Below are 72089 nucleotides of genomic sequence, written 5' to 3'. Positions count from 1 at the left end.
GCCCACGACCAAGACCCTCTCAGTTTTAGGGGGGTCCCGAGGATCCTGCGGGTAAAGGTTCGTACCCATTGATTATGCATACACGCACCGACCCCATGATAAATGTAAAAATTGAGGATCGACAGGTCCAAATGATGATTGACACGGGGGCGACCCATTCATGCATACAGGGATCCCTTGCCAAGAACCTTCCCATGTCAAACAACTTTGTGAAGACAGTAGGATTCTCGGGAAAAAGTCAATTGGTTCCTATTACTGCTCCCATAAAAATGAAAGTAGGTATTGATGAAATTAAAATACCCATTTTGGTCTCGGACCAAACTCCTGTCAATCTGTTAGGAAGAGATGCACTTTGTAAATTGGGCCTCAAAATTTTATGTTCCCCTTTGGGAATATATGTGGAAAGTTGTGGATTAAACCTACAAATGAATGCCCAAGCAGAACCAGCAAATGTTTATTGGCTGGGGAACATAGAGGGGCTTCTGGGTTCGGAGTTGGAAAAATGGAAGGCATGCATAAAGGCCTGGGCCCCGGAAGGTTCTCCACCAACCTTACCTCCTCACTGTACAATGTTCTTTGATCCATCAGCCAGCCCAACCTTTCAGGATAGGTGGGAAAAGGAGACGGATGGAGTGATGGTTAAAATACAGGCTCCATATATCCTGATTGGAGGCCAAGGCGCAGCATTAAAGGTAAACCACAATACCTTTATTGATAAATGGTACTGTGTTACTCAATCCTTACCACACCTTACACTGTTGGTAAACCCAGGATACCATTCAAGGGACCTCAGTCCGATGGTAAGAACTGCAGAGCATTTAACATGGAGAAGTACAGACAACCCATTAATCTCTCTTTCAGATGATGGATCAATGTTAAGGATTAGGTGTGATCTGTCATTACAAGCAACACCTCAGATGGTGGTGCTACCAGGAAAAAACATTATGATGACATGCAAAACCAACCCCCTTGGATTTAACAGTGATCTGGAAACTGATATTTTAACACAGGTTCCGGACCAACTGTGGTCCAGACATGAGACGGATGTGGGACTGGCAGTTTCAGCCAGCCCAGTTACTGTCAAATTAAAACCAGGTGCAGTTTTACCTTGGCGGCCACAATATAAACTTAATCCCGCAGATGAAGAAGGGATTGGAATCCTAATTGATGGGTTTTTAAAAGTAGGAGTGCTGATTGAGATTTCTAGTCCTTGTAACACCCCAATTCTTGCAGTTCTAAAAGCAGATAAATCAAAGTATCGACTGGTCCATGATCTAAGGGCGATCAATGCCATTCTTGAAGATGTCGCTGCAGACTTCGCTAATCCTCACACACTGTTGAATGCCATCCCCACTAAAGCTAAGTTTTTTACAGTAGTGGATCTTTGTTCAGCATTTTTCAGTATCCCTCTGGCAGAAGAGTTACGATATCTGTTTTCGTTTACCTTTAGAGGTCGACAATACAGCTACGCCAGAATGCCCCAGGGACTGACAAGCAGCCCAGCGTGGTTTGATCGCGTGGTGAGTCAGGATCTACAGGAGCTGGATTTGAGCGGCGTCCTAATCCGGTATGTAGACGATATATTGATTTGTTCAGACACCATTGAAGATTGTCAGCGCGACTCGATCAAAGTACTGCAGAGACTGGCAGAATGTGGACACAAAGCTTCTCGGACGAAACTGCAATTCTGCCAGCCTCAGGTGGAATTCCTTGGTAGAGTAATCTCCCATGGAACAATAGCTCTGTCTCCTGACCACCTCAAAGGCATAAGTCGAGCACCGCGTCCACAGACATGCGCGCAACTAATGACCTTTTTAGGTATCACAGGATTCAGCGCGGAGTGGTTGGAGGACTACGCAGTAAAGACGGCGCCGCTTAGGGATCTCCTGAAGTCCTCTGAAGCCAAGACTTTAAAGAAGTCTTTGGAGTGGACCACAGAGGCATTGTTGGCTTTTGATGTGCTCAAGCAGGAACTGCAAAATGCCCCAGCGTTGAAAATGCCAGACTATGATAAAACTTTTCATCTTTATGTTTCAAACAGATGTAACATGTATGCAGCGGCTGTATTGGCACAAGACTCATGTGCTGGTGGAAGGAAACAACCCATCGCTTACTACAGTGCAAGGTTGGACGACGTAGCACGAGGGTGGCCCCCCTGCTACCAGGGCCTCGCAGCTGTTCACATGGCGTATGAAAAGGCATCTGCAATAACTAAGTCATATCCTGTGGTTATTTACACCCATCATAAAATCACAGAGTTGATCAATCACAGCAAACTTGTTCTGACAACAGCATGTTGCCTTCAGTATCTACCATTGCTCACCTATCCAGATGTAACAATTAAGAGATGTGAGACCACAAATCCTGCTAATATGTTACCTTTTGAATTTGAAGGTGATACACACGAGTGCGTCGCTGAGACCACGAGGTACACAAAACTGAGACCGGACTTGGAATCTGAGCCGTTGGACGATGCACAGGTCACGTACTATGTAGATGGGTCATGCTTTCGAGACCACATGGGAACTCACGCAGGCTACGCCGTGGTGCAACAAAAGGAAGGGACGTTTGTAACAATAAAAGCTGAAAAGTGTTTACAACCTTGCTCTGCACAATTAGCTGAATTGTATGGACTTACTGCAGCTTGTGAACTTGCTAAAGACTCCTCTGCTAATATCTACACAGATTCAGCATACGCTCACGGAGTATGTCACCTGTTCGGAGCAGTTTGGAAACTGCGCGGCCTTAAAAAATCAGATGGTAAACCTGTTCGGCATGGGAAACAGATTATGAAGTTGATCTCGGCCATGATGCTTCCACATCGATTGGCCATTATCAAGTGTCCTGCTCATCGAAAAGACAACTCCATCACCACAATGGGAAACAATGCGGCAGACGAAGCTGCAAAGCACGCTTCAGGTTGCAAGGTCGCCGTCCTGGCCCCAGCTGTGGAGTTGGAACCATCTGTCACACCCGACGATATCACACTAATGCAAGTGCGTGCCAGCGCGAGTGAACAAAACATGTGGGAAAAAAGGGGTGCTACAAAAGATGGGCGAGGGTTATGGCGGTCACATACCGGCCTGATTGTTGCTCCAATCTCACTTTTGTCTCTTTTAATTCCAGAGTGTCACAAACCAGACCACTGTGGGCGAGATGAGGTGATACACCGAATACAACAACAGGGTTATTGGGCGCCGTACTTGCAGGCATTGGTGACGGATGCGCTTAATCGGTGCGAGATATGCTCGCAAAATAACATTCGAAAAGGTATTGTCACCCCCACAGCGTGAATACCTGTCCCGGAAGGCCCGTTTCGTCATCTGATTTTAGATTTTGTGGACATGTTGGTCCCGGTACACGGTAAGCGCTACCTTTTGGTGGTTTTTGATCATTTCAGTCGTTGGGTGGAGGCCACTCCATCAAAGGACATGGGGGCGGGAACAGTCATAAAGTTCCTGGTCCGTGAGGTGATCCCTAGGTTTGGCTTGCCGTCCATCCTTTCATCAGACTCGGGACCAGCATTTATCAACAAGGTCTACAAAGGCGTTCTACGCCAGCTCGGAATCAAAGTCCGTCACGGAAGTATCTACACTCCCTCCAGCCAGGGAGGGGTGGAACGAGTGAATGGCACACTTAAAGCAAAAATTAATAAGATTTGTGCATGTACTGGTTTGCGGTGGCATGACGCATTACCGCTGGCCCTTATGAGTTATCGCATGCAGGCTCATCGGGTCACACATTTGTCTCCTCATGAAATGTTAACAGGTCGTCCCATGCCGGGCCCGCAGTTTCGGGGTCCTTTTAAGGGGCCCCCGCTGGAGCAGTTGGAGGAGGAGCTGCACAGTTATATGAAACAGTTGTCTGCTATCCATAAAGCAATTTATTTTCAGGAAAAAGCGAACGAGCCAAAACCTGTCTCTGTGACATCTGGTCCAGTGGTGCCCGGGGATAAGGTGTACATTAAGGAGTTTCGAAGAAAGTGGAACACTCCTAGACGCCGAGGTCCTTACACGGTGGTCCGTGCCACACCGACTGCGGTCCAGGTCGAAGGGAGCGTCGCATGGCATCATCTGAACCATTGTTCGTTGGCACCTACGACCAACAACTGCAAAACGGGCCCTGGGGACTGGTCGGATTGTGCAGCGTTCTCAAATGACCAGTCCCCCAAAAGGGGAAGTATCGCTTCGCATGCAGCTGACGAAGATAGTCCTGTCAGGACAGATTCAGAGTTGCCGCCCGATGATGTTGAGTTTGACATTCCTTTGGTTTCTTCTTCTGGGCGGGACAGGGATCTCGGCAGGGACAATTCAACCAATCCGGACCCGAAGCAGCAGCCACCACGTCGTCCCATCACCAGGGCCTTCTCAAGGAAACAGAAGGGCAACAGCGCAACGAGGGAGCGCCGACCTCGGTGACCAAGGGGAGTACGACTCACATGCCAAATGCCGTTATCAGTCAGGTCTCTTGCCGGCATGCACCCGCACACATCTACACACTACCCGTGGCTCAGTATTTCAGACAGATGTTGCCCTTTTGGCACAACATAGGCGGAAAGTAAGATCAATTAAGGAACAAGATGTAGAGGGGCATAACATTCCAGTGAATCCTGGGATGGATGATAAAAGCGGTGCTCAGGGAGGAGAGGCTTTGGGGTCCAGACTAGAACCTCTGGACTCAGACTTAAGTGTGTATGTTCCTACAGCTGCACCGACCAGACAATGGGGTGTTCACTTTGTAGAGGAGGAGTCCACTCCCCCTCTAGCTGTGGTTCCAGCCCAGGAGCCGGATAAGGTTGGTCTTGTAACAATCACTACTCCACGCCCACAGGCCGGAATAGGTAACCATCAGTCAGTACCAGGGGGACTGGGGTATGAACACTTAGCACGTATAACATCCTTAATGGTTGACCAGGTATGGGCTGCTGCATGGAACACACTGGAAGGTCTATTGGAGATTGGGAAGGTTGTAAGTTCTTACCAGACCACAGTTAACACCCCTGTTGTGAATAAAGTTGATTTTACACCTGAACCGCAGCCCACCGTGGTTACTGATGGCCAACCAGACAATGGGGTGGTTGAGTCATTCACCCTTCCCCATCAAGGGTTAGATACTTTGGTAAATAGTTATCATGATAAAACATTAAAGGGGGGGGAGGTCAAGAATGTAAAGGGGCAACCGGAAGTACGAGGGTTTAGACCTAGTGAAGATTACTTATGGAAGGAAGCGATGGCCAATACTTGGTATCGCTGGGCTTGGCTGTCAGTAAAGGAAATGACATTGGAGGAATGCATATGGTGCTCAAAGGCGCCTGGGGCCCCTCCGGTAGTTGTCCCAGATAAGTACAGCTCTTGGGAGTGTGCCCAGGAACAACGCCGGGTGTGTGAAGAGGAAGCGTTCAAGTCTACAACGACGAATGCTTTCTTCGGGCTCCCGATGTGTGGTATGAAGTGTAGATTACTTTATGGGGCCCAGAGGATGCATGGTTATTTGAATAAATATAGGGGTTACAAAATCCAGGAATTGTGTGAACCATACCAGGTGGCAAATACCGCCATGGCCCCTCCCACGGTTTACGAGGTGGACTATAACGCCGCATACGAGTGTTTTGCCAGCGGAGGATTTCTCCAGCAAAATGGGATAATGGTGGGGAACACGACGGTAAGATGTAATGTCACATGGGTATTATCATGGTTCCCAGAGTCTGGTGTGTCTCCTCTCTTCATAACTAAAGCAGTATGGTTTGAAAACCCGGAGCCCCCACATCAGGACTGTCAGAATATGTCTATCACGGTTCCAACCCTATTTTGGTTCGGAGACCAATCACATGCGGTCGCTGATAGCTTCTGGTTATGTGGAAATAATCTGCTACGAAGCACCCTACCCCCCTCTTGGGTGGGGTTGTGTGCTACTGTTCGCTTAAAGGTGCCAGCTATGGTGGTATATAATGGTGTAAATAACATTCTTAACTTAAAACAAGACAAGGGCGCGCTGCGTAGGAGTAGGCGTCAGGTCTCGGGTTCTCATAAGGTATATCGGGATGCAATTGGAATTGCTAAAGGGATTCCTGTGGAATTTTCGGCCAGGAATGAAGTAGTGGCCGGCATAGAATCTATACTACCATGGATAACTGTGAATAAAAATGTTAACTGGATAAATTATATCTATTATAATCAACAGCGGTTGTTTAACCACACCATCGAGGGACTGAGTGCGCTAGGAGAACAGCTGCATGAGACTAGCAGACTCGCACTACAGAACCGGCAAGCACTGGATTGGCTTCTGGCAGATAAGATTGGAATATGTCAAATGTTCGGGAAAGACTGTTGTACCTTTATTCCAGCTAACACAGCACCAGATGGTTCCTTTACATCTGCCATGGACGAGATAATACGGGTGGGAAGGGAGGTGCGAGAGCATGCTGGGAAGAGCGACTGGTCTCTTGATTGGTTGGACCAGTTAATGGCTGACTGGAAAAATGTATTGATAAAGGTGGGAGTTGGGTCAGCTTTGGTTCTGATCCTTCTTTTCTTGTTTGGCATGTGCATCGTTCCCGCCCTGAGGAGAGCATGGAGTACGAGTCTCAAGAAACAGACTTCCTTCATCATGGCTGCCCAATTGGCCCGTACTGAGTTGGACCTGTGACGTCTCAATAGAACTACAGTCGGTTGGACAAAGGGTCGGCAGCCTGTGACGAAAGGCTGGTGACCCAACGCTCCTGTTTGCCTCCGGACTGGAAAAAGACTCTATCTTGTGTTATTCTTATTATTATTATTTTTGGAGTCAGAAATCTTCTGTAATAGGTTATCCTTGTGAAAACAGATTGTAATGGAGTTTCTTTGTTGTGTGTGTATGGTTACTTTCTGTCATAGTACTTAGAAGGTCTCATGCAGGGGTTCACTGGCCTACCCGTGCCTGAGTGTCAAGTGAGATCAAAAGTTACCGGTGCTCGCCCAACAGGGGGGGCACGGGGGAATTTTTTCTCCCTTCGGGGTTTTTTTCGCCCTCGTACGGGAGGTTCAGATTGGCTCCTATGTTATGCTTGAGACCTGCGTGTGTGGACAAGTGTGCTTAAAAAGGTTTCCCTATTGTAAGTTTCAGAGTATCGTCTTAGGGCCGATTACTCTGAAATATTTGAAAGGGGGAAATGTGGAAGTATGAATACATCAGAGTTGGAAAACAACAGGTGCAGTTGCCCTGGTCAGCACAATATTAATAGTATGACATTATAACATGATATCAAAGTGATGTCAACTAATTATCAGTCAGCCCTAAAAGGCTGTGTGTGTGTATACAGAAATAGTGACAGGCAGGCTATATAAGCTTGAAGAAATGAATGTACGTGGTCTTTTGTCCTGAAGGGGTGTCCCCCTGGTCGGCCGAATAAAGGATCATTAAAGACCTCTGTCTGCAGACTCTTAATATCAGCAGCCCTTTTGATAAAGAATTTATCTACAACAGTCCGATCTCCAGAACCACCTCAGAGAGAGAGAGAGAAAGAGAGACTAGAGGCAAACCAAAACATATGCTGAAAATAAACTAAATAAATGTATTAACCAACCAATTAGGAACAATCTTCAATGGATCAATACATCAACAAAAACAATGAAACAAATAAATGGCATCAGGGTGTGTGTAGACGTTTGAGTGTGTGGACCACATACTGACCACCTGCTTAGTGAGGGGGTGTCTGCATCTCCCCCCAGAGTCTCTGAATAAACACTACGTTTACTGGCTGGATTGTAGAATTCCTGGACGGGCTAGCATACATGCTAATATAGTGACGGTGGTGAGGTGGCATCACTGTGTTGTGACCTTCTTCTCTGGTTGAAGCAGATGATGTGGAAAAATAGTTGAGAGGTAAAAAAAACTCTGGACGCCAGCTTGATGTATGACTAAAAAAAGGTTTATTTTAAAAAAGTGACATCTTAAACAGATCTGCAACTCTGTGGACACGTTACTCTGTATCCTATAGGGTTAATTGTTTTTACCAAACTCACGATATACAGTCTCCTCTGAAGGTCTTTGTGTTTGCTGTGTCCATATGATACTCACAAAAACAGAACTGTAAACCTAAATTTGCTTAGTACAACTAAATATTATTATACTACCTACGTAATGTTAAAAAGTAGACACTACACTGACGTTAGCTTTCATTTGACAGTGGAAAACCTTTCCAGGAGTGTTTTAAGGAAGATGAACGTGGATCATTGTTGTAGCTAGACTGCAGAGAAGAGGAGATCAGGAAGAAAACATTTAAATTAAAGATTGTTCATAAGTCTCAGTCTAAGTCAAGTCTGAAGTCTTTGGAAATGCTTCTTCTCTGCTTCCTGCTCATAGAAACATAGATTTCTTCCTGCAGGTTCGGCTTGGTTTGTGGCCAATCAATCTGTCCGTTATGAACAGCGAGGACATCCAGTAATCCTCCCAGATCACCACACCCCATAAATAAAACCTTCCTGAAGGGACTTATGCTGGAAGCAGGGCAATGATGTCAGTGAGATGAACTTTGGGACTTTGCAGTGAAAATGCAGGAGCTGATGTAATCTGTGTGAACTCTGGTTTTTACCCCATCTGGATCAGCTCAGGAAGTTGAGGCCTCAACCTGCTGCAGAGACACACATGTCCAACCAACAACGCCACAGCAAGGGGACAGCAGACGAATGGACAAGATGAGGACGGGACAGGACGGGACAGAACGGGGATGGCAGCCAGACCGATGGAACGTGTGAATCAAAGGAGCAAGAGGATGTGGTGATGGGGATGGGACAGGACAGGACAAGGACAGGACGGGACGGGATGGCAGCTGGATGGGGACAGGACAGGACGGGGACGGGTTTTGTCCACCAGTCAGGTGAGCAGATGTGTGAAGGAGTCTGATGGATGGAAGAAGAGCAGACATGGATCCTGCACATCAGGATGAAACATGACTAAATAACTGGTTGGATTCATCACAGAGAAAGAACAGCTGATCCGGAATCGCTGCATAATGATGCTGTTTCCCTTAAGATTGTATTAGTGATTCAGTCGGATGGATTTTTTCCTTATTAGATCATTTATTTCATTCTCTGCACAAAGACTCATTTTAGTTTCTGTTCTATGTTTCACTGCTGCAGGACAGAGACGACTGTCCCCATGTCTTCACCGTGACAGTCAATCATTTAACAAGGATACAACATCTAGTTTATAGCATAACTTATATTAAATTATAACCCTTATTACAAAAAGGACAGGACACTGGGTAGAATGTGAAAACAGAATGCAATGATATCCAAATCTCATCCATCCATCATTTATCCTCAGCAGAAGATAAACAACATGTCAGAGATGAAACGGAGACATTTCAGCACGTGATGGAAAATATGAGCTGATGTAGCAACACGTTGCATTAGTACCTATGGCGTGGGCAGCTTCCACATCTGTGAAGCTCCATCAATGCTGAAAAGTACATGGAGGTTTTAGAGCAACATCTGCTCCCATCCAGACAACGTCTCTTTCAGGGAAGACCTTGCAGGTTTCAGCAAGACGATGCTGAACCACATCCATCACAGCAGCATGGCTTCACAGGAGAAGAGTCCGGCTGCTGAACTGGCCTGCCTGCAGTCCAGACCTTTCACCAGTACACAACATCTGGAGCATCATGGAAGCAGAGATCCAGCAACCAAGGTCCAGGACTGTAGAGAAGCTAGAATCCTGCATCAGACCAGAATGGAACAACATTCCTCTCCTAAAACTCCAGCAACTGGTCTCCTCACTTCCCAGACGTTTCCAGACATGTTAGAAGAAGAGATGCTACACCATGCTGAACATCACCCTGGAACTACTTTTTACACCGTGCTGAACACCACCCTGGAAATACTTTTTACACCGTGCTGAACATCACCCTTGAACTACTTTTTACACCGTGCTGAATATCACCCTGGAACTACTTTTTACACCGTGCTGAACATCATCCTGGAACTACTTTTTACACCATGCTGAACACCACCCTGGAACTACTTTTTACACCATGCCGAACACCACCCTGGAACTACTTTTTACACCATGCTGAACACCACCCTGGAATTACTTTTTACACCGTGCTGAACATCACCCTGGAACTACTTTTTACACCATGCTGAATATCACCCTGGAACTACTTTTTACACCGTGCTGAACATCACCCTGGAACTACTTTTTACACCATGCTGAACACCACCCTGGAACTACTTTTTACACCATGCCGAACACCACCCTGGAACTACTTTTTACACCATGCCGAACATCACCCTGGAACTACTTTTTACACCATGCTGAACACCACCCTGGAACTACTTTTTACACCGTGCTGAACATCACCCTGGAACTACTTTTTACACCATGCTGAACACCACCCTGGAACTACTTTTTACACCATGCTGAACATCATCCTGGACCTACTTTTTACACCATGCTGAACATCACCCTGGAACTACTTTTTACACCGTGCTGAACATCACCCTGGAACTACTTTTTACACCATGCTGAACACCACCCTGGAACTACTTTTTACACCGTGCTGAACATCATCCTGGAACTACTTTTTACACCATGCTGAACATCATCCTGGAACTACTTTTTACATCGTGCTGAACACCACCCTGGAACTACTTTTTACACCATGCTGAACATCATCCTGGAACTACTTTTTACACCATGCTGAACACCACCCTGGAACTACTTTTTACACCATGCTGAACATCACCCTGGAACTACTTTTTACGCCATGCTGAACACCACCCTGGAACTACTTTTTACACCATGCTGAACATCATCCTGGAACTACTTTTTACACCGTGCTGAACATCACCCTGGAACTACTTTTTACACCAAACATCACCCTGGAACTACTTTTTCCACCATGCTGAACATCACCCTGGAACTACTTTTTACACCGTGCTGAACATCACCCTGGAACTACTTTTTACACCATGCTGAACATCACCCTGGAACTACTTTTTACACCGTGCTGAACATCACCCTGGAACTACTTTTTACACCATGCTGAACATCACCCTGGAACTACTTTTTACATCGTGCTGAACACCACCCTGGAACTACTTTTTACACCATGCTGAACATCACCCTGGAACTACTTTTTACATCGTGCTGAACACCACCCTGGAACTACTTTTTACACCGTGCTGAACATCACCCTGGAACTACTTTTTACACCATGCTGAACATCACCCTGGAACTACTTTTTACACCGTGCTGAACATCACCCTGGAACTACTTTTTACACCGTGCTGAACATCACCCTGGAACTACTTTTTACACCGTGCTGAACATCACCCTGGAACTACTTTTTACACCGTGCTGAACATCACCCTGGAACTACTTTTTACATCGTGCTGAACATCACCCTGGAACTACTTTTTACACCGTGCTGAACATCACCCTGGAACTACTTTTTACACCGTGCTGAACATCACCCTGAAACTACTTTTTACACCATGCTGAACATCATCCTGGAACTACTTTTTACACCATGCTGAACATCACCCTGGAACTACTTTTTCCACCATGCTGAACATAACCCTGGAACTACTTTTTACACCGTGCTGAACATCACCCTGGAACTACTTTTTACACCGTGCTGAACATCACCCTGGAACTACTTTTTACACCGTGCTGAACATCACCCTGGAACTACTTTTTACACCGTGCTGAACATCACCCTGGAACTACTTTTTACATCGTGCTGAACATCACCCTGGAACTACTTTTTACACCGTGCTGAACATCACCCTGGAACTACTTTTTACACCGTGCTGAACATCACCCTGAAACTACTTTTTACACCATGCTGAACATCATCCTGGAACTACTTTTTACACCATGCTGAACATCACCCTGGAACTACTTTTTCCACCATGCCGAACATAACCCTGGAACTACTTTTTACACCATGCTGAACATCACCCTGGAACTACTTTTTACACCATGCCGAACATCACCCTGGAACTACTTTTTACACCGTGCTGAACATCACCCTGGAACTACTTTTTACACCGTGCTGAACATCACCCTGAAACTACTTTTTACACCATGCTGAACATCATCCTGGAACTACTTTTTACACCATGCTGAACATCACCCTGGAACTACTTTTTCCACCATGCTGAACATAACCCTGGAACTACTTTTTACACCGTGCTGAACATCACCCTGGAACTACTTTTTACACCATGCCGAACATCACCCTGGAACTACTTTTTACACCGTGCCGAACATCACCCTGGAACTACTTTTTACACCGTGCTGAACATCACCCTGGAACTACTTTTTACACCGTGCTGAACATCACCCTGAAACTACTTTTTACACCATGCTGAACATCATCCTGGAACTACTTTTTACACCATGCTGAAGATCACCCTGGAACTACTTTTTCCACCATGCTGAACATAACCCTGGAACTACTTTTTACACTGTGCTGAACATCACCCTGGAACTACTTTTTACACCATGCCGAACATCACCCTGGAACTACTTTTTACACCATGCTGAACATCACCCTGGAACTACTTTTTACACCGTGTGATGTGTTTATGTTCTACTGGGAGTTGGCGTATTGTTAAGAGGGGCAGTGAATCTTTTAAAGAGTTTAAAGTTGTAGTTTCTGGATGATTTACTGACAGAAACATCTGCTAATATACATGTCCATATTTTAACCTGGAACACCTCGTGGTTTTCATATGCTTCTCAAGCATCCTTTCACTCATACAGTGTTTTTTAGTTACAGTGCAGCAAGCTTTTCCCTCCACATTCACCCAACGATGAGTTGATCTGAGGCAGAGAGGGTTCCCAGCCTTCACCTGGTCTGACTCTACCTGAATCCCTGTAGCCACCACTGATGACACCTCCTGTCTTTATCTGTCAGGCTGGATCACTCATTTCATAATTGCCTCATGTGCCTGGATGATGGCGCCGACAGTTAGAGAGAAGATAAGACGAATGAAGGATCTGCTGATGGAGAGAGACAAGAAAGAACAATGACAGAGAGTAAGAGGGAGGCAGCGTGACAGCAGACAGATGGACTGATGATGACCTGAAAGAGACAGGAAATGGATCTTTATTCAGATGTCACTTTGTGCTCCATTTGACTCTTGGAAGAGGAGCTGATGTGCACACGCTCGGTGATTCCCAGGTTTTCAGATGAATGAGGAGCAAACTCAGTTTGCCACATTAACAGACTCGTTTCCCACAATGAGAGCGGGGCAGTGACCGAACGCTGCCGGGAAGATGGAGTTTCTGCTGGAAGCATCAGATGTCTCCTCCTGCCTGGAAACGCTCCGGTTGCCTGGAAACGGAGTAAATAACTGGCACTGCCAGACTGAACAAACACCAGACAGATGGCAAAGTACAAGAAGCAGCCAAGACCAACATCAGCGCATCGTTTCACACATCGAACTTCACAGAGCGGCGATGCTGCCGCGCCGGCGGCTGAATAAACTGTGTTCAGAGGCAGAAACAACCAACAAACAACGTCGTCTGTAAGCGCCTCCGTCACTAAACAGACCGGGAAGAAGCTTTACATTTGAGGAAATAATGAAAACTAAACATGAAGGTTTTTATTATTAATGGAAAAAAAATCCAAACCTACATGATCCTGTGTGGAAATGTGATTTCTCCCCCGTTACAACATAACTGTGGTTTATCACACCTGAGGCCCCGCCCAGGCCTGACTTCTGCCTCACCTGCTCTCAATCCACAAATCACTTACATAGGACCTGCCTGACAAAGTGAAGTAAACCAGAAGATTCTCAAAGGCTAGACCTCACGCGAGATCCAAAGAAATTCAGGAACAGCTGAGAAAGAAAGCAACTGGCATCCATCAGTCTGGAAAAAACTTTTCTGAAGCTTTGGGACTCCAGCGAGCCACAGTGAGAGCCGTCATACACAAATGGCAAAAACATGGCACAGCGGTGAGCCTTCCCAGGAGCAGCCGGCGGGCCGAAGTTACCCCAGGAGCTCAGCCACGACTCATCCAAGACATCACAAAAGACCCCACAACATCCAAAGTTGTGAGGATTTCTGCTTCTATCAAACAACCCTGAAGGAGAAGGTCTGGCCATCTGTTTGTGACCTCGAGCTGAAAAGAACTTGGGTTCTGCAGCAGAACAAAGATCCAAAACACACCAGCAGGTCCTCCTCTGATTGGCTGAAGGAAAAATTAAAAAAAGAAGGCTGTGGAGTGTCTAGTCAACGTCCTGACTTGAATCCTTTGAGATGCTGTCATGACCTTAAAAAGATGGTTCATGCTCGAAAATCCTCCAATGTGGCTGAATTACAACAATTCTGCAAAGATGAGTGGACCACGGTTCCTCCACAGCTGGAAAGTCTCATCACAAGTTATCACAAACACCTGATGGCAGCTGTTGCTGCTAATGGCGGCCCAACCCAGACCCGGCACAACAGGCAGACCCCAGTGGGCAAGGCCTGCCCATTCACAAGTCCCGCCCTCCCATCCAGCCATTTCATTTTTATACTTTTCAATATCATTTTTAATTATTTAATAAGTAAACACTTTGTTACACCACTGTAATGTATACTTCCCAGTTATTTCAGATATCATCACTGGTTGTCATTTTGTATCAACTTTATATAAACAGCTGGACAAAACAGAAACAGCAGGACATCTTCACGGTTTGCAGAGATAGTTTTTGATTTGAGTAAGTGGGCAAGCACCATGGAAGGGTTGATTCTCAATATTTTTCCCAATCAGTTTTACAGACACTGCTTAAGGCCACTTCCTGCTCCCTTATGTACGTAAATGGCGATGTCTCTTTCAACCGACTTTTGCATTGCCATGGTTGTTAAGTCAGTTCCTCCATTAGTGGGCAGTAATAGGTTCAGATTGTCTCGCTAGCGTACGTCAGTTTCAGACACCGTTTAGCAGCGGTAATGCTAGAAATTGTTTCCAACCAGCCAACACACCCTAACACGCACACAACGCGTCTTTTTTATAAAAGCTCCATTTTCTACAGTTGTTGTCTTCATCTTTATTCTTCTGCATTTTTTTTCTTTTCATGATCTTTTTCTTCTTCTTCTCTGGTTTGTTTCTTTTGCTGGTCGCATGTCAGCTAGTCTGCTCAGGACTGCCCCCACGATTTCTGGTGTTATTGCTTCGTCTTCTGCATAAAGCAACAAATAGCTAATCTCCCTGAAAATGGACCAGACGGACTAAACTGTCTGTCTGTCTGCATTTCCGCCTTTTAAGTTGAACATAAATGGGTCTTTATTCCAACATCAAGTTGTAGGGTTGGAACAGCTCAAACAGCTGTAACATCTTCTGCTGACAACTCTAACATCAGCTGTTACCAACTCTAACAAAAGCCGCTAACAGCTCTAACATCAGTTACAAACAGCTGTAACATCAGGCGCTAGCAGCTGTAACATCAGTTACAAACAGCTGTAACATCAGGCGCTAGCAGCTGTAACATCAGTTACAAACAGCTGTAACATCAGGCGCTAGCAGCTGTAACATCAGTTACAAACAGCTGTAACATCAGGAGCTAGCAGCTGTAACATCAGGCACTAATGTAAGTTTTTACATTAGCTGTTAACTGGTTGAGTTAGGTGATTGGGACTCCACAAACCAGTTATGCTTGGGGCACTCAAATGGATAGTAGTGGCTCTGTAGGTAAAAGTGGAGCAAAATTAATAGAAAAAGACTAATTGTTGTCTCAAATTTTAAGATAAACAGAGTTCTACTGATCCGTTTATGTTGACCCTTGTACAAACTGAAATCAAACTCGTCTCCCACTGTGACCCACTTCATGTGCTTGTGCATGAAGCTGATGGCATGCAGGACTGTGCAGCAGAGCTCTGTTCAGATCTGTGAATTCACACACACACACACACACACACACACACACACACACACACACACACACACACACACATTGCTATGCCTGCTTTCTGTATTCTGGTCACAGAGAAAACGTGCTCTTCTCCCACAGCAGCCACTGATTTGTATTGATTTTACTTATTAATTCCTGCGGGGATCATTAAAGAGGAAACATGTCAAAATTCATTCATTTACATACAAATCTGTGTTTTCCTGTTAATCTTGTTTTATTATATTTAAACAATCTGAACATCTGTGGATGGAGGACCTGAACCAGGCCTTCAGATTAAATCATTTTAATGTAATGAGTCAAACTGGAAAGCCTTTCTATGATGATGTATAGTTAATGCTAATTAATCCGATCATGGAGATCCTTCATGGGAAAAAACTGTTTGACTTTTAAAACTTGTTCAGTAAAATTTCTTCCAGCTGAACATCAACTTCATCTGAATTAGGTTAAAGATTTTTCTCCTGCACTGATTAAGCTGCTAAATTTCCTTTATTTTAATCTAAATGATACGTTTATAAAACATTTTGTTTGCTAAAACTGCAGCTCTACATTTAAAAATGGTTTTAATTCCTTATTTCACACATGATGTGTCTTCTAGCAGCTGCAAAACAGCATATGGGCTCGTAAACAAGGTGAAAACCCTGATTTTATTGGAGGAGGATGGGAAGAGGAGGCAGCAGGAGGAAGATGATGATGAAGAGGATGCCGCTGCAGTGTGAAGACCCAGGAGCTGAACCAGAAGGTGGTCCTGCTGCAGAGACCAGAGCACGTCGGTGCAGCAGGATATCCCACCGCCGAGGGACGGCGTGCAGCAGCTGCACGAGGCAGAACTGCTGCAGTCACACAGAAGCAGCACCTGAAAAATAACCATCCTGCCGACACGCAAGCATCGGCGGGGGAGGGGCCAGCCGCACGGACGGGGAGGAAGCAGCTGCAGAAATGACTGCCACTCACATGCACAGCAACAACAACCAAGAATGTTCAAGAACTCGTTGCTTTGGAATATAGCAAGACAGGTGTCTTTTTGCACTAGATGGCTAATTCCTAACAATGCAGCAGCGGCTTGGACCTCCAGCGCCACCTAGAGGGCTGCAAAAAGCTCCCAGTTTGGTATCTGTGGCTCAGAAGTTTTCAGTTAAAGATACCAGAGAAATTTCTGTTATCCATGAAACGCTAAGCTGTGATACAGCCTCCCACCAACTGTCTCTCCACCCGCCTCGCATCAGGTGAAATGAGTAATTCTACATCCATGATTTCATGATACTGGTGTTTGTGCGACTGGCCTGTTCATGTTAGATAAATATGTTTGTTTTGTACTCACAGTCCTGGCTGAAGCAGCTAACAGCTGCATTAGTTGGGTTAGGTGCGTGTTATTAAAACAAAAGTGAAAATAGAAAAGCTTGAAGTTTGAAAAACAAAGTGTTTTCCCGTTAAACTTCCGACTTTTTATCCCACAGGTCTTACAAGTGAGACAACAAACATTGCTTTAAGTACTCATCTTCTCTTTACATATGTGATAACTTGGGATCACTATTAAATCATGGAGTCCGCTCAGGAATGTCTTTGTCTTTTGTTTATTGAACACGGTCTGTCACTAGTACAACCTCTTACTAAACAACCCTCATTCTTTCGTAGTCTCAGGTTTCTTACTCTCTGTAAACCTCCAGGTAACATGAGCACGGTAGCCCTCTACTGGCGTGGCGACCGAACTGCAGGATGATTACTCAGTATACCACATCCCTCCCCTCTTAAGTTTAAAGCACTTACTGAAATTAACCTCACTTGCAGTAATGTTGCATACAGTGCTTTATCAATCTGAATTACTTACATTAACTACAAAACTGTACCCTTACGTCCCTTAACAGATAAAGGTTCATACCAAACGATGTCAATCTCAGTTTACAATGTTAAATTTTTTTTCTTTTTTTTTTTTTCTATGAACTAACTAGGAAGGTGGGTAGACTGCCAACACTTCCAGTGATTCCCAGAGCGTATTCTGGCTCTCTCTTGAGGGAATTCACTTCTATCTAACAAAGTCTTTCAGGTAAGCAGGTGTCTGTCTTGTGCGTTCAGATCTTCGCAGCCCCCGTGATGGTTCAGCTCCTGACTCTGGCAAATGTTCAGCTGGAGGATGAACCTGGGCTGGCCCCTCAGGTTGCTCTATCACTTCCTCTCTTACTGCTGCCGGGATGCCCGAGTCCGCCGGCTCAACCTCCCCTGGTTGCCTTGGCAACTGCAAGCTGTCAGGCTCTCCTCTCCCCTCAGGACTGGACACGTTGCTCCCTGACGCATGACGCTTGCGGACCTGGTCAACGTGACGTCTCATCACACGTCCATCTCCCGTCTGTACCGTATAAGAGACGGGACCAGTGTGCTCATCTATGACAGCTGGTATCCACCTTGGTCCATGGCTGTAGTTTCGGACATACACCTCATCTCCAGACGCAAAACTCCTCCACTTGGTGTGTGTGTCCTGATGTTCCTTTTGCTTGAGCTGTTTCTTACGAATCTTGGACTTCACATCAGGCAGAAGAAGATCTAACGTGGAACGCAGTCTTCTGGACATGAGCATTTCAGCAGGTGACAAGCCAGTAGTACTTTGTGGTGTTATCCTGTAGTTGAAAAGGAATCTGGCTATTTTTGTTTCTAGTGTGTCTCCGTTTGTTTTTGTTATTCCCTGCTTGAATGTCTGAACTGCTCTTTCTGCCAGGCCATTCGATGCTGGGTGGAAAGGTGCGGATGTTTTGTGTTGTATTCCATTCTGCTTTAGGAATGTTTTAAACTCTTGACTTGTAAAGCACGTTCCATTGTCAGATACTATAGTCTGGGGTAGACCATGTGTACTAAAGCACTGTCTCAGCTTTTCAATAGTAACCTGACTTGTAGCACTGTTTGTGAGATATGCATCAATCCATTTGGAATGAGCATCGACGATAATCAGGAACATCTTCCCCAGGTAAGGACCGGCATAATCGATATGCAGTCTGCTCCAGGGAGTTTCAGGCCACTCCCATGGATGAAGCGGTGCCCCTGCAGGACTCTTACTGTTTTGTTGGCAGGTGTGGCAGGACTGAACTTCCTTCTCAATATCAGAATCCATCCCTGGCCACCACACATGCGAGCGCGCTAAGCCTTTCATCCTGGATATGCCTGGGTGTGTGTTGTGCAACTGTTTCAATATGACGCTCCTTCCCCTCTTAGGAACTACCACTCTCGCCCCCCAGAGTACACAGCCATCAGTCACACTAAGTTCCAGCCTCCGCTGGCTGAACGGTTTAAACTCTGCATCCACCTCCTTTGGCCATCCTTTCAGGCACCAGAGTAACACTTTTGACAGTGCCACATCTTTGGCTGTCCACTGCTTCACCTGAGCCGTGGTGATTGGTGGATCTTCCATCACATCCAGCATAAGCACGTGGTCGGCGTCATCCTCTTCCTCTGTATGTGGCAGAGGTAACCTGCTCAGTGCATCAGCGTTCGCGTGTTCTTTACCTGGTTTGTACATTATTTTGTATTCGTACGCTCGAAGCAGGACTGCCCAACGCTGTACTCTCGGTGAACCCATCTGAGGAACGGGCTTCTTCTCATGGAAAAGTGATATCAGCGGTTTGTGGTCAGTGCTGATTGTAAACATCCGTCCGTAGATGTACTTATGGAACCGCTTAATTCCAAACATGATGGCTAAGCCTTCTTTGTCGAGTTGTGAATATCGCTTCTCAGCTGGTGTCAGCGTGCGTGACATAAAACCTAATGGTTTCTCGCTGCCATCTTCCATGACATGGGACAATACAGCACCTACTCCGTAGGGTGAGGCATCGCATGCCAGGACCAACTCTTTGTCTGCAGAGTAGTGACTCAGGACTTTGGTTGATTTCAGCATTTGTTTGGACAAACTGAAGGCATCTTCTTGCTCTTTGTTCCATGTCCACTGGGACTCTTTTCTTAGCAACTGATGGAGTGGAGCTAAGTGTGTGGCTAAGTTAGGGAGAAACTTGTTATAGTAGTTCAGTAGACCGAGGTAGGCTTTCAATTCGGTCACATTAGTGGGCCGTGGAGCCTCTTCAATGGCTGTCACCTTACTTTGTACTGGGTGCAGGCCTTCCGCATTGATCATGTGACCTAAGTACTCCACCTCGTTTCTCAGGAATGCACACTTGCGTCTGCGAAGTCGCAGACCAGCTTCTTTCAGCCTCCTCAGCACCTCGTCCAGCGTGCTCAGGTGCTCAGCTTCCTCTTTTCCAGTCACTAATATGTCATCTAAATACACCGCTACTCCAGGCAGGCCCTGTAGCAAGCTTTCCATGGTCCTCTGAAAAATGGCTGGGGCCGATGACACTCCAAAGGGGAGCCTATTGTAGGTGAATAGGCCGCGATGTGTATTGACTGTTAAGTATCTCTTGGACTCCTCGTCCATCACAATCTGCTGATAAGCATGACTTAAATCTAATTTGGAGAACTGTTTCCCTCCTGCCAGTATATGGAATAAATCTTCCACTCGTGGGATGGGGTACTGCTCCAGAGAGGAGGCGCTGTTGACTGTTAGTTTGAAATCGCCACAGACCCTGACATCACCATCCGGCTTCAAAACTGGCACGATGGGCGCTGCCCACTCTGCATACTTAACAGGTGATATGATGCCTTGTCTCTGCAGTCTCTCTAACTCCACGTCAACCTTAGCTCTCATGGCATACGGAACTGAACGGGGTCTGTAGAACTTTGGACGGGCTTCAGGTGACACTCGAATTGATGCTTTCATGCCTTGCAACATGCCTAACTCTTCTTTAAAAACATCTTCATGTTTTGACAGTACCTGCTGCAACCCTTGTGTCTCAGTCCTTGCATATTTTATCTCATCCCACTTAAGTTTCAGCGTTTTCAGCCATGCTCTTCCTAGCAAGCTAGGTCCAGTACCCTTCACCACGACCAGGGGCAATATTTTCACTTGCTGGGCATAAGTCACTTCCACATCTGCTACTCCTACCACTTTCATCTCTTCTCCTGTATATGATCTCAGGGTAATCTTGGTTCCTCTTAGCTGTGGACGCTTGTGCTCTTTCCACATTCCCTTAAACTTGGTCTCATTCATGACACTCACACTACATCCAGTGTCAATTTCGAAGTTTACTTTCTTCTTGTTCACCTCCATTTTAACTTCAAATGGCTTAGTTCTCTTAACTGAGGTTTCTGTTTTAATGCAAGCTAAGGTGAAGGCTTCCTCTTGCTCTGATGAACTTTCATCACCTTGCTTCTCACATACCTTATGTGCTTCCTGTGGACGCCTTGGTCGTTCGACTTTTCTTGGTTTCCTTTCATCTGTTCGGAAGCTCCTTTTATTTTTATTCCTACAAGCCCTAGCGATGTGCCCGACCTTGCCGCAGGCGTGACACTTTGCTTCTTTAAACTTGCACTCGACAGCATTGTGTTGTTTTCCGTTGCACCTGTAACATTCTTTGTTTCTCCAATTTCCCTTTTTCTCTTGTCCCTTCAATGACACGCTGTTACATGAATACTGCGTCCTAGTCTGCAGGTCCTGTACGTTCTTAGTGGCTGCTTCGGCTGCCACGGCAATCTGGAAAGCCTTCTCGAATGTCAAGTCAGATTCTGACAATAAACGTCGCTGAATCCTATCATCATTGATGCCGCACACTAGGCGATCTCTTAACATTTGCTCCAGTGTGGCGCCGAAGTTACAATCTTGAGCTAGTCGTCTCAACTCGGCTACATATGCACTCACGGTTTCATTGGGCTGACGGGAGCGAGAATCGAACTTGTATCTCTGCACGATCTCGCTTGGTTTAGGATTGAAGTGGTCCTTCATTATAGCTACTATCTGGCTATAGGTTTTCGTGCTAGGCTTATCCGGACTCACGAGGTTCCTTATGAGCTTGTATGTGGCTGGGCCTACAACGCTAATGAGGACAGCTCTCTGCTTGCCTCCGTCGTCAATATCATTAGCTTCGAAAAACTGATCCAGAATTTCGCAGTACTCCTCCCAAGTCTGCTCCTTGGAATCGAATGCCGACAGATTTCCTACCGTCACATTCATTTTCTCTTTGCATGTGCTCTCGGTGTGGTCCGACGTCCGCCTTTTCTTTTCCTTTTTTTTTTTTTTTCGTTCGTCTTGCCGTCTCCCGTCAAGCTCCAACCCAGCGCTCCTCCAGTATCCTCGTCGCCAATATGTGATAACTTGGGATCACTATTAAATCATGGAGTCCACTCAGGAATGTCTTTGTCTTTTGTTTATTGAACACGGTCTGTCACTAGTACAACCTCTTACTAAACAACCCTCATTCTTTCGTAGTCTCAGGTTTCTTACTCTCTGTAAACCTCCAGGTAACATGAGCACGGTAGCCCTCTACTGGCGTGGCGACCGAACTGCAGGATGATTACTCAGTATACCACAACATATTTAAAGATTGTGATATAAATTATTCCTAAGTTTAACCAGGATGTCCTGATTAATTTATCTCGTGTGGACAGCTATCATTTATCTTTGATTTCCTTGAGATTTGTCCTCTATTTATTTGCTGTTGTTGTTCATCCTGTTATTCTGGGTACATCCATTTATTTCTGATCATGACCATCTTTATCAGACACCCAGTGTTCGTTACGTGGTGAAGCACCAACACCTCACCGTGGAAACTGGAAACATTTTCTGTCTGAACATACTGTCCCAGTATGAAAGGACGAGTCCCGGAATGAGAGGTCTTTGTCCCGGTGTCTTGGTATGAGAGGTGTGTGTCCCAGTATGAGCGGACATGTCCCGGTATGATAGGTAGTGTAATATTACCGTCCTTGTGCTTCTTCCATAACTGTTATTTGTTTATTACTCCAGCTTTAGCTTATAATATTGAGAGTGTGGTGCTGTGTTGACAAGAATTTCTCCTCTGGGGATGAATAGAAATAGTAAAAATGTTATCCTGATGTTGTAATCTGGGGGCTGTAGTAACACTCAGAGACTAAATCATCTTATAGAAACAGCAGGCTCTGTTTATGATGATCAATATCTTTTACAGTAGAGGGCTCAGAACAGCTGGATCCCAACCAGCCCAGGCCTCCAGGTAGTGGACTTGCTCATGGACCAGCAGGTGAGGATGATGTTTTCCTGGTGGTAGAATTGATGTTTAGCAGATTAGTTCTGAAAGAAGGTCCCGTCATCATATTTTTATAATAATGACGGCTAATCCAGTTTTTAAGGCCCCTGAAGTTACATTTCTGTTTTTGGTTTTGTAGAACGAGGGGCAAAGTATTGAGATTTTGCTTTGAGTGCACCCAATTAATGCATTTGCTAAAAAAAAATTCTGGGGGGGCATGCCCCCAGACCCCCTAGCTGAATTTGGTCCCCCACCCACACAAACAAGGCTGTAATCATGAATACAGCCTACCCTAGATAATGGCAGATAATTTCATTTAGTCTTTTTCTAGGAACACGTCTGATCAGGCGTTTTTATGTGACATAAGCTCAAACTGACCCAATTCATGTTTTTGTCCACAGACTACATGGATGTTTGTAGTTATGCATCATTGACTTAATAACCTTTGGCCACCCTGCTATTTTCTCTGGCCACCATATGGCCACCCCCAACAAAAATCTCTGTGTCCCTGGTCCCGTTATAAAAGGATGTGTCCTGGTATGAGAGGTCTGAGTCCCAGTATGAGAGGTCTGAGTCCCGGTATGAGAGGTCTGAGTCCCGGTATGATAGCTAGACAGACAGACAGACAGACAGATAGAAAGATAGACAGATAGAAACTTTATTGATCCTGAGGGATCAGTCCCTAAATACACTCACTCAAAACTAAATAGGACTTGGTTTCCTCACATTAGCTTAAAACTAATCTAATGCTAGCACTAGATTAGCACTGCTATGTTGCTTAAGGTTAACAGGTTAACAGTCAGTAGTTGTACCTGCACAGGAACTAAATCTCTTCTAGAAATGTGCAGCCAGGTGTCAATATTCTTTAAGGTTAAATAACGAGAAATACTTTAATATTTACTTCAAACTGTTGTGGTGGAACTGGTGATCTATGCAGGTCTGGGAAGAGGTTTCTGTCAATCATCTGAGGTGGCACCTTGGGTGTCCAATCAGATTTGAGCATTGGCCAGCCCCACCCTGGCCACCTTTAGCTCCACCCTCAGGGGGATGACTGCAGCTATGAAACCCAGCTGCTATGAATAGAGCTGTAGAAACACAGCTGAAAAATTACTCAACCAAAATATGTCAGAGATGTTTCACTAGGAGCTCAGGAAACTGGGCCAGCTTGTGAAAAACAGAATGGGATATGTTTTCTTTAGTAGTCTAAGTCCATGTGACTTATTGTTCTATGAAATGTGCTCCATATCTAAACCTTGTTATGCTTCAAGTATGACCCACAACACATCACGCTGCTTTGCCACCAGCAGTCTGTGTGATAATCAGTCTCCATATGGCAGCAAAACCCAGCCAAACCACATGTCAACATTTAACATGTCACACTCCTCCAACAGACACACACACGACCTCAGCATCATGGCCAATGCAGAGCCAGCAGAGTCGTGCTGTGTGTGACATGCTGCACAGAAACACCAGCAGAACATTAGTTCCTGATCAAGCAGATGTCAGCATGATGGAGCGGTGGATGAAGAAAGCTGAGGATCAAGCTGCCTAACGAACTTTAAAGCTACTAATTAAGTGACAACAGAGGTCATTTAAACCTCTACATTAAAGAATCCTCACACACGACACAACCTGAATCAGTTATTTAAGACTATATTAATATTCTGTAATGAACATCCACAGAATTCCAGTTAATCACCAACTGATGAGAAATCAAACACATAACCGCCTCTTTCTCATCCAACAGGAACAGCGAAGAGTGAGAAACTTCTACTGGTTTTCTTCGTTGTGATGACATGATGGGCTTCGTAATGAACTAACAACCTGTCTCCTGACAGGTTACATCTGCTCATTTCATGGAAGAAAAGCTAGAAAATCTGTATCTGGACCACAACTCATCAGAAACATTCAGTGTCGGGCAGACATCGTACCACTTTGGAAGTCTTGGAGCAAAGCCATCGCCAGGCCTCTGTAAGAAGTCTGTGTCCCAGTAAGAGAGGACGTGTCCTGGTATGAGAGGACGTGTCCTGGTATGAGAGGACGTGTCCTGGTATGAGAGGACATGACCTGGTACAACCTCAGGAATAAAAAGTTAAGCCTCCAGCAGTGAGAGATAAGAAGACATAACTGTGGAAGGTTTTCTTAGACTCATTTATAAAGTCAAATAAAGCCATTTTTTTTAGGCTCCAACAATTCTAAACTGCCTTTTCTATTATATGATGACTTGTGCACGGCAACAGTGTGCACGGCAACAGTGTGCACGGCGGCAGCACGTGATATGCATCATCTATCTGTCAGGGACAGTGTGTGAAGAAGCTCTTGGTGTGTGTGTGTGTGACTGTGAATGAACTCGGCCAGTTTAACACCTCCGTCACATCCAGGCTCTACATGGATGAAGACGGAAGGTGATGAAGATGACTTTAGAGTTGATGAAGATGCTCAATAATGGAAAAAAAGTGACATGACTTTTTGTTTTCATGACTGTGTTAATTTAGTTCAGTTCAATCCTCCATCCTGGTTTAGAGTTAAACAAACGGCCATCAGGACCAGAACCAGGAAGGACGGGCATCTTCCTGGACCGGTTGGGGTGGAGGGGACAGGAAAGAGGGTCAACCAGCAGCAGAACTCGGATCCAGGGATTCCTGCTGAGAAAGAAGAAGAAAAACACAAAGTAATGCCAACAACGTCAGATGTTTCTACATGGAGAGTACAAAGAGCAGAGAGGAGCCCAGTGCATCGTGGGACGTCCCCCAAACGCTGGATCAGGGTCACCGAGCCAGACTTGCTATAAGATTTATCAGGAAGGAAAGTTAGAAGAAGATCTGAAGGTAGAGAGGGGATCTGATACCTGAAGCCAGACCGGGAGCTGGTTCCACAGAGAGGAGTCCAACCTCCAGGAACCACCAGTAAATCATGACCAGAATCGAGGTGTAAATCATCCATCCAGTGGATGATTCTTCTTCTCTGCTGCTGGAATAAAGATGTCTTCTCCAACAGATCCCAGCAGGCCACCACTCCTGTTTACATTCAGAACCAGATCCAGATCCAGGATCTAGATCCAGATCAGCAGGAAGTTTAATGTTCTGATTATCTGGAGTTTCTTGACTTTACACGTAAAATTCAGAATGAACGTTTATTCACAACACATGTTAATTAAACCTAAAAATGGAGAAAGCTGCTGTTTCCAGAAATGAGGCTTTATTATTTACAGAAGTGCTTCATGAAGCAGCATTTACTCCTCCAGCTGCCAGACCGCAGATGTTCCACATATTCACGTGTCCAGATTTCATCTCTCATTTATCAGATTTAATTACCCTGCTGGTGCACGTCATCACACCAAGTTCGCGGATCTCCTCTGCTTCTCGTGATGATGGAGCTGGATGGAGTTTCTCAGGAGGTTTCTACCAGCAGCATCACCTGGGTCGTCATCACTTAAACTAGCTTCTGCTGTGGCAATGAGCCACGTTTCCCTCAGGAGGGATCCTCCTCTGACACCTCCCAGGACCACCCATGTTCTGCTCAGAACCAAACAGACTCAGACAGAATCTCCTCCGTTGTCTGAAGCATCTGGATCCATTTTCACAGCAACTCCTTCTAACTGACAACGACCACGTTAAACATTCAGGGTGGATGGTGTGGTTTTTCTTCTCCTCAGTTGATTCAACCTGCAGAAACAAATCCAAGTTAAAGTTAGATCAGTGGTTCCCAACATGTGGTCCCTGAACCCTCAAGAGTGTCCCCTTAAAGCACATGGGATCCTTGAGGTATAGACCTGTGTGAAATGGTTTTCATCATCTGGACATTGCATCCACATGGAGGCGCCGTTGTCAGAGCCTGAAGCATTTAAAAACAGGTCCCAAAGTCAATTCGCTGTCTAACAACTCACTAGTGACCAGGGTCTAGGATTACTTTACTCACTCCTAGGCTTACATACTCCTCGGATTACTTTACTCTTTCCTAGGACTAGATTACTCACTCCTAGGACTAGTTTACTCACTCCTAGGATTACTTTACTCACTCCTAGAATTACTTTACTCACTCCTAGGACTAGTTTACTCACTCCTAGGATTACTTTACTCACACATAGGACTAGTTTACTCATTCCTAGGATTACTTAACTTACTCCGAGAACTAGTTTACTCACTCTTGGGACTAGATTACTCACTCTAGGATTATTTCACTCACTCCTAGGACTAGTTTTCTCAATCCTTGGGCTAGTTTACTCAAACACTGGGATTACTTTACTCACTCCTAGGACTAGTTTACTCACTCTGAGAATTAGTTTACTCACTCTTGGGACTAGATTACTCACTCTAGGATTATTTCACTCACTCCTAGGACTAGTTTTCTCTATCCTTGGCCTAGTTTACTCAAACACTGGGATTACTTTACTCTTTCCTAGGACTAGATTACTCACCCCTAGGACTAGTTTACTCACTCCTAGGATTACTTTACTCACTCCTAGGACTAGTTTACTCACTCCTAGGATTACTTTACTCACTCTTAGGACTAGTGTTCTCAATCCTAGGATTACTTTACTCACTCCTAGGACAACTTTACCAACTCCTAGGATTACTTTAGTCACTCCTAGGACTAGTTTACTTACTCATTAGTCTTGTAGGACTAGTTTACTGACTCATAGGGTTACTTTAGTCACTCCTAGGACTAATTCGCTCATTCCTAGGACTACTTTACTTACTCCTAGCATTATTTTACTCATTCCTAGGACTAGTTTACTCACTCCTAGGATTACTTTACTCACACATAGGACTAGTTTACTCATTCCTAGGATTACTTAACTTACTCCGAGAACTAGTTTACTCACTCTTGGGACTAGATTACTCACTCTAGGATTATTTCACTCACTCCTAGGACTAGTTTTCTCAATCCTTGGGCTAGTTTACTCAAACACTGGGATTACTTTACTCACTCCTAGGACTAGTTTACTCACTCCTAGGACTACTTTCCTCCCTCCTAGGACTAGTTTACTCGTTCCTAGGATTACTTTACTCACTCCTAGGACAACTTTACTCACTCTTAGGGTTACTTTACTCACCTCTAGGACTAGTTTACTTATTACTAGAATTACTTAACTCACTCTGAGGACTAGTTTACTCACTCTTAGGACTAGTTTTCTCAATCCTAGGATTACTTTACTCACTCCTAGGACAACTTTACCAACTCCTAGGATTACTTTAGTCACTCCTAGGACTAGTTTACTCACTCCTAGAATTACTTAACTTACTCCGAGAATTAGTTTACTCACTCTTAGGACTAGTTTACTCACTCTAGGATTATTTCACTCACTCCTAGGACTAGTTTTCTCAATCCTTGGACTAGTTTACTCATTCCTAGGACTAGTTTACTCACTCCTAGGATTACTTTACTCACTCCTAGGACAACTTTACTCACTCTTAGGGTTACTTTACTCACCTCTAGGACTAGTTTACTTATTACTAGAATTACTTAACTCACTCTGAGAACTAGTTTACTCACTCTTAGGACTAGTTTTCTCAATCCTAGGATTACTTTACTCACTCCTAGGACAACTTTACCAACTCCTAGGATTACTTTAGTCACTCCTAGGACTAGTTTGCTCACTCCTAGAATTACTTAACTTACTCCGAGAATTAGTTTACTCACTCTTAGGACTAGTTTACTCACTCTAGGATTATTTCACTCACTTCTAAGACTAGTTTTCTCAATCCTTGGACTAGTTTACTCATTCCTAGGATTACTTTTCTCACTCCGAGAACTAGTTTACTCACTCTTAGGACTAGTTTACTCACTCCAAGGATTACTTTACTCACTTCTAGGACTAGTTTAATCACTCCTAGGATTATTTTACTCACTCCTAGGACTAGTTTACTCACTCCTAGAGTCACTTAACTCACTCTGAGAACTAGTTCACTCACTCTTAGGATTATTTCACTCACTCTATGATTATTTCACTCACTCCTAGGACTAGTTTTCTCAATCCTTGGACTAGTTTACTCATTCCTATGATCACTTTACTCACTCCTAGGACTAGTTTACTCACTCCTAGGACTACTTTCCTCACTCCTAGGACTAGTTTACTCGCTTCTAGGATTACTTTACTCACTCCTAGAACAACTTTACTCACTCCTATGGTTACTTTACTCACCTCTAGGACTAGTTTACTTATTACTAGAATTACTTAACTCACTCCGAGAACTAGTTTACTCACTCTTAGGACTAGTTTACTCACTCCTAGGACCAGTTTACTTACTCCTAGGACTAGTTTACTAATTTCTAGGACTACTTTACTCACTCTCAGGACAACTTTACTAATTCCTAGGATTACTGCTCTTGCTTTCTAGGAGTACTTTACTCAATCCTTATGGAAATATGCATTTAGGTAATATCCATCTATGTATATGGAAGTACATAATACACATATACACACATACACATATAGACATATCTACATATACACATCCATACACATTCATACACATATACATGTATACATATACACATATTTGTATATGTCTCCACATGTGTGTGCGTGAAGTGGTGACAGTGCAGGTAATGTGTCCAACTGACTCACGACATAATGATGCATTATAGAATCTAACTGCTGTCGGAATGAAGGATCTAAGAAACGCTCCTTCCTGCAGCCAGGATGATGTAGTCTCTAACTGAAGGAGCTGCTCAGGGAACCCACCATCTCATGCAGAGGGTGATGGTGGCTGTTCATGATGGATGCCAGCTTTGCTGATATGGTCCTCTCGCCCACCGCCACCACAGGCTCCAGAAACCCCAGTACAGAGCCTGATCTCCGGACCAGTTTTTCAGTCCTGTTCCTGTCCCTGTGGGACGACTGCCTAGAAGAGGGTGGATAACATGACGGTATCATAAAATGTCTTTCACAGAGTCCTGCAGATTCCGAATTAGCTCGGTCTCCTCAGCACATGGAGTCGACTCTACGGACGTCTGTTTGTGGTCCAGACCAGTTTATTGTTGAGGTGGACACCCAGGTATTTGTTAGAGTCCACTTTCTCAATGTCTTTTCCATGGATGTTCACCGGTGTGGTAGGGGGAGACTTCCTCCTGAAGTCTATGACCATCTTCTTTGTCTTGTTGGTGCTGATTTGCAGAGCATGGGTCTCACACCAGTGGACAAAGAGGAGATAACATTTCCATGTTCTACTGTGTTCCAGGTGAACTCTGACACAGTAACAAATATCTTGATTCTGACACTTCTGTATAATCTCACATGTCTCGGCTTTCTGTAGAGACCAGGATTATATGTACAGCCCTGGCAGTTGTGAAGATAAACTTTAATTCCTGCAATTCAGTCACCAAACCCACAGAAAATGGCGTCACCCAGCTCAGACGTGTCACTTGGTCTCAGCACATCATGCAAAGTAAATGCTACAAATAACAGTACCAATGATACAGAACTTCTTAAAAAAGCTGCTGGTATTATTACTGACCTTGAGGAGGACAATCGGCGTCTCAAAGCTGAGCTGAAGAAAAAAGAAGCACTCCTCCACAAACTTATGGACGTGGCCTGTGGACAATCCAAGCGTCTTGCCTCACTCAGCGCTGCTCTTCAGGACACTGCTCCGTGGGATCCATCCATCTGCCCACGGCCCTCTTTCTGTTCAACTCCCAGGCCAGGGTTGATATCAGATGAAGAGGTATTTGTCCGCAGTCCAAAGAGGATATCAGAAAATACGTCCCGATCGCCGCCCCTGAGCCTGTCGAACAGATACGCGGCCCTGGCTATCGACTCCCCAGCGCCCCTTCGTACTAGCAGAACGGCACAGGTCCCTCCAGACCTGGAGTCCTCTCTTGACTTCCCTGCGCTCCGGAGGAGTACCCCAGATTGTGCTGCTTTGCTGTGTGATGGGCTGGCTGATGCTGCTCCAGTTCTGGTGGAGCCCGAGACTCGTCCATCTCCTGGCCCAGTGTCCGAACACCACCGGATCCCTCAGCGTTCCACATCCCGGCCTATGTCTTCGGCCTCCCGCCGCCGCAGGCTCCTCAAGGAGGCTGTGCTCCGGCGCTCCGGGGGTGTTTTTCCTTCTTCCACACCACCTCTGGCAACGCAATGCGCGGGGCTCGAGTCTGTTGTCCCACAGCCTGTCTCCGACATGAGAAAATACAATCCAGTTGAAATATCTTCACAACCCCAGGACATCCTACATTCGTCCCCACCAAGGCCACTCTTCTCTCCTACTACGGTGATAGTTGGAGATTCAATCATAAAACACATCCGATTTTTCAATGCAGTTACACACTGTTTTCCTGGTGCTTCAGTCTCCGATATTTTAAGTAAACTCCCGGTCATCCTGCAGTCAGCTCCTGTCACAGTCCACAGGCTCATAATTCACGTGGGGACTAATGATACAGCACACGAGCATTCAGAAATCACTAAAAAACACTTCATTGAGCTTCTCACTTTCCTCGACTCTGTAAGACTGAGTGTCTTCATTTCAGGCCCCATTCCCACGTTGTCCCGCGGCGCTGGCCGGTTCAGCAGAATACTTGGACTTAATACTTGGCTCCACTCAATCTTCAGCTCCCATAATGTTAGTTTTATTGACAATTTTAATTTATTTTGGAACCGTGCCTCACTGTTTTGTGGAGATGGCCTTCATCCGAACAGGTCGGGTTGCCGCATACTTGCGGCTAATATGCAACACGCGGTGCAAACTTGCACACGTGCATGACTGTTTACATTTACATCAAACGCCCCCACTGTGACCTCTGCCTCTTCTTCTCCGATGACTGCACATTCCACCGCCGCTGAGGTCGCCTCCTGCTGGCCACTGCAGTATGAACCCTCAGATTTATGCCTACACCTCCATCCTGACCTGGCTGTCTTTCCCCGGCGGAGAACCATTCACCGGGGTTCCCGGCGGAACTACCACTCGGACAACTCCAAACAGATAAAGTCCATTTGGTCCACATCCAGGCGCCCTCATCGGAACACCGGTCGTGCTGCTGATCACAGTGTGCTAGCCCACCTAGCTAGGTCGGCTACCAACTCTGACACCACCGTAAACTTCAGTCTTCTGAATATCCGCTCACTAACTGACAAGGAACATCTCGTCCAGGATCTTCTCGTCGACCGTGAGTTGGATTTTTTATGTTTGACTGAAACTTGGCAGCAGCCAAATGACTACACTTGCCTAAATGGAGCTAACCCGCCTGGGTTTGTTTACTATTGCAAACCACGTGACTCCGGCCGTGGAGGTGGTCTCGCGCTGTTTGCCCGTGAGAAGTGGAGAGTCTCACAGGTCTCTGCCCCTTCCGCTCCCTCGTTTGAATCAATGGTCCTACTGCTGCCTGGTCCTGTTCCAACCTTCATCGCCACAGTTTACCGTCCACCCAAGCCCAATAAGGACTTCTTAAATGACTTCTCTGCATTTCTGGCTGATCTCTCCTCACGATCGCCCAACATAATAATTCTTGGAGATTTTAACATCCATATGGACAATGTAAATAATATTCTCACCAGGGATTTTATGTCTTGTCTTAACAGTTTTGGTCTCCAGCAGTTTATTACTGCTCCAACTCATTCAAAAGGTCATATTCTTGACTTAGTTTGCTGTTCAGGTTTAATTCCCACTGGTTGCAAAACAGATGTGCTCCCCTTCTCTGACCATATGATCATTTCTTTTTCTGTCAGTCTGGTTCTTGCAAAAAACAAGCGCTCACGTGACATATCCTTCCGTAACATTAAGGACATTAACTTGGACACTCTCTCTACTGCCATTAACGCTCTACCCCACCCTGACAGTTTCTCTAGCCCTGATGATCTTGTCTCACATTACAATAACAGTCTTCAGAATCTGCTCAATAACTTGGCCCCTCTAAAAACTAGATCAGTCACTTTCAACTGCTCTTCACCCTGGTTTACCCCTGCTCTCAGAAAACTCAAAACCAAAGGACGTCAACTGGAGCGACTCTACAGGAAAACTGGTTTAACTATCCACCAGGAAATGTATCAAAACCACATCACTTACTATAGGGACTGCTGCAAACTTGCCAAATCCACCTATTATTCTAGTTTAATTAATTCTAATGAAGGTAACACAAAGGCTCTATTTTCTCTCTTGAACAATATTACACAACCTCCTGACTCCCTTCCACCTCACATGGCCTCATCTGCTTTCTGTAACAGTCTAATCTCATTCTTCACATCCAAAATCCAGAATATTCATCAACATCTCGCTCCAAATGTTTCTTATAATCCTTCTCCATTACCTCCCCTTCTGCCTCCTTCCATCTCTCTTTCTGCATTTACTCTCCCCCCTATCACTGCCATCACTGAATTAATAAGGAAATCAAAATCATCCACCTGTCGACTAGACCCCATCCCAACCTTCCTAGTAAAAGCATCTGCTTCCTCACTGGCGCCGCTCATTACTTGCATCATACACTCCTCCCTCACCACTGGTCTGGTCCCCCCATTGTTAAAAACTGCTGCCATCACCCCAATACTTAAAAAACCCGGCTTGGACCCTAACAACCTTAATAACTTTCGTCCCATCTCCAATCTGCCGTTTATTTCAAAACTACTGGAAAAAATAGTTTCCTCACAACTCCGAGCCCATCTATCCATTAACAATCTATATGAAGAATTTCAATCTGGTTTCCGTCCACTCCACAGCACTGAAACAGCATTACTAAAAGTCACCAATGATCTCCTTCTAGCAGCTGACTCTGGTTTATTATCCATTCTTATCCTTCTCGATCTGAGTGCGGCCTTCGATACTATTTCCCACTCCATCCTTCTGACTAGACTCTCCTCTATTGGCATTACCCACACCCCTCTTAACTGGTTCAAATCATACCTTTCTGGCCGCACTCAGTTCGTACAGCTGAAATCATCCCATTCCCAGTCACTCCCAGTCACCACAGGTGTGCCCCAGGGCTCAGTCCTGGGGCCCCTGTTGTTCATCATCTACCTCCTCCCCCTTGGTCATATCTTCAGAAAACACCACATACATTTCCATTGTTATGCGGATGACACCCAGCTCTATCTCTCCACAAAGCCAAACTCCACTCTCCCACCTACCTCACTCACAGATTGTCTTCATGACATTAAGTCCTGGTTCACTTCAAACTTTCTCAAATTAAACAGCAGTAAAACCGAAATGTTACTAGTTGGCACCAAATCCACCCTCTCTAAATCTGATAGTTTCTGCATTCCCATTGATGACTCTTCCATCTCTCCCTCCCCTCAGGTAAAGAGTCTGGGTGTCATCCTCGACAGCACTCTGTCTTTCACATCACACATTAATAACATAACACGGTCCGCATACTTCCATCTCCGCAATATCAACCGCCTACGCCCCTCTCTCACCCCTCACACCACCGCCATACTTGTACACAGCCTGGTCACATCACGCTTGGATTACTGCAACTCCCTTCTGTTTGGTCTTCCCCAGAAATCAATTCATAAACTTCAGCTGGTACAGAATGCAGCAGCCAGAATCATCACTAGAACCCCATCCATCCATCATATCACCCCCATCTTACAGCAGCTCCACTGGCTCCCCATCACCCATCGCATTCACTATAAAATTTTGCTGTTAACCTTTAAGGCCATACACAACCTCGCCCCTCCATATTTTTCTGATCTCCTCCGTGTTGTCAAACCGGTCCGTTCCCTCAGATCCTCCTCTGCAATTCACCTCATCTTCACCCCCGCTCGCCTTGTCACCATGGGGAGTAGAGCTTTCAGCTGCTCTGCTCCTCATCTGTGGAACTCACTCCCCCCTGACCTCCGCAACTCTGATTCTATTCATCTGTTCAAATCCAAATTGAAAACACATCTGTTTAAACTGGCTTACTCATTATAATATGTACATTGTTGCAATCACTGTTTTATGTTTTTCTTGTATTTTATTTGGATTTATTCATTGTTGTGTTTTATTGTACGGTGACCTTGAGTGTGAGAAAGGCGCCTTTATAAATAAAATGTATTATTATTATTAATTTGTTTTAGATATGTTATTTCAGACAATATGCAGGAAAAACTGACCTTGTCATAAGCCACATAAAACTCAGGTAAACATGTTGGTTTGACTGAATTCAGATCTCTCCCAGCTGATGTGCAACTCCTGCATGTAACAGTGAACCAGCTGATATCTGTGTCAGTTTTACCAGGTAGCAGTCTTAAAGAGTTTTACTTTAAAAGACTCGAAGGTGAAAACAAACCTCAGATACGCTGCATAAACATCACACGTCATGTTAACATTTTCCCTCCAGCTCTTCCTCCTCCAAAATGTAAAAGCAGCTTCTCCTCCCGGTCCAGAAGCAATTTAACGTCTCTGCGTGCAGCAACACACCTGCCTGTCTGCTCAGCTGTTACCTCCCATTAACCAGCTCATTCCTCCTGCTGTATGAACCCACGCCAACACCTGGATGTACTGCACATGCACACACACATGCACAGAAATACTGCATGATACACTGCAAACACAAAAAAACATCCATACACAACTAAACACACACACCTCCATACAAACATTCATGAGCATGCAGAGCTCGTTTTCCAGCTTTGATCCAACTGTGAGACATCGGAGCGTTGCATGAATAAACCAATAAACAGTACAGAGGAGGAGGAGGAGGAGGAAGAGGGATGGCAGAGATGAAGAGAGAGAGGGAGGAGATGAAGCAGTTACTGTTAACCGAGAGAGAGACGTTGAAGAGACGAGTCCTGACATAGCTCATCTTCACTGCTTTCCAGAGTCCAGACAGCAGGACAGACTGCTTCTACGGCAACACACACACATACACACACATACACAACCTTCCTCCTCCTCATTTATCCACACTGCTTTCACCTCTTTACAACACCTCCCTCCTCTCCCAGCTTGTCTCATCTATTGTTTGCCCATCCTCCTCCTCCTCCTCACCTCTCAGCCTCCCTCTATCTCTGCCCTCTTCTTCCTCTCTTCGCTCAGTCTCAGCCGTCTCAGCGTCTTCCAGCTTGTCTTCCCTCCTTGAATGCCCTGTCCTCTCATCCTTCAGCCTTCCTCCGAAGGTAAAGCAGGTTTATCTGTAGATCACATGAAACATTAAAAGCATCACAGCAGGCTGCAGCGGAAGCATTTACATGTACATTAAAAACAAACTTTTCATGAATAAATTAAATAAAGACAGAAAAAGCCTAAATAAACGAGGAAAAAATGCCAGAAATCAGAGTTCCAGTTTGAGGAATGAATAGATTTAAAGCAGCAGAGTTTCAGCAGACTTGCAGGTTTCTGGGAGTTTGTTCCTGAAACTGAACACTGCGTCTCCAAATTTAGTTCTGATCTAGGAACAAGAAGTAGTCCTGATCCTGATGTCTTGAGGGATCTGGTTCATAACAAACCAGATGATCCCGAATGGATATTGATCCTAAACCATTCATGACTGGAGAATTATGGTCCAGGTTCCTGGTCTTAGTGCTGAAGCAGCAGCGTTCTAGACTAACTGCAGCTGTCTGGTGTTTTTAACTTTGCTGTTTAAAACTGACTTTTAATCCAGAAACTATTATTTCAGTTTAGTCTTCATTTAACTGAAGGAAGTTCTGGCCCATCCGATCTTTAATCTGATCCATCAAGGTGATCAGCGTCTGGATCGGACTGTAGCCTCCCGGTGAGATGGTTATGTAGATGTGTGTGTCATCAGCATAACTGTGGTAACATGTTTAGTTGTTTTACATAATGTGAGCGAGTGGCAGCATGTAGACGTTGAACAGCAGTGGCTCCAGGATGGAGCCTTGGGGAACTCCACAGGTTATTTTGGTTCACTCAGATTTATAGTTACCTGTAGACACAAAGTAGTCCCTGTCAACAGATGTTTCTCTGGAAATGAGGATAATGAACGTTAGCAAACTCAGACCAGGTGGAAATGCTGATTTTGTAGGATGTAAACAGGACTAAAAATGCAGAGATGGAGGTCAGTGATTGGTTCATTTAGAGATGAGGTAGTGGTACCTTAGATGGTCTGTATGGACCCTTAATCAATCATATCGGGTGTCGTCTTCTAGACTTTCCATGATTTTTCCTGCTGTAGACCCTGTGACCTTCCATCTGTTCTAACCGGTCCATACACTGCCTCCTACTGGCTAGTGGAATACTGCAGACCAGAGCTGATCACATTTGATCTGACATCAGCTGATCACGGTTGATCCGACATCAGCTGATCACGCTTGATCCGACATCAGCTGATCACGTTTGATCCGACATCAGCTGATCACGTTTGATCCGACATCAGCTGATCACGTTTGATCCGACATCAGCTGATCACGTTTGATCCGACATCAGCTGATCACCTTTGATCCGACATCAGCTGATCACATTTGAGCAGACATCAGCTGATCACGTTTGATCCGACATCAGCTGATCACGTTTGATCCGACATCAGCTGATCACGTTTGATCCGACATCAGCTGATCACGTTTGAGCAGACATCAGCTGATCACGTTTGATCCAACATCAGCTGATCACCTTTGATCCAACATCAGCTGATCACGTTTGATCCGACATCAGCTGATCACCTTTGATCCAACATCAGCTGATCACGTTTGAGCAGACATCAGCTGATCACGTTTGATCCAACATCAGCTGATCACATTTGATCCAACATCAGCTGATCACGTTTGATCCGATATCAGCTGATCACCTCTGATCTGATACCGGCTGAGATCAGAGCTGATCATTCATCTGTTTTATTGACGAGGGAACTGAACTGAACTTGAAGGAAAGTTGTAAAGAAAAGCTGGCGCTGCTTTAACGGAGCGTACAGACCCATGGCCAGTTACCTGCTGTTCAGGTGAACTTCGTACATGACTCTCAGCTGAAGTTCTGGGAAATCTGCTGCCTGGATGTTTCTGTGTTTAACAAACTCTCAGCTGCAGCTTCATGAAGAAACTTGTCGTCTCTCTGATCGGTGAACTCTGCAGCTGGGTTATCTTCTTTACATCACGAGTGCTTTATGACTGAACTTTCTTCAGGTCAGCATAAGTTCAACCTGAAATGAATTTTCCTTCCCGACTGCTCGGAGCTGTTTACGTTGAGCAGGAAGTTCATGACAGATGCAGCTGCAGCTTTCCTGCTGCTTCCTCTTCCAACCATTTACAATACAAAGACTATTTCACGTTCAGTATCAGTTCATTCGGCCTGTGTCTGCATGTCTGCACTTATTCTCCTTTTCTAACTGCAGGAGTTATTTGGATAAAACTGCCAACTATTTGCAAATGAGGCAAGTTTAATTTTAAAGTGAGGTATCTGCCATTTGGATAACATCCACATCTTTCAGAAAATAATTGCTGGTGTGACAAAGTATATTTGGATGAAACTATTTTCTATTATTTCTGAGAAAGCGAGATACTTTTTCCTCCAGTCGTGTAGGAGGAGAGAAGCTTTATTAAAAAATCCAAATCATAAATCAACGGTTTTTTTCCCCCTTTATTAACCATTTTAAATTACTGGAGTCATCTCTTCTGTTTTGGTTATTTCTGATTAAAGACTTTTATAGTTTCTTTTCCATCCAGCTGATCCTGATCTGGAGTTTATCTGCAGTCAGCTGAACATTTAGACGGACTCAGATCTCAGCTTCACTGCTCAGAAACGCTGATGTCTGTTGTTGGAGATATTTAAGCTGCAGATGTCCTTCAGAAAACATTCAGGGACATCAGCTGGACTCAAAAGCAGAATCTGCTCCCTCTTATAGGGTAATGACCTCAAGTTCAAGTTCAAGTTCAAGTTTATTTATATAGCACATTTTCTGCAACAGCAGTTGCCCCAAAGTGCTGAACAACAGAACAAAAACACTCCACAGTTAAAATAAACACTACACAATAAAACAATAAAAACCAATAAAAATAAAAACAGAAATAAAAATTGATAAAAAGATAAAATCTATAAAATAATAAAAACAACAAAACTAGAATTAAAAACTAGAATAAAATTAAATAATAAAACACGCGAATGTCAAGCTCAGTTTTGTTCAAATGCCAGTGCAAAGAAGTAGGTTTTGAGTAAAGACTTAAAACCAGCGACAGACTGAGCCGCTCTGATGTGAAGGGGAAGCTGTTCCACAGCTTAGGAGCGGCAACAGAGAAGCTCTGTCGCCCTGGATTTAAGTCTGACATTTGGGACCTTCAGTAGGAGCTGTGAGAAGGACCTCAACGTCCTTGCTGGAGCATGCTGGTGTAGCAACTCTGACAAGTACGAGGGAGCCAAACCATTTAAAGCTTTAAAAACAATTAATAAAATCTTATACTGGGTCCTAAACATAACAGGAAGCCAATGCAAAGAGGCGAGCACAGGGGTGATGTGATCACGTCGTCGTGTCCCTGTAAGCAACCGAGCAGCAGCATTTTGGGCAACCTGCAGTCGATGTAGAGATGACTGGTCAATGCCGTAATATAGGGAGTTACAGTAATCTATGCGGGACATAATGAGCAGGTGAATAACTTTTTCTAGGTCATGCTTGGGCAGGTAGGGCTTTAACTTGCTGAGCAGCCTCAGATGGAAAAACACACTTTTGACTACAGAGTTAACCTGCCGGTGGAAGTTAAAGGAGTTATCAATAATCACACCCAGATTTTTGGCATGGGTTCGACAAAATGAAGTAAGCGGACCGAGAGCACTAACTGCACCATTTAGAAGCTCTGAATTTCCAAAAACAACAATATCAGTTTTGTCCTTATTTAAGTGGAGGAAATTTAAATCCATCCAGGCTTTTAGATCATACAAGCAGCTGAGAAGGTTGGTCAGAGAATCCCCCTGTGGTTTTAAGGGGATGTAGATCTGAACATCATCAGTCACACTGTAGCCCCGCCCTAAAATACACCTTAGCTCAACAGGAGACACAGCCAACATGTAGGGGATTAAATCCCGTCCGTTTAGCATCTGGACAAAACACCACATTTGTCTGGAAAATGAACACAGAAAAGTGTCGAATAATGTTACCTAAGTGGGATTTTAATCCAGCAAGTAGACACAACAATGCATTAATGAAGAGATCATCAAAGTCATTAAGAAAACATTAGCAGAGAATTACAGAAGGTATCAAAAGTTTTCACACCCCTGATGAAATTACAGGTTTCTATTTTTTAAAAAATTAAACCAGAATAAATAGAAATTAATTAATACGTTGCATCTGCTGTACCAGGCGGTGATGCAGCCAGTCAGGATGCTCTCTATGGTGCATCTATAAAAGTTGCAGAGTGTCCTTGAGTTGAGCCTCCGTAGCCTGCGGAGGAAGAAGAGCCTCTGTCTGGCTGACTTTGTAATAAAGTCAGTGTGATGAGACCAGGTGAGGTCCTCACTGATGTGAACCCCATTGATGGAAAGGGGGGCGTGTTCCTCCCTCTGCCTCCTCCTGAAATCCACAATCAGTTCCTCAGTTTTGTTGACGTTAAGATGGAGGTTGTTGTCCTGGCACTAAGATGTCAGCATCTGACCTCCTCTCTGTAGGCCGTCTCGTCATTACCGGTGATCAGGCCAATGACGGTCGTATCGTCAGCAAATTTAACGACGGTATTGGAGCTGTGGGTGGCTACGCAATCATGCATGAACAAGGAGTACAGCAGAGGACTGAGCACACAGCCCTGGGGGGCGCGGGTGCTCAGAGTCAGGGTGGAGGAGGTGGTGCCACCCATCCACACCACCTGTGGTCTGCCTGTCAAGAAGTTCAGGATCCAGTCAAAGAGGATGCTGTTGAGCCCGAGGTCTCTGAGCTTGGTGACAAGTTTGGAGGACACAGTGGTGTTAAAGGCTGAGCTGTAGACAATAAACAGCATCTCACATATGTGTCCATCTGGTCCAGATGGGAAAGGGCAGTGTGGAGGGTGAAGGTGATGGCATCTTCATTGACCTACTGGGCCTGTAGGCAAACTGAAGTGGGTCTAATGAGTCCAGGATGGAGGAAGTGATGAATGACTTGACTAACCGCTCAAAGCACTTCATGATGGTGGAAGTGAGGGCTTCTGGGCGGTAGTCATTCAGTAAAGGATTCTGGTTCTCTTGGGGACAGGGACAGTGATGGTCTTCTTGAAGCATGTGGGGACTAGTGTGCCTCTAGAGAGAGAGTGGCGCCACCGGAAGCTCAAAACACTTGCCGATCACGTGGTCCATGTAGCCTCCAAAAGTTCCAGGAAGTGCTTGGCGGCCAATACAAAGGCGTGCGTATGTATGGCTTCCCCAAAGACAGGGACAGAAGGAAAATATGGATGGCCAAAGTCAGCAGGATACATTTGACCACCATCAGGGACTGTAAAAACAAAAAAATATGTGAGGTAATCATATTAAAACAATGCGTTTACACATTTTCAAAGACCATATCATTGGGACACACCGAGAACACATCACAGGGAGATATATATTGTTGAGGTTGCAGAATGTAGAAAAAAAAGACAGGAAACAACACTTAACAAACCAGGAAGGTGAAGAAGAACAGTATCCCAGTTAACGTCAGGCAACCCCAGAACTGCTGAAAGTTCTTCAGGACAATGCTGCACGAGGGAAGAGTGATATACTTCCCTTAAGCATCTCTCTGCTTCTCTGCTCTCATCCTGCACACTGAGTGCTGAGTGCTGTCTACTGCAGCAAATGCACTCAAGTACAATCAGCCACTTATTTTGTATTTGTATATTTTGTTAAGTTCTTAAGGTTAACATGTTTGTTACATTTAACAGGTTTTATAGTTGTAAAGATTGTAAACACATATACTAAGAGTATTGTGCTATCTAATACTGTGTATTCATTTTCATATCTTTGTCCATAATTCCACAGCCTTATAAATACATTAAAATTAAATAAAAATGTAACTACAATCGCTCTCCCTACACATTAACGTCGCTATCAACGGCGCTGGATCAATTTATATTGACGAACAGAATTTACATTCATCAGCCTGTGGCTTCTGCTGCTATCAGTGTGCTAGCATAAACTTTTATCGGTTTATAATCTCTAAATATATTAATCTAGACGGTGACAATCCATCAACATATTTATTTACTCCTGTCAAGTTGATTTCGATGCACAACTGATATGGAAATATGACTATTAAAACATCTTACCTTGAAGAAGTGTAGCTCCGACAATCTGCTCCATTGAAATACATTGACCGTCGCTTAGCTTTTGCTAACTTCCGGGAACTTTTGAGGGGCTCCATACGCCGCCATTGCTGTGAAAAAACTGAACCATTGCAGTGAACGGAGATGGCGCCACTCTCTCTCTAGAGGCACACTAGTGGGGACTACAGACTGAAGCAGTAACATATTGAAAATGTCTGAAAAGACGTCTGCCAGCTGGTCTGCCGGGGACGCCGTCAGGTCCAGTAGCCTTATGTGTGTTTATCCTTCTTAAAGTTCTGCACACGTCTGGTTATCACAGGTGGGCAGTGGTCCTCCTGAGCCTTTTGTACCTCTGTATCTGTAGAGGTGTTCTCAAAGCCACAGAAAAGGTGTTCAGATCTTCAGGCAGAAATACAGACATCACCTCAGTATTGCTGCTCGACTTTTTGTAGTCAGTAAGAGTTTTTAATTCGGCCCACATGCTCCTGGTTTTGGAGTCCGTGTAATAAGACTCTACTTTGTCCCTGTACTGTCTCTTTGCGCTACATATAGCTTTCTGGAGCACGTACCTGGACTTCCTGTACTCATCCAAGTCACCTGAGTTATAGTCGTCTGTCTGTGCTTTAAGTTCAGCACCGACTTCACCGTTAACCCAGGGATTCTAAATTGGAAATGTCTACACAGTAATCCTCAGTACGACGTCATTGATGCATTTCCCGATATAACCAATGACCGCGTCCGTGTTCACGTCAGTATCCTCAAACACACCCACTCCGTCGTGGTGAAGCAGTCGCGCAGAGCCAGGTGTGATTGGACGAACAACTGCTGAATGGTCCGTGACACTTCAATTTCTGTCTACAGGAAGGCAGCAGCAGAACTGAGGCGTGATCAGATTTGTCTAAAGTGAGAGAGGGCCTTATTCGTGTTTGTGTAAGGGGTGTAAACATGATGGAGTGTGTTCTTGCCAGCGTAGAAAAGCTGATGTGTTGGTGGTATCTCAACAGGACTTTCCTCAGGTTGGTGCTGTTAAAATCCCCGGCTACAATAAACGACTCCGGCCATGAAGTCTCAGCCCTGTCGATAACTTCACACAGTCCTTCCATGGCCTCGTTGGCCACGGTAGCTAGGTTATCAGCATGTGGTGGAACACACACTGCTGTCATGACAACCGATGTGAACTCACATGGAAGGCCAGCATCTGATCATGAGGTGCTCCAGGGCCAGAGTACAGCCCATAGAAATAATTCCCACATCTGAGCACCACTTGTTCACCATGAAACAGACACCACCTCCCTCGCTCAACTATGGTTCAACATAGTTTTCATTCAGAGAGAAAGTGATGTTCTGAAATTATAATTAACCCTTGTCCTTTATTGAGCTTTTACAATATATGAACAATATATCAGAGCAATGAAAGTTGAATTTACATGGTAAAAATGCAACACAGCACATAAACAACCTCTACAACAAACCTTTAAAAATCAAAGATCATCATTGCACAGTACACCAAAATACTACAAACCAGTACCACACATCATCAACCCTGCAGATATAAGCCCCTCAGGACAGGAAGAGTTAACAGGTCCAGCTTTTAATCTTAAACATCTGCATATCTGGAATTAATTTAATCTCAGTTGGCAAAATGTTCCAGAGTTGACATCAGACTCTCCAAATATAGATTTTACAGTTACTCAGGTACCATCATGCTTTTAGATGCACCTGGAAAGAGCTTCTGAATCTGAGTCCATTTGCTGGGAAACTTGCTTCATTTGGGGTATTGTGAATGAGTAAATGAATTCTGATTCAAATCAAAGAAGCGGACTTGGTCCATTTCAAAGGGGCCAAATACAAGAAGTGGACTATAAAACAAAGTGTATCATGGCTAAACACAACCACAACATATGCATGCGCATATGCATGGACGGAAAAAATGTCTCGCAGTCAGACATGAAAGCACTTAGTTCAGGGTGTGTTAGTCCTCCAATCCACCAGAAGGCAGCACTTCAGTTTGCTTTTGGTGGATTTTGGTCACTCCCACAAGTTTTCCTCTTCCTCAGACACCAGGTGTGTGACGCTGTCATTTATTTATTTTATTTTTTATTGGTTACTGATTTATCAACATGTTTAAAAACTGGTTTATGGTTTGAAGTCTACCCTGTGGACAGAAGTTAGAATGGAGACTGTTGCTGCATTTTGCTCTTACATCATATTAAATCGGATATTAACTGTCTACTCCAGAGGGTTTAGAACTAATTTAGTATAGAGTGTAAACTGGAAATCAGTTTAAAAATTGCTGAATAGATTAAAAAATTAGCAGCATCAGCGCCACAGTATAAAACAGCATCATCTGCATACAGGTGAACTTGACGAAAGAAACTATTTGATCCATGTAAATGGGCAACAAATTAGGCCCCAGAATTGTGCCTTGAGGGACACCATACAGACACACTGCTGCTGTCTCTGAGGTAAATGAATGCACTTGAGAAAAAGTTGAACCCACTAATGGGAATTCTTTCAGGAGCGGACTGCATTCAGCTGTCATAGAAAAGTCAATAAAAATGAGCTGCACAGTTTCTCTGTAATAATCATAGTTTAAAACATGAGTTTTAGCTTTCCTCTAAAACCTGGCTGATGTGTACAGCTTGATGAGAGGCATGCATTAAACTGGTCATTTAATTATTTACATATGGGTTTTAATATTGTTGCTGGGGAATGTGATTTTGAAGCTATTTAGACCTTCATGTGGAGGGTTTACAAATACGAAAAGCAGCTGTGTCAGTATCAATCTGTAAGTCTGACCAAATATGTCCAGTATTGGTCTGTCCAGAGGACCTGGTTCCAGAAGTCTGGTGGTTTGTCCAGATGCATCTTTGCAAACCTAAACCCTGTTCCTTTTTTCACCTGCAACCTTTCCCAGTAAGCCATACTGGTTCAGTCTTTTTGTAACTGGACTGCCATCAGCTTTAACTTTTGACCTGCTAACTGAGACCTGGAGAGTCTGGGATGGAGATCTTGGGGTTCTTCTTGGGCTGAAATTGCTGGGATGTCCACTCCAGGAGCATTGATGGCTGTCTGGTGAGTAATCTTTCTCTTTACAGGATGATGGAGTCCAGATAGTCTGGAAATGATCTGATAACCTTCCCAGACTTCTCTGAGATCGTTGCTGATGTCTTTTTGGCATTGTGTTAACACAGACCCGGAACTAACGAGACGTCTGTTTCAGAGGAACTCCTACTGATTATGATCAGTTAATCAGAGCATTGATCAGCAGCTGATCCTGATGCTCTGAACTTACGGAGGTTGTAATGGTGGGTGCAGTTTTTTACACAACGATTCTGACTTTTGGCTTGTTTGCTCTTCCTTTTCCATGACTGTACACCTTCCTCCTATCTGCCAGCTGTAAAGGATAATTATTCCCAACAAGCATCCCCTGGGGCAAAGCTGCATTATTCAAAGCTGCTTTCTCTAACAATAACTGCAGCTGCATGGACCTCTCTGCACAGCGCAGGGAGAGAAGGTGAGACAGAAATAGTGACTTTAAAAACGAGACAAGAAAAGAAAGTGTGGCTGTGTTACCTGGACAGGAAGTTTTCCGAGAGAGGAGTTGTTCAGCAGCAGCATCTCAGCATACGCTGCTAATGTTTCTAATGGGAACCACCAACACTCTGATGTCCTTTCGGTCCAAATGTCCTTGTGGGCTCATTACAATTACATGCACATGCCATGTGCACAGCAGCTCAGACACCACATTTTCTGCAGGTAGATTTATGACAAATCCAAAATGACAAGCTAAAATGTAAATGCGTGTATACATCAGCCAGCCACGTGCACACGCACACGCACACTAATGACCACAGCCTGAGGAACCAGCAGTGCAGTATTTCCATAATAGAGTACGACAATTCGGAGTGTAGAAATAATGCATCCTTTTCTTCTGTCAGCATCACTTCCCGAGTCACTTCGAGAAGGAAAACTGTGTGAGTTCAGAGGAAAATGATCTGTGTGGGTTCATCATGCAGCAGTGAAGACATTTATAGAGAAAAAAGTCTTCCACCATACTCAGTTTTCCCTTTTTTTTTTACTGTTTTATAATAAAACATTTCCATTAAACGTGGGTCTCTGTGTAGAATGTAAATTAAACCAGAATCTCATCAAGTCACCATTTATTCTCAGAAGATAAACACCATATCAGATGATGATATCTTCTGCAATAAAACCGACTAGAACAGCTAGAATCCTGCATCAGACCAGAAAGGGACAACATTCCTCTCCTAAAACTCCAGCTCCGTGGTTATTATCCAAGCATAACAAAATCTTCAGGAGTCTCTCAGCAGATAAAAGCGTCTGCTAAATGACTGTAGAATAGCTTAGCACAAATAAGTAAAAAATAAAGATGTAAAATGTATCCGAACACGTCTATATTTACAGAAAATAAGAATTCCCAGCAGGCAGAAATATTTACAGGCTGGATGAAGTTCCTCCTGGTGCACGGATGGAGGTGTGTGTTTGTGTGTGTGTGTGTGTGTGTGTGTGTGTGTGAGAGAGAGAGAGAGAGAGAGAGAGAGAGAGAGAGAGAAGGTGTGAATCTTCAGCGTGTGTGTGAGTGCTGTAGGGGTTGTTGCTTCCACAGCTCTGGGGAAGAAGGGGTCTCTGAGGGGCCGTCCCCACGACGCCGAACTGCAGTAAAACCTCTGAAGTATTTTATCAATCCACCTTTCATCCCCACGCAGCCAGGGAGGAGCTCCATGAACCCGATCGTGTCTGAAACAGGTACCAAGGTGGATCGGTGAGCGTTACTTGAAGACGCTCGACTTCTTCATCAGTCTAAACAAATGTTTTGTCATGTTTGCTGCTCTGCTGGGCCTCCAGTCCCTCATCAAGCTCATCTGCTCCACCTGTGGCCCCCTGATTACCACACTACCTGCACCTTTGCTCTGCCCTACTTAAACCCTCTCTCCTTCATGCTTCCCTGCCAGATGGTCATTTACCTTCCCTGTGAGATATCCTGCAGTAAATCCTTGTCTTGTTCTAGAGCTCTGTTGCCGACCTTGCTACCACACCTGGACTCCCCGTTGCCTGATCCCCTGCCGGACTTACCTGATCTCTGCCTACCTGGAATTGACCTCTTTCTGGACCGACCACCTCTTTCTGCCTAGCCCCACTTCCTGAACCTGGTTGCTGTGCCTGCCGTTAACCTGCTCCCTTCCTGCTTCTACTCTTCAGCGTCAAATAAACTGTTCAAACTCATCACCGTGTGGGCTGAATTTCCGGGTCTTCCTGAGACGATCTTTACATGTCTGTCTTTTGCCTCAGTGAATTCTCAGCTATCTTCTCTTCTTCCAAATCAACTTCCTGCAACACATAGTGAGTCTTTATCTGCGCATGCGCTGTTTTGTTCTAGCGTTGGAGCGTTACTCTTTAGCGCCCCCCACAGCCTCGTAGTATGTACTACCATGGTTTTTTGGGGATGTTGAAGCCTTTCTCTTAGTTTTCATCCTTTTCTTACCTGAACTGGCTTCGGTGTCATGTGGACATGGCCTGAGGAGGCTGGGCTCCCGCATATGTATCATGGCTGCCACATGTTCCTAGCGTTTGGCACTTAGGCCACTCATGTTGACGCGAGGTAATGTGTCGTGATGCCATATTGACTTGAAGCTAGAGGTGCTCATGTGAACAAGAGCATGACACGACAGGTCCGACGTAAACACATCGGTGGATTATTTTGAAGACCTTATGCAGCATCTGTATCTGTATGATCTTTAACAGTTGGTAACCGATAGGAAACATTTCAGGGTTGAAGGCCTGGAAATACGGAGACTAAAATATGACCTGATGAGATTCTATTTTATTTGCATTAACAACTCTTTGGTGTCAGGGTTATATCATGACGATGACTCCGTGTGGAAGGAGATGTAGGAAATAAAGAAAAACTAAAATTGCTTAAACTGTGTGGTCCATTTATTAATATCCAACAGTCACAATGAGAACACCCAGTTTGTAGCTCTGATGGAAGTAGAGCATGTCTAAATTCAGCTGAGCTCAGAAAGATGATGTGTTGATGGTAAAAAAAAAAAAAAAAAAAAAAAAAACAGAGAGGATTTGTGATTAAATTAGAAACACTGCAGCTGGATGGAGCTGAACGGCTTTTATCCGGGAGGAGGGTTATTACGTTTAACCCCCCTGACTTCAGCTGGGATGGCACGCTGCATTTGCTTTATCTACTCTAGGTTGCAAACACAAATACAGGGGCACCACCCCCTGCTGCTGCTGCCTTTACCCTGAATCATCCACACACTGATGCAACAGCATGTCAATACCCAGACTCATCCCACTACCATTTTATTTCTCTCCTTTGCTTTCTGGCCCGTCTCGCTCTCCTCCAGCAGCCTCATAACGCTGACAAAGCTCATAAAAAGCCTTCAGGTAAGGTGGGGCAATGCCACAGCTTCTTCTCAACACAAAGACACCTTCAAACACTGAGCAGAGAGGAGGTCAGGGAGGAGGAGGAGAGGCCAGCGGGGTGGGAAGAGGGAGATACAACACGGGAAAGCCAAGGACGGGGTGGGAGAGACGGAATGTGGACAGTCAGTGCATGAAGAAACCAACAGCAGCTCCTTCTGTCTGAGCTCATCTCTGCTCCGCCGCTAATTTATGACACGATAACGGCGGCCATGCGCCCGAAAGACGTACATAAATCCATCGCATCACGCTCAACCACAAGGACAAGCCAAGGGTGCGTCTCCCACACACACACACGGAAACATGTCCGCCATTTTATCTGATGTCAGAGCAGCCAAACGCAGACCCTGCATGGAGACGCCGCCTACAAATAAAACAGGTTTCCATTTTCTGATGCGTTGACCTTGTTGTAACAAAGCTCATTAAAACGCAAATAAAATTACTTATTTTTTATTTAACCTCTTCATGACTTGACCCCCCTGTACAGGATTTCTCATGACATCCTGCAGTCCAGCAGATGTCTGCAGACAGCAGGAAGCAGCAATGCTAGCATGTAGCATAGCAACATGATGGGAGAAACTCAGCTAAAAGACTCTACCAAGCATCAGCATCAAAACCAAAGACAGTTTAAAACAGAACAGGAGCTAGCAGCCAGAACCAGAAACCAGGTCTTACTGTTGCTGTTTGTGGTGAAAAGTTTGATTGCGGCTCTAAAAACTCTGCTAACGTGTTCTCCTGTGACTCATCATGAAGGTCCTGCTGGTTTCCATGGAGATGAAGGAGGTTTTATAGTGAAGGATTCTCTCTTCCTGTCATAGACTATCTTGGGCTTCACTTCTTTCTGGATTCTCATGGTGTTCCCAAGGTGAATGTGAGGCTGTCCCTGGATCCTCCTGACTCTGACCATTGATAGAGGTGTCCATCATCATCATCATCCCAAATTTCCCTGAGGGCTCTCTGGGGGGATTAATAAAGTATTTCTATTCTATTCTATTCTATCATCATCATCATCAGCTGATGGCTTCCTGAGAATGCTCAACATGCTTAACAAATATTCATGGTGTTTCTGAAATTTAAACCCTTAAATGCCAGATTTTGTGATTAAAACTTGATATCAGAATGAGACAAACAGACAAAAAGGGATTAGTTTTCCATCCATAATGTTATTTTTTTCCAGAGGGGTGGGATTACCGGAGCCTGGAAGTGTCAGAAACCGCCTGATTTAGCTGTATTTTTCCTTTTTGTGTAAAGTCAAATTGTAATCATAAATTACAATTAAAAGGATCATTTTTTTTATATTAACATTTATTTAATAAGCCTTACAAATCAAATCTAAATATATTATAAAGCCCTTTTCATGCACAAAGCAACACAGGGAGCTTTACACAATAAAAACTAATTATGTATATTAAAATCTAAATTTAAAAGCCTGAAACACCAGAGTATAACAGCCATTCACAAACACACACCTCATCTAGTCTTTCACACAAACACACACACACACACACACACACACGGATCTAAAACTTTTGAAGAACAGTTTTCTGCAGCTTCATGTGTGTGCTGACACTCTGTAACTCTAGTGTAGTTCATTGTGCAGCCTTATTTTAAAAATACAAAAGCATGAAATGATGGTTCTCACATCCGAGCTGGTTTCAGTAATGTGGGACCACCATTTTCAGCTGAAGGGCGCACCTCACAGGACAGATTCTTTTAGTACATTTTTGACAACAAACCCTGCAATGTAGACCAGGGCGTTGTCCACAAGACCACCAAAGCAGACGGCAGGTAACTGTGGTCACATATGACGGTAGAAATGCTTGTAAACGGGGAGCTGAGCTCTTCTTCTGCCATTAAAACAGAGTGAATGTCTGCAGCTGATCTCATCTGTTGCCACATTGCCTGACCCACCACAACGGACATCAGACGGCGAAAAATGCCCTAGAACTGCCCTGCAGTGGGACTGTTACTCCAGCCTCCTAAATAATGAAACAAATAAATAATAAAATAAAATAAAATAAAAACATTTACACCCTTAGAGAGCTGTTTAGTGGGGACAGTGAGAGTCGTAAAATATATATTGTTTGAGGGTAAGTAAGGAAACTTATATTTTATATTATATTATATTATATTATATTATATTATATTATATTATATTATATTATATGTAATACACAATAAGGTAACGCCACACGATCGGTATTATTGCTGGTTATTGCAACCGTAGGCACAGCTGCTGGAAGTGACTCCGGTTAGTTCTGAAGCTAGTCTGGAATGCAGACACCCATCCAATATGGCGGCGCCGCTGCATCGCGCTCCAGCGTGTAATGAGGCGTCTACGTATATATGTCTACGGGTACAGCAGCCACCCGTCCTGACCTGCAGCAAAAGAAGAAGAAAACCCTGCGCTCTGATTGGCCGGGACTGGACATGGAAAGATTCAAACTCACCAAACTTTACAGATTTACACACAGTTATCACACAAACACACCGTGTCCTGTATACTGTTTACCATGGATCAGTGTTTGCAGAAAGTCCCAACAACAACAAGCGATGCTCATCCTGATGGATCTCACACTCTTCCTCTCGCCTCCTCCTCCTCCTCTCTCTGAGTTGCTGCCTTAATTGAGGCCTCGCTAATGAAAAAGCAGCGCTGGCGTGCAGGCCGACATGGATTACATTCAGAGCGATGGAGCGGGCTCCTGCAGGAAAACCGCCTCCTCCCTTCTAATGACATTTCTGAGATGTTGGAGCAACAAATAAATAAATAAACTCCTCTCTGCATGAGGAGTAATTAATTTACAGCAGTGGAAATGAAATTAGGGCTGGATCACAGAGGAGAGCGCCTCAAACTGAGGTGATGGAAACAGCTCCACCTTCATCTGCAGGGGGCGGAGCCTAGCCCACAGAGCCACGCTGCCTACGGTGGCCCTGAGGGGCCAAACCAAAAACTCCCCCAAAAGATCAGACCAGAAAAACAACAAACAAAAACAGGAAATTAAAACAAGGAAAACAGTAAACAGAAAATCCAGATTTAAAACAAGTGTTTACACAGATGTTATAAACAACTGAGCAAACAACAACAAAAGCACCAAAGATTAAAAACAAGCGATGATGACTGAGGAGGCTTCAGGGGGGAGAAAGCAATTAGCACATGTTGATCTCCCCTCTGCACCTCCACCCAGCATCCATCCTTCATCTTCCTGCTCATCTCTGGCTTCCCTCCCATCCCTCCTCTACCTCACTGACTCTGTTTCATCCATCATCAGCAGCACTTACACCAACAACGAGGGAACGAGACGTCAGCATCGCAGGAAGCAGAAATGTGAAGCAGCAGCTCCGACCTGAGCGCCACATGCTGTCTGACAGCCCTCACAGATCGGGAGGAAGACGTCTCTCTCCAATCAGAGCGACTTTCATCCATCATCAGCGTCACATGCAGCTGATCACACATCCATCACTTTCAGAGCCGGGCCCGCCGAGAGGTGCCAGACTGTGATTGACAGCTGTCAGTGGAAAACAACAACAACCCTCAGCAGAACATCAAACTGAGCCAAACCGAAGCTGCTGAAGCTCTGAGCTGATGACTCGGTACCAACCGGACTCTGAGCCAGGCTTCTGATTGGTCGGAGTCAATGTGTGTGTGGTGATGCATCCGCGTCACCTTTAAAACAAAGAAACTAGAACCTGAATTCAAACGGAAACATAGATTCATGAAGATAGAAGTTCCAGTCTGAAAGAATTAAAACCCACAACACGAGTGTGCTGCAAGTGTGTGTGTCCTGCATGTGTGTGTGTTGCATGTGTGTGTGTCCTGCATGTGTGTGTGTGTGTGTTATACATGTGTGTGTTGCACGTGTGTGTGTTGCAAGTGTGTGTGATGCATGTGTGTCTGTGTGTGTTGCATGTGTGTGTAGAAGCTGGAGCTCACAAGGACACAATATAAAGTGTGTGTGTCCCACATTGAGGTCGAGCTGATGAATGGCCACTTCTCCCTGCACTACCAGGCAGGAGCAATCTGTTCACGTCGGCGTACAGTGGACACAACAAGAGAAAGTGTGTGTGTGTGCAGTGTGTAAAACCTCTAACGTTCACACAGGAAGTGTTGGTTTTTCTCAGAGTGTGACCCTGCAGACATCAGAGTAACAAGCAGGTCAAACAGAAAGTGAAAGAAAAGGTGATCTGGGAGTAAAACATCGTCCCAATGATCTTTCTAACCGAGTGAAAGTATCTGAGCAGCAGCCATGAGGAGGAAAGGAGCTCCAATACTTCCTTTCCTGTCTCCTTTAGGACACGCTGGAGCATCCTTAACGAAGAGAAAAGAGATGATTCACAGTCGTGACATTTAAGTAATGCTGGATTATTTTCAGAAATCAGTCTGAGAACACCAGCCCAACCTCCAGAACTCACCGACGTCTCTCCCCCAGACAGTCACACTTATTAACACATTCTCATCAATATCTGACTACTCTATTAACTGGTCTAAGACTATTGTTATGCCCATCAACTGTGACCTACAAAACACACCCAATACTACAATACAGTCTGGAACCATTAGATATCTAGGCATAAACATTTCCCCCAGGTTATCAGAACTAACAAAGCTAAATTATGTCCAGCTACTTAAAGCAATAGAGGATGATCTCTCACGGTGGAGGCACTTACCCATATCACTCATGGGGAGGGTTGCCACAGTTAAAATGATGGTTCTATCTAAAGTAAACTACCTGTTTTCAATGATACCCACTAAACCATCCTCCAGTTGGTTTAAGTCACGGGACTCACATATATTTCAATTTCTATGAAAAAACAAGCCATCATGTATCAGTCTAAAAACTTTACAACAGACTAAAGATAGAGGCGGATTGGAGCTACCCGACTTTAATCATGTTTTCTTAGCTAACAAGCTGCAGTATATCTCCAAATGGCTTAAACCTAGCAGTCTGGATGAAACATGGTTAGATGTAGAGCAAGCATTGTGTGAGGATGTGTTTATCTCTGACCTGCCATTCATCAGCTCAACCATCAAAACACATAAGTGTTTTAAAAGCATCAATATCAGTTCCTCCTTAGTGGCTTGGTGGGATTTCCTAAAAATAACCAAATCCTCACTTTTTCCATGTAAGTTTACACCCCTCTGGAACAACCCTGACATCCTGCAAAACAAAAAGCTTATCAATTTTACTCAATGGAAAAATAAAGGAATAAAACAGTTAGAACATATAATAGAAAATGGAAACTTCTTATCATTTAATATTCTCACTTCACAATATGGAATCAGTAGCAAAACATTTTTAGAATATCATCAGCTTAAATCTATTATATGTAAAAAATATACCATTAATCAATTAAACTTACAGCTACCTATTAGGGTGGCAGAATTCATGAATCTCAATGCCCCAAAGCTATTATCAAAAACATATAGACTAATATCCAAACTAGAAGACTCAATCTGTCTTCCAACTTCAAAATGGGAGGGTGACTTATCCAGTAACTTTAATAAAGATAAATGGTCACAAATATGTTTAAACACCTTTAAAATGACTAAGAATTCAAATATGCAACTAATACAATTCAAAATTCTGCATAGAACTCATTATACAGGACAAAGGATGTTCAGGATGGGTCTGTCACAATCAAACATCTGCACACACTGCAATGAAAACACACCTGACAACTATTTCCATGCCTTGTGGTCCTGCACACCTGTCCGCAGGTTCTGGCTTCAGGTATGTGTGGACATGTCAACATGGTTTAAATGTAATATTCCTACAATCCCCGCACTATGTCTACTAGGTGACTTGGGTGACATTAATATGGCAATTAACTCTGCACACATGATACGCACAGCATTATGCATCGCAAAGAAAACTATCCTTGTGAACTGGAAAAACAAAAATAATCTGTGTATTCAGCAGTTTAGGAATCTCTTAGTTGACCACATCAGTAGTGAGACAATGTCTGCCTCCTCAAAGAACTATTTAGCTGAATCTCATTCCCTCTGGTCCCCTGTGCTTAGTTCCATCACTTAGTGTCGGGGGCTGGGGGGGCCAGCGGTTGGAGTCGCCTCGTGGCCGGGGGTGAGGCCACTGGTGGCACCTGTGTTGGTGGGCGTCGGTCCTGGGCTGGGTGGCCGGGTGGCAGGGTGGCCGAGCTATTCCGGAGCGGGCTGGGCAGGGGTTCTGGGCTCTGGTGCCTGGGGGTGGTCCTCCTCCCTCCACAACACACAAACAACACCTGGGGAAACACAACACACAAACAACACCTGGGGGGCATGGCATGCGGTGCATGTCGGGCGGGGCCACTGGCTCATTGCGGAGACTGCCCCTCAATTTTAATTGCACACAACACACACTACATAAACAGTCAGGAGCGGGGAGGGAGAGGGTATTGGGGACCTCTCACACCCTGTTCCCCCTGTGTGTGGCCGGGGGCGAGCGGAGGGAGGTGGTTGCCCCAGGGCCGGGTCCCGGAGTGGCTGCGCTGGTGGGCTGCTGGCTCTGTGGCTGCTGGGTCTAGGGGGGTGCTTGAGGCTCGCTGTCCTGTGGTCCACCTGGGGTTTCCACCTGGGGTGTCCCCACGGGGCGTGGTGGGTGGGTTATGTTTGACGTGACTGTGTGGTGGTGGGTGGTTGTGGGTATGGCACAGGGGAGGGTGTGAGTGTGGGGTTATGTGGGGTGCAGATTGGAGTAGGTGGGGTGAGGGGTCTATGCCACCCTGGTTCCCGGGGTGTGCGGCTGGGACATCGGGGTATGTGCTGGCCTACGCTGGGTGGCTGTCTGGGGGGGCCTGGTCCTCCTAGGCATGATGCGGGCCCTCTGCCTTTGGGGGGTGGGGCGGCTGCCTCTGGGCTCCTGGGGCCCTGGGCCCCTCGCTTGGGCTGCCCTGGGTAGCCGGTCCCTGGCGGGGCCAGCGGCTGCTGATCTTGGTCCACTGAGACCTGTGCCCCGGGACCGTGGGGGGCTCTTGCTGGGGCTCTCCTCTGCCGCCCTTCGGGTGGGGCTGGAGTCGTCTTTGTGGTGGGGTGGCTTGGGTTGGTGCTCCGGGTCTGCTGCTGGGGGCCCGGGCCTCTGGCCCTGGTCTGCCTCTGACCTCCGTGGAGGCGAGGTCGCATTTGCACGATCTCACTCACCACTCTTCATCACTGATCACTCCTCTTCCTCATGCTCTGCATGCTGACACAGTCACTGAGTTGTCCAGTGGGTTTTTATACTAAGAGATAATTATTACATTTTTTTTTTTTGTCCTGTAACAGTTTGTTGTCTGGTGATGGTGTGGATTGAAGGGTCGTTTCCTTCTGTCTGTGATCTTTTTGTCTCCTTTCTTCTTTCCCTTTTGCTTTTTTCGCTATTTTCCATCTTTTTCTGTCCCCTCCGGTCAGGTCCAGCAAGATTACATAGATTCCGTGATTTAAAGTAAATAAATAAATAAATGAATCAGATTATCAAGAGGAGTGTTGAAACCGGTGACGAATATTTACCCTATTGCCAGTTCTTTGACCGACCTTTCAGGCTCACGCCCTGTTGTTTCCTCTCTTGGATCTTTAACGACCGGTGAGACTCCAGTCGCGAAGTGATGGGCGAACCTTTCCACCTCGATTCTTTTGGCGCGAGAATAAGCAATTTTACCCCTTTAGAATTCCTGATTATTATCGTCCGCTCATGCGGAGATAGACCTGAGGAGTTATTCTGGTAGATAAGCCAACCTTTGGGTCTAGGAGTATGAAGCTACCGTACTATCGTCCTAACAGGATAACTACCTGGTATTGAAGTAATAACCTAGCGAATTCTTATGTCTCTTCGGGCGTTGGGGAACCTGGGGCTTACCTGCTCGTTGTGTTGTCCTCTCCTCTCCTCAGTGGATGTGGGCAAATATAAGAGAAATAAGTTTGGTTGGGAAGTTAACCAAAGTTAACTATAACCCTTTTATTCAAGTTTTCTTTTATTGGTAAAATACAGAAAGAATAAAATAAAAAGAAAGAAAAATAATAAAATTCCCTTTTAGGGCTTCCCTTTCAGTGAGGGCTAAAAAGCAAAATAAAAGAAATAAGTATAGAGTAAAAGTTTTCTCACAAGGAGTGCTTTCCACTTTTCCCTGCCCCGTTATCTATCTATCCTTACAGTTTTTCTACACAAAGGCTGCTTGTTAATATCTTCTGAGTTTGCTGGGGAATTCCGCTCTGCTTCGGAGCGAAGCAGATAACAGGTTACTCCCTTCTCCCAGACCTCCTGGGCCTCTTCTTCACTTCCTCAACAGTGTAAAAAACTCTGACTCTTATTTGTACCTTATTTGTGAATGCACTCTCTGTACGCTACAGAATAATAACACTAAGCTGTAGCTCTATTAATCAAAAACCAAAACCTAATGAACATCACTAAATCTAAGGATAATAATGTAAATAAGCAAGCAAACAGAAATATATGGAATGTGAATGGGTAATACATAACACAGAAAAACATAACTGAGTATTGATCAGGCAGTCCATGAACTCAGTTTTTTGATTAAAACATCATCTCACATCATGTGTGCCATAACAGTCATTGATTCAAACTTTAATAAAACTTCTCTCCCTCCTTCACTCACTCAGAGCAGAAAGCGGGGGTTTCCAGCAGGTGTTATCTGTCGAGATAAGGGCCTCTGCTCCCTGTCCGTTGCCTTAGCAACGGCTCTCTGGCCTGGAGCAGTGTTCACGCCACCATTGAAGAGCGCGGCCTTCACAGGAGCCTTACCCATAGGCCTCCCCTTGGCAGAGCAAATTTTTTCAGCACGATACAGCAACCAGATTATGATTTTGCTGCTATGATGCTGGACAGGACAAGTTAAAAAAAAAAAAAAAAGAAGTGCTTTACAAATAAAGCTGAATTAGATTTTTGGGTTAACAATGGGGAGACGGATGATTATCCATTAGAGCTTCTAACGCATCAGATAATCCCAGAATCACTGGAAAAAAATCACAAAGGCTTGGTGGAAGTCTGCACATGAGTTCTTTTTATTTAATTGTATTTAATTTATTATTATTATTAGTAGTAGTAGTAGTAGTAGTAGTAGTTTTGTAGTATTGGAATAATGTGGATTATATGTCAGTTTAATTTAATTAAATGAACTGGATTAAAGTTAAATGATTTATAATTTAATTGAACTGTATCTGAGTCGAGATGGCCGCTGTTAGTTGGTGCTTGAATAAATTAAAGCTAGAAAATATTCTTGATAAAGTTTCAGATTTAATCTGTTTTTTCCCGTACCAGGAATAAGTGGCTGTAAATGTCCACGTGTGGTGAGGTGTGCACCTGGTCACACACCTCACCATCAGCTTCCTGCAGAGACACCGACTGTCATCAAGTAAAATAAAGAAAATCTTTCAGTTCTCTGATTTTACAGGAAATTCATGAACATTTCCTGAAACAAAGAAGATCTTTAATGAATCAAGTATCTTTTGTTCTCGTCTTCAGGAGGCTTCTTTCACACATGCAGTCCAACCGTCGGCGTCCAGGAACACGGGCAGGAAGGACTGAATGAAGTCGGATGTTCAGATAGCAGCGTGCAGGTGAACACGCCTCATTACAAACACTACATGATGCCACGCACACACACGGTCACGTGGGCTGGCCGGCAGGAGCAGGAGCCGCAATGTTATTTGGTTTCGATTAAAATGGTGGGAATTGGATCTGAGGTAAAAGGCCATGTCAGGAGAGAAGACACGGGAGCAGCGGCACACAGAGGAAGATGAACGACTGTCTGGAAGATGGAGCGATGAGGTGGAGGCAATGGACGGAGGAATGATGGAGGGGGAAAGGAAAACCACATATAGGTGGATATTAATCCATTACAGGGACCGCTCCTCCTCCTCCTCTTCCTCTTGATGATGACACTGACCTCCATGTGGGGAGGAAGTCAGACGCCCTGTTCTTGTTTCTTCTTTTATCAGCCAGATGTTTATTATTTACTTCCATTATTTCTGAATTCATCCTGTTTCAGCTCTTTTTTATCCTCTTTCCTTCATTCCTAAAGTCCTTAAACCTTCCTGCTACAGCCTCAGTTCCAGAAAACATCAGGTCACCTGTGTCACATGTAAATAAAACCAGAAGCTCATCAGGTCACATGTTGTTCCAGCAGCAGATCACCAACATGTCAGAGATGAAACGGAGACGTTTCACCATGAGATGAAAATATGAGCTGATAGTCAATCTGATGGAAAAAGTTGGAACAGAAGGAACAAAAGGCTGAAAAAGTACCTGGTACAAACCAGAAACACCTGGAGGAGCATTGGACAACTAACCAGGTTACCTGGTAACAGGTCAGTAACATGACTGGTATAAAAGGAGCATTTCAGAGAGGCAGAGTCTCTCAGATGGAAAGATGGACAGAGCTTCACCAATCTGAGACAAACTGGATCTAAAACTGGAACAATTTCAGAGAAATGTTCCTCAGACTGAAGATCCTCCATCTACAGTGTAGAACATCATCAGAAGATTCATAGAATCAGAAGGAATCTCTGTGTGCATGGGACAGTGCAGACAGTCAACACTGGATCCTTGTGATCTTGGGATTCAATTTTACTGAGAATAAAATGTGTGTTTGCGAGATCTCCAGCTCATCACACTCTGTTATTTACATTTTATGCAGCCTCCAACATTTTTAGGACTTGTGGTTTAAAATCTGCAGAAACAGACAGAACACGCTGATAATCATCCTGGATGTAGCACTGAACAGAAGATTTTCCTTGTGGTCCAGGTTCAGGTTCTTCATCAGCTTGTGTCCCTCTGCAGATCAGAGCTCCTCCTGGGTTTAGTCCTCCATCCTGAGTGGCACGAGGAAGGAAATGAATGTCTCGTTACCAGCCTCTGCGGAGCTGGGTGACATGTGGATGAGGGAATTCAGCCATTTGATTCAGGTGTGTTGGAGGGATGCATCCAAAAGATGAAGGATAGTAGATCCCCAGAACCAGACTTGGGCAGCCCTGATGCAGAAGCTGAAGTTCCACATCCAGACTGTCGAGAAGGAAACAGGAATTTTTCCAGGTTTACTCGACTGACCATAGACGTGGTGGAGAAAAGCTGCCTCAGCAGGCTCTGTCCTGATCTGGTGGAGTTGGGGTGGAGTATTTTACAGAAGCTGGAGGGAAGCACTTTTAACCCCAGTATAAACCAGTGTGTAGCAGCTTTTAACCCCAGTATAAACCAGTCTGTAACAGCTTTTAATCCCAGTATAAACCAGTGTGTAACAGCTTTTAACCCCAGTATAAACCAGTCTGTAACAGCTTTTAACCCCAGTATAAACCAGTCTGTAACAGCTTTTAACCCCAGTATAAACCAGTGTGTAGCAGCTTTTAATCCCAGTATAAACCAGTGTGTAGCAGCTTTTAATCCCAGTATAAACCAGTCTGTAACAGCTTTTAACCCCAGTATAAACCAGTGTGTAACAGCTTTTAACCCCAGTATAAACCAGTCTGTAACAGCTTTTAACCCCAGTATAAACCAGTGTGTAACAGCTTTTAACCCCAGTATAAACCAGTCTGTAACAGCTTTTAACCCCAGTATAAACCAGTGTGTAGCAGCTTTTAGTCCCAGTATAAACCAGTCTGTAACAGCTTTTAACCCCAGTATAAACCAGTCTGTAACAGCTTTTAACCCCAGTATAAACCAGTGTGTAACAGCTTTTAACCCCAGTATAAACCAGTCTGTAACAGCTTTTAACCCCAGTATAAACCAGTGTGTAGCAGCTTTTAATCCCAGTATAAACCAGTCTGTAGCAGCTTTTAATCCCAGTATAAACCAGTCTGTAGCAGCTTTTAATCCCAGTATAAACCAGTCTGTAACAGCTTTTAATCCCAGTATAAACCAGTCTGTAGCAGCTTTTAATCCCAGTATAAACCAGTGTGTAACAGCTTTTAACCCCAGTATAAACCAGTCTGTAACAGCTTTTAACCCCAGTATAAACCAGTGTGTAGCAGCTTTTAATCCCAGTATAAACCAGTCTGTAGCAGCTTTTAATCCCAGTATAAACCAGTCTGTAACAGCTTTTAATCCCAGTATAAACCAGTCTGTAGCAGCTTTTAATCCCAGTATAAACCAGTGTGTAACAGCTTTTAACCCCAGTATAAACCAGTCTGTAACAGCTTTTAACCCCAGTATAAACCAGTGTGTAGCAGCTTTTAATCCCAGTATAAACCAGTCTGTAGCAGCTTTTAATCCCAGTATAAACCAGTCTGTAACAGCTTTTAACCCCAGTATAAACCAGTGTGTAGCAGCTTTTAATCCCAGTATAAACCAGTCTGTAGCAGCTTTTAATCCCAGTATAAACCAGTCTGTAGCAGCTTTTAATCCCAGTATAAACCAGTGTGTAGCAGCTTTTAATCCCAGTATAAACCAGTGTGTAGCAGCTTTTAATCCCAGTATAAACCAGTCTGTAGCAGCTTTTAATCCCAGTATAAACCAGTCTGTAGCAGCTTTTAATCCCAGTATAAACCAGTGTGTAGCAGCTTTTAATCCCAGTATAAACCAGTCTGTAGCAGCTTTTAATCCCAGTATAAACCAGTGTGTAGCAGCTTTTAATCCCAGTATAAACCAGTCTGTAACAGCTTTTAACCCCAGTATAAACCAGTGTGTAGCAGCTTTTAATCCCAGTATAAACCAGTCTGTAGCAGCTTTTAATCCCAGTATAAACCAGTCTGTAGCAGCTTTTAACCCCAGTATAAACCAGTCTGTAACAGCTTTTAATCCCAGTATAAACCAGTCTGTAACAGCTTTTAACCCCAGTATAAACCAGTCTGTAACAGCTTTTAACCCCAGTATAAACCAGTGTGTAGCAGCTTTTAATCCCAGTATAAACCAGTCTGTAGCAGCTTTTAATCCCAGTATAAACCAGTGTGTAGCAGCTTTTAATCCCAGTATAAACCAGTCTGTAGCAGCTTTTAATCCCAGTATAAACCAGTCTGTAGCAGCTTTTAATCCCAGTATAAACCAGTCTGTAGCAGCTTTTAATCCCAGTATAAACCAGTCTGTAGCAGCTTTTAATCCCAGTATAAACCAGTCTGTAGCAGCTTTTAATCCCAGTATAAACCAGTCTGTAGCAGCTTTTAATCCCAGTATAAACCAGTGTGTAGCAGCTTTTAATCCCAGTATAAACCAGTCTGTAGCAGCTTTTAATACCAGTATAAACCAGTCTGTAGCAGCTTTTAATCCCAGTATAAACCAGTCTGTAGCAGCTTTTAATCCCAGTATAAACCAGTGTGTAGCATCTTTTAATCCCAGTATAAACCAGTCTGTAATAATAATAAATAATAATAAATTTTATTTCAAGGCGCCTTTCAAGACCCAAGGTCACCTCACAAAAGACAATTAAAATCAGTTAAAACATAAAACAAAACATCAAAACAAACATCATGCAGCAGACAGTTAAAAACATTAAGGTGAGAAGGCCAGTTTAAACAGATGAGTTTTAAGTTGTGATTTGAATGATGGAAGTGAGTCGATGTTCCGGAGTTCAGGTGGGAGTGTGTTCCAGAGCTGGTGGTGAGACGGGCACGGGGCACAGAAAGGTGAATGGAGGAAGATGATCTGAGAGTGCGGGAGGGAGTAGCTATATGGAGTAGGTCAGACAGATATGGAGGGGCCAGATTATGGAGACATTTGAAGGTGAAAAGCAGAATCTTGTAGTTGATTCTGAATTTTATTGGGAGCCAGTGAAGTTGTTTGAGAACCGGTGTGATGTGTTGAAAAGAAGGTGTGCAAGTGATAATCCGGGCAGCAGAGTTCTGAAGAAGCTGTAGTTTATGAAGTGATTTATCGGGGAGACCAAAAAGAAGTGAATTGCAGTAATCGATTCTTGAGGTGACCAGACTGTGGACGAGGATAGCTGCAGCATGTGGAGTGAGAGATGAACGCAAGCGGTTGATATTTCGGAGGTGGAAGTAGGCAGACCGAGTGATGCTATTAATGTGTGAATGAAATGAAAGGGTGCTATCGAAAATGACGCCGAGACTCTTTACCTGAGGGGAGGGGAGAATAGTGGAGCTGTCAATGTTAACAGAGAAACTGTGAGATTTGGTTAGAATAGTGGGTGTGCCGACAAGGAGAACTTCTGTTTTGCTGCTATTGAGTTTAAGAAAATTGGAAGAGAACCATGTCTTGATTTCAAGAAGACAGTCAGAGAGGGATGAAGGCGGAACAGAAGAATTTGGTTTTGATGAGATGTAGAGCTGTGTATCTGCATAAGAGTGAAAGTTGATATTGTATTTGCGGAAAATGTGACCAAGCGGGAGGATATAAATGATAAACAGAAGAGGCCCCAGGACAGAACCTTGGGGCACACCGGCTGTTACGGGGAGTGATTGTGATGAATGATCCTTAATGTGAATGAACTGTGTGCGGTCGGACAGGTATGAAGTGAACCAGGTAAGAGGAGTATGAGAGACGCCGATGGATGCCAGTCTATTAAGGAGGGTGCTGTGAGAAATGGTGTCAAATGCTGCAGTAAGATCGAGGAGAATAAGGATGGTGATGAGGCCAGAATCAGCTGCCATCAGAAGGTCATTTGTTATTTTCAGAAGAGCTGATTCTGTGCTGTGGAGTGGACGAAAGCCGGACTGGAAGTGTTCAAACAGATTATTGATAGAGAGGTGTTGGTGAAGCTGGGAGGCAACAACCTTTTCAAGGATTTTGGAGATGAAGGGAAGATTGGAAATTGGACGGAGGTTATTAGGGTCAGATGGATCAGCGCCAGGTTTTTTTAAGATCGGTGTGACGGCAGCTGATTTGAAGGCCAGTGGAACATGTCCGGTCATGAGGGAGGAGTGAATTATGGCAGTGATGTGTGGAGAGAGTGAGGAGAGACAGGACTTTACCAAGACTGTTGGGATCGGGTCAAGTGGGCTGGTGGAAGGTTTGGCTTTCCGAATCAGTTCAGATATGTCGGTTTGAGAAGGAAGGGTGAAGCTTGAGAATGAATGAATGATGGAGAAAGATGGAGGAAGAAAGTCTGCAGTGGAAGCTGCAGCTCCTTCAGAAGTGAGTTGTTGGTGGATGTTGTCGATTTTTGAAGTGAAGTAGGACAAAAGGAAGTTACAGAAGTCAGTTGAGTTGAGATGTGAGGGAAAAGAGTCCGGGGGTCTTGTAATTTTATTGAACAGAGAAAAGAGGGATTTGGAATTTCCTTCATTAGTGCAGATAATAGCAGAGTAGTATGCAGATTTAGTTGATCTAATGCAGTCTTTGTATAGAAGAATGTGATTATTATACATATCTTTATGGATACTGAGTCCAGTTTTCTTGGCAAGGCATTCAAGCCGGCGCCCTTTAGCTTTGAGTTTGCGGAGGGAAGGAGTGAACCATGGAGCAGAACGGGAAAAGGAAACATGTCTGTGTTTGATTGGAGCAAAAGTGTTAAGTAGATTATAGAGGTTCTTGTTATAGTTACAGACTAATATATCTGGAGACGAGATACTGCTTACAGTGGGGAGGTTATTTATGGCAGATGAAAAAGTATCCGGATTAATGTCCTTGATTTTCCTGAAAGAAATGTAACGGAGAGGGTGGATTTTGGAAAGAGACACACTTATGTTGAAAGAAATAAGTTTGTGGTCAGAGAGGGGGAAATGATGAGCTTTACAGTCATTAGGTGTTAAACCGGAGCAGCAAACCAAGTCCAGAATATGATTTTTACAGTGAGTGGGGAAGTTTATGTATTGATGTAGTCCAAAACTGTTCAGGCAGGACCCAAAGTCTCTGGAGAGGAGATTATTGCTGTTGTCCATATGAATGTTCAGATCGCCAAGAATGATCAGGTTTGGAGAGAGTGAGGACAGGTACGCCAGGATAGATGCAAAATCATTTAAAAAGTCCTTATTGGGTTTAGGAGGTCGGTACACAGTACATAAAATAGTTGGAGTCGGACCACATAGTTGAGACACTGTGTATTCAAATGAATTAATCTCAGGAGCTTCAAGTGGCTTTACTTTCCACCGCTGGCGGTGAATCATCGCGAGACCGCCTCCTCTACCTGAGCTGCGAGATTTCGATATGTAAACAAACCTAGGGGGAGTGGCTGCGTTGAGGTGGACAAAGTCATTCGGCTGTTGCCATGTTTCAGTTAAAAAGAGAAAATCCAACTTACAGTCTGAGATGAGATCCTGGATGAGATCTCCCTTGTTTGTAAGTGAACGGATGTTTAACAATCCGAGGTTAAGAGTGGTGGTGGAGTTAGCCGACCAGGCCTGGCGGGCAAACCCGGAGTGGTCAGCGCTACGACACCTCTTCAGGTTGCCGGGATTAACCCCTCGCTGGCGGGGTCTCGGTGAACAGGAGCGGCGGGTCAGATCCGTGAAGCCGGTGACAGGGACGAGGCAGACCTCAGGTGGATCCAGGGAACGCCAAGAGACCGAGAAGGGATGGACTGATGATCCGGATTCTCTCTGGGAACATGGTGAGAAGCGAGCCAGGGATGCCTTCAGCTTCACCATGTTACCGCCGCGTTTGCCGCGTTTGCGATGGCGTTTCTGACGTAGGAAGAAGGCCGACGCCCTGAACAGGTGAGCCGGAATGCCCGATAACAGCGGAGGAAGAGTTTTGTGATGATTGTAAGAACTCGGTATGACTCTCACATCATACCGAAGATCAATAAGAAACTGACGGTTGTACATCAGCAGAGACTCCGCAGGGAGAGAGCCAAAACTTAAAACCAGTAAGATCCAGACAGAGAGCAACAGACGAGCAGCCACATACACCGGCGCCATCTTGAATCAACTGATTTAGAGACCAAAGAGACTGTAACAGCTTTTAATCCCAGTATAAACCAGTCTATAACAGCTTTTGATCCCAGTATAAACCAGTGTGTAGCAGCTTTTAACCCCAGTATAAACCAGTGTGTAGCAGCTTTTAACCCCACTATAAACCAGTGTGTAGCAGCTTTTAATCCCAGTATAAACCAGTGTGTAGCATCTTTTAATCCCGGTATAAACCAGTCTGTAACAGCTTTTAATCCCAGTATAAACCAGTCTATAACAGCTTTTGATCCCAGTATAAACCAGTGTGTAGCAGCTTTTAACCCCAGTATAAACCAGTCTGTAGCAGCTTTTAATCCCAGTATAAACCAGTGTGTAGCATCTTTTAATCCCAGTATAAACCAGTCTGTAACAGCTTTTAATCCCAGTATAAACCAGTCTATGACAGCTTTTGATCCCAGTATAAACCAGTGTGTAGCAGCTTTTAACCCCAGTATAAACCAGTCTGTAGCAGCTTTTAATCCCAGTATAAACCAGTCTGTAGCAGCTTTTAATCCCAGTATAAACCAGTCTGTAGCAGCTTTTAATCCCAGTATAAACCAGTCTGTAACAGCTTTTAATCCTAGTATAAACCGGTCTGTAGCAGCTTTTAATCCCAGTATAAACCAGTCTGTAACAGCTTTTAATCCCAGTATAAACCAGTCTATGACAGCTTTTAATCCCAGTATAAACCAGTGTGTAGCAGCTTTTAATCCCAGTATAAACCAGTCTGTAACAGCTTTTAATCCCAGTATAAACCAGTCTATGACAGCTTTTAATCCCAGTATAAACCAGTGTGTAGCATCTTTTAATCCCAGTATAAACCAGTCTGTAACAGCTTTTAATCCCAGTATAAACCAGTCTATGACAGCTTTTAATCCCAGTATAAACCAGTCTGTAACAGCTTTTAATCCCAGTATAAACCAGTCTATGACAGCTTTTAATCCCAGTATAAACCAGTGTGTAGCAGCTTTTAATCCCAGTATAAACCAGTCTGTAGCAGCTTTTAATCCCAGTATAAACCAGTGTGTAGCATCTTTTAATCCCAGTATAAACCAGTCTGTAACAGCTTTTAATCCCAGTATAAACCAGTCTATGACAGCTTTTAATCCCAGTATAAACCAGTGTGTAGCAGCTTTTAATCCCAGTATAAACCAGTCTATAACAGCTTTTGATCCCAGTATAAACCAGTGTGTAGCAGCTTTTAACCCCAGTATAAACCAGTCTGTAGCAGCTTTTAATCCCAGTATAAACCAGTGTGTAGCATCTTTTAATCCCAGTATAAACCAGTCTGTAACAGCTTTTAATCCCAGTATAAACCAGTCTATGACAGCTTTTAATCCCAGTATAAACCAGTGTGTAGCAGCTTTTAATCCCAGTATAAACCAGTGTGTAGCATCTTTTAATCCCAGTATAAACCAGTCTGTAGCAGCTTTTGATCCCAGTATAAACCAGTCTGTAGCAGCTTTTAATCCCAGTATAAACCAGTCTGTAGCAGCTTTTAATCCCAGTATAAACCAGTCTGTAACATCTTTTAATCCCAGTATAAACCAGTCTGTAGCAGCTTTTAATCCCAGTATAAACCAGTCTGTAACAGCTTTTAATCCCAGTATAAACCAGTTTGTAACAGCTTTTAATCCCAGTATAAACCAGTCTGTAACAGCTTTTAATCGCAGTATAAACCAGTCTGTAGCAGCTTTTAATCCCAGTATAAACCAGTCTGTAACAGCTTTTAATCCCAGTATAAACCAGTTTGTAACAGCTTTTAATCCCAGTATAAACCAGTGTGTAACAGCTTTTAATCCCAGTATAAACCAGTCTGTAACAGCTTTTAATCCCAGTATAAATCAGTCTGTAGCAGCTTTTAATCCCAGTATAAACCAGTCTGTAGCAGCTTTTAATCCCAGTATAAACCAGTCTGTAGCAGCTTTTAATCCCAGTATAAACCAGTCTGTAGCAGCTTTTAATCCCAGTATAAACCAGTCTGTAGCAGCTTTTATTCCCAGTATAAACCAGTCTGTAACAGCTTTTAATCCCAGTATAAACCAGTCTGTAGCAGCTTTTAATCCCAGTATAAACCAGTCTGTAGAAGCTTTTAATCCCAGTATAAACCAGTCTGTAACAGCTTTTAATCCCAGTATAAACCAGTCTGTGGCAGCTTTTAATCCCAGTATAAACCAGTCTGTAACAGCTGTTAATCCCAGTATAAACCAGTCTGTAACAGCGTTTAATCCCAGTATAAACCAGTCTGTAGCAGCTTTTAATCCCAGTATAAACCAGTCTCTAGCAGATTTTAATCCCAGTATAAACCAGTCTGTAGCAGCCTGTAATCCCAGTATAAACCAGTCTGTAACAGCTTTTAATCCCAGTATAAACCAGTCTGTAACAGCTTTTAATCCCAGTATAAACCAGTCTGTAGCAGCTTGTAATCCCAGTATAAACCAGTCTGTAGCAGCTTTTAATCCCAGTATAACCCAGTCTGTAGCAGCTTTTATTCCCAGTATAACCCAGCAGGGGTCCCTAGAGATGAATATGATTTAAGATACAGGCCTAACATCAGACCTCCTGACAGATTGAGGGGAGGGGAGTTCCCAATTCTGATAAGGGGAACAAGGGCTGATTATCATCCTTTTTCAGCTCGGGACCTGACAGGTTTGGTCTCAGAGCTCCCTCAAATATCCGCAGGAGGAGGCAAGTGGATTAAGGCTTTGGAATCAAACACGGCTGGAACATTTCTTTCACTGGGTGACATCAAAGCTGTCCTCGCTCAGGTTTTGGGGTTGTCTAAAATGCAGCAGTTTTTCAGAGACAATGAACTGGACTGGATTTTGAGTGAAAGGGCAGATGGAACAGAATTAGCAGCCTATAAGGGGGTGATTTGGCAAGGAATACACAAACAGTACCCTAATAAAATTGATGTTGATGCTTTGAAAGGGGAACCTCTGAAGGACGACCAGAACCCAGCAGCATACATCGATACACAGTTAAAAAGGTGGCGTCAAGAGTCTCAGAAAGATGTGGAAAATGATCCTATTTTGCTCACTCTTTTCAGAAATGCAGTCATCGATTCAATGCCAAAGGATGTCAGCAGACGTTTGGAGGATGTCGTTGGTCTAACATCTATGCCAGCACAACAGTTCCGTGATCATGTGGTTCATGCAGTAACCCGATACAGAAAAGACCTAACCAAGACTTCTGAACAGGACCTTCAGATTCAAAGGAAGCTGGCTCAGATGCAACTAAATGATTTGCAAGGCAAGCTGAAAGAAAAGGTTCAAGCTGTTGTGTTCACAGATCCAGGTGCGGGACAGACTGCTGGAGTTCCTGAGTCAACACAGGCCGCTAGGGGTCCCCAGCCGTTCCGCCCTTCATACTCAAGGCTTGGTACTCCCTCGTCTGGGGCGTGGCAGGGATCCAACCGCTGCTGGTATTGTGGCATGTATGGACACTTTGCAAGGGCTTGCCCACGTTTTATGCCCCTCCCAGCAGGTGGTCCTGGAAGAAACGGAGGCGTCCCTAGAAGAGGTGGAGGTGGAGCCCTGGGTGGCACACGACCAAGACCCTCTCAGTTTTAGGGGGGTCCCGAGGATCCTGCGGGTAAAGGTTCGTACCCATTGATTATGCATACACGCACCGACCCCATGATAAATGTACAAATTGAGGATCGACAGGTCCAAATGATGATTGACACGGGGGCGACCCATTCATGCATACAGGGATCCCTTGCCAAGAACCTACCCATGTCAAACAACTTTGTAAAGACAGTAGGATTCTCGGGAAAAAGTCAATTGGTTCCTATTACTGCTCCCGTTAAAATGAAAGTAGGAAATGATGAAATTAAAATACCCATTTTGGTTTCGGACCAAACTCCTGTCAATCTGTTAGGAAGAGATGCACTTTGTAAATTGGGCCTCAAAATTTTATGTTCCCCTTTGGGAATATATGTGGAAAGTTGTGGATTAAACCTACAAATGAATGCCCAAGCAGAACCAGCAAATGTTTATTGGCTGGGGAACATAGAGGGGCTTCTGGGTTCGGAGTTGGAGAAATGGAAGACATGCATAAAGGCCTGGGCCCCGGAAGGTTCTCCACCAACATTACCTCCTCACTGTACAATGTTCTTTGATCCATCAGCCAGCTCAACATTTAAGGATAAGTGGGAAAAGGAGACGGATGGAGTGATGGTTAAAATACAGGCTCCATATATCCTGATTGGAGGCCAAGGCGCAGCATTAAAGGTAAACCACAATACCTTTATTGATAAATGGTACTGTGTTACTCAATCCTTACCACACATTACACTGTTGGTAAACCCAGGATACCATTCCAGGGACCTCGGTCCGATGGTAAGAACCGCAGAACATTTAACATGGAAAAGTACAGACAACCCGTTAATCTCTCTTTCAGATGATGGATCAATGTTAAGGATTAGGTGTGATCTGTCATTACAAGCAACATCTCAGATGGTGGTGCTACCAGGAAAAAACATAATGATGACATGCAAAACCAACCCCCTTGGATTTAACAGTGATCTGGAAACTGATATTTTAACACAGGTTCCGGACCAACTGTGGTCCAGACATGAGACGGATGTGGGACTGGCAGTTTCAGCCAGCCCAGTTACTGTCAAATTAAAACCAGGTGCAGTCTTACCTTGGCGGCCACAATACAAACTTAATCCCGCTGATGAAGAAGGGACTGGAATCCTAATTGATGGGTTTTTAAAAGCAGGAGTGCTGATTGAGATTTCTAGTCCTTGTAACACCCCAATTCTTGCAGTTCTAAAAGCAGATAAATCAAAGTACCGACTGGTCCATGATCTAAGGGCGATCAATGCCATTCTTGAAGATGTCGCTGCAGACTTCGCAAATCCTCACACACTGTTGAATGCCATCCCTACTAAAGCTAAGTTTTTTACAGTAGTGGATCTTTGTTCAGCATTTTTCAGTATCCCTCTGGCAGAAGAGTCACGATATCTGTTTTCGTTTACCTTTAGAGGTCGACAATACAGCTACGCCAGAATGCCCCAGGGACTGACAAGCAGCCCCGCGTGGTTTGATCGCGTGGTGAGTCAGGATCTACAGGAGCTGGATTTGAGCGGCGTCCTAATCCGGTATGTAGACGATATATTGATTTGTTCAGACACCATTGAAGATTGTCAGCGCGACTCGATCAAAGTGCTGCAGAGACTGGCAGAATGTGGACACAAAGCTTCTCGGACAAAACTGCAATTCTGCCAGCCTCAGGTGGAATTCCTTGGCAGAGTAATCTCCCATGGAACAATAGCTCTGTCTCCTGACCACCTCAAAGGCATAAGTCGAGCACCGCGTCCACAGACATGCGCGCAACTAATGACCTTTTTAGGTATCACAGGATTCAGCTCGCGGAGTGGTTGGAGGACTACGCAGTAAAGACGGCGCCGCTTAGGGATCTCCTGAAGTCCTCTGAAGTTAAGACTTTAAAAAAGTCTTTGGAATGGACCACAGAGGCATTGTTGGCTTTTGATGTGCTCAAGCAGGAACTACAAAGTGCCCCAGCGTTGAAAATGCCAGACTATGATAAAACTTTTCATTTTTATGTTTCGAACAGATGTAACATGTATGCAGCGGCTGTATTGGCACAAGACTCATGTGCTGGTGGAAGGAAACAACCCATCGCTTACTACAGTGCAAGGTTGGACGACGTAGCACGAGGGTGGCCCCCCTGCTACCAGGGCCTCGCAGCTGTTCACATGGCGTATGAAAAGGCGTCTGCAATAACTAAGTCATATCCTGTGGTTATTTACACCCATCATAAAATCACAGAGTTGATCAATTACAGCAAACTTGTTCTGACAACAGCACGTTGCCTTCAGTATCTACCATTGCTCACCTATCCAGATGTAACAATTAAGAGATGTGAGACCACAAATCCTGCTAATATGTTACCTTTTGAATTTGAAGGTGATACACACGAGTGCGTCGCTGAGACCACGAGGTACACAAAACTGAGACCGGACTTGGAATCTGAGCCGTTGGACAACGCACAGGTCACGTACTATGTAGATGGGTCATGCTTTCGAGACCACATGGGAACTCACGCATGCTACGCCGTGGTGCAACAAAAGGAAGGGACGTTCGTAACAATAAAAGCTGAAAAATGTTTACAACCTTGCTCTGCACAATTAGCTGAATTGTATGGACTTACTGCAGCTTGTGAACTTGCTAAAGACTCCTCTGCCAATATCTACACAGATTCAGCATACGCTCATGGAGTCTGTCACCTGTTTGGAGCAGTTTGGAAACTGCGCGGGTTTCAAAAATCAGATGGTAGACCTGTTCGACATGGAAAACAGATTATGAAGTTAATCTCGGCCATGATGCTTCCACATCGATTGGCCATTATCAAGTGTCCTGCTCATCGAAAAGACAACTCCATCACCACAATGGGAAACAATGCGGCAGACGAAGCTGCAAAGCACGCTTCAGGTTGCAAGGTCGCCGTCTTGGCCCCAGCTGTGGAGTTGGAACCATCTGTCACACCCGACGATATCACACTGATGCAAGCGCGTGCCAGCGCAAGTGAACAAAACATGTGGGAAAAAAGGGGTGCTACAAAAGATGGGCGAGGGTTATGGCGGTCACATACCGGCCTGATTGTCGCCCCAATATCACTTTTGTCTCTTTTAATTCCAGAGTGTCACAAACCAGACCACTGTGGGCGAGATGAGGTGATACATCGAATACAACAACAGGGTTATTGGGCGCCATACCTGCAGGCGTTGGTAACGGATGCGCTAAATCAATGCGAGGTATGCGCGCAGAACAACGTTCGAAAAGGTATTGTTACCCCCACAGCGC

The 72089-nt window shown here is 44.5% G+C and overlaps 2 protein-coding genes and 1 long non-coding RNA gene across 5 annotated transcripts in view; 1 reads left to right on the top strand and 2 right to left on the bottom strand.

Annotated features, from left to right (window-relative positions):
* Positions 1–12837: 12837 nt before the first annotated feature.
* LOC121628226 lies at positions 12838–22985 on the bottom strand. The gene is made up of 3 exons (XR_006008112.1): positions 22899–22985; positions 13673–13687; positions 12838–12848 (listed from the first exon to the last, which is right to left on the bottom strand). It is a non-coding gene; the product is annotated as an uncharacterized LOC121628226 (long non-coding RNA).
* LOC121628225 (uncharacterized protein K02A2.6-like) lies at positions 17658–21963 on the bottom strand. The gene has a single exon (XM_041967203.1). The coding sequence runs from the start codon at positions 21928–21930 to the stop codon at positions 17908–17910; it is 4023 nt and encodes a 1340-aa protein (XP_041823137.1). The 5' UTR covers positions 21931–21963; the 3' UTR covers positions 17658–17907.
* A 41549-nt stretch (positions 22986–64534) lies between the features above and the next one.
* The window catches only part of LOC121628165, an 11631-nt gene continuing 4076 nt past the window's right edge, over positions 64535–72089 (top strand). For 2 of the 3 annotated variants that reach the window (XM_041967096.1, XM_041967097.1), the window contains exon 1: positions 68192–68853. Coding sequence is in view for 1 of the 3 variants with exons in the window: in XM_041967097.1 (XP_041823031.1) it covers positions 68692–68853 (162 nt within the window). In the remaining 2 variants the exon portion in view is untranslated. Of the gene's footprint in view, positions 65020–68191; positions 68854–71924 lie in introns of those variants that run through there. The other variant, XM_041967095.1, reaches the window with a different exon arrangement.

Source organism: Melanotaenia boesemani, chromosome 17, assembly GCF_017639745.1.
Source record: "Melanotaenia boesemani isolate fMelBoe1 chromosome 17, fMelBoe1.pri, whole genome shotgun sequence".
Taxonomy (NCBI): domain Eukaryota; kingdom Metazoa; phylum Chordata; class Actinopteri; order Atheriniformes; family Melanotaeniidae; genus Melanotaenia; species Melanotaenia boesemani.
Note: the sequence above shows the minus strand (reverse complement) of the source record. Positions and strands in the feature narration are given on the sequence as shown.

Bases quoted from the DNA above. Each gene is read 5' to 3' on its own strand.
- LOC121628225 (XM_041967203.1), bottom strand. From the start codon at position 21,930: ATGAATGTGACGGTAGGAAATCTGTCGGCATTCGATTCCAAGGAGCAG.